Here is a 62,861-nt window from a genome sequence, read left to right as displayed (position 1 = left end):
AAAAGAGTCTAAAGAAACATATGCATATAAATACCTATATAGGTGATTACAACAAATTTTAGCAAGTATACAAATAAGTTGTACCATATAGCAAAATTTATAGGTATGGATAACAATTTTCATAGCATGGATGAGTTACAAGCAAGCATGTTGAAGCAATAATAATGTTACAATATATAAAATTATATTACTACCGTTTTTTTATGCAATCAAAATGTTCAACAGAGCTTATCTCTTTAAGTCATCCGGCTGCCAATAGTCCAGGTGATGAACAGTTTTTGACTTTTGATACCATGTCAGAGTCATCCATAAAGAACAATGGGCTGGCATAAGAACATATATTTAGCATGATATGAATACATGTATCTTTTACAGATAGTACCACATAAAATATGGTATGTATTCATGGAAAAACTAGATTTAGGCTAATCATTATTATAATATAATGTCCTCTTTGATCTAAAACTTCCTAATTATCAGATTTCCTCAGTTACCATTGGTCTCTCATTTATTTATTGAGTCCCCTCATGTCTTTCCCCATGCAATGTTGCAAAATTCTGTTCTAATCTAAAAGGACAAAAATAATGAATTAACAAGGCTAGCAATATAGCCACAGCAATGACAGCATTATTAGTGTCATCATCAAGACAATAATAACTCAAGGATAAAGGAACATTATGCTGACTTTCTTCGCCTGGCACCAATAAAGTACTTATTGAGTGCCATTGTGCCAGAAATTTGAACACTTTTAATATTAACGCAACGAAATGTCAATGTTTACCTTAATCCCTTTGTCTCAAATGTAAAAATTGCAAAATCGATCTCTTGGTAAATGAAAAACCAGATGGTTTTCCTGAAAAATCAACGCAACGGCTGGCAACCTAATAAGATTTTGGAATCTTAATTCATCCAGAAGCAGGGCAATATGGCCAATAATGCCAAGGAAAATGCTTGTTTTTTGAAGCAGAGACATTGTGTGAGAATTACCGGTGTTTTTTAGTTCTTTTTATGGCATCACCCTTGAATACTCCACCAAATCCACCTTCAATCAAGCCATTGTCGATATAGTAATAAATCGCTCCTGAAAGTCAAAAGCAATTGCTTGTCAATATAACTGAACAACTAAAGAAATATGTGAAGTAAAATGGATTTTAGAATAAAAACGCAAACTCTAAAAATTTTTGTAGCGATAGAATCGACTTGCCTTTTGACTTGCAAACTTCAACAAAGTTTTCCCCATCGACAACTCTAGTGACGCCTGGCACAATTGAAGGTTGGGAAGGTTTGAGAAAATAAATGGGCTTACCAAAGGATTGTTTTGAAATTAAACTTTCATAAATCCTGTCTTTCCCATCGCTGGTAGTGAAGTTTGTGTTTCATCGAGTTTCGGCCGACTTTGTAGTCTCAAAATCCACGAAGTATCTCTGGTTGGTCTTCGAACCACAATCTGAACCCATCCTTTACCAACGCAACTGCACCCATTGCTTGAGTCACAAGATTTCTGTACTGAGCCTACGGTACCAGTGGCCTTTAAATCGCGGGTAAGAAGGTCAGTTGCTTTCGTATCGAATTTTGTGTTTGACACCTGGCTAGAATCATTTGCACGAGCTTTGCTATCAGTTGAACAAGCCTGGAAATGTCAAATACGTTACTAAGAGCTTTCACTAGAAGAATATTAAAACTTGGTCGCTCTTGCAAATATATTTTGTTGTTTAAGCATGAATACGCTGGGCAAACAGCGTATGCGAATTTAAACAATGATACTCAAAGCATTTTCCTTACCTGACTAATTGAGGCCTTGTTTTTGTTTCTCTTAAGCTCAACTTTTAAAACCTCAGGCTCCGTGCCCTTCTGCAGTGAATCATCTCCCACAAACACTTTTCCTGCCGAACAATATGCGCATGACATGTTCGAAGTTTCCCGGTTGTTGACTGTAACCGTGATCAACCCATTGCCAAGCAACCATCTTCTTGACGCTCCATTGTGCAGGAGTCGTTCAACAACTGCACTTCTATAACCAGAGAGGTGCTGAAATCACCTCACACTCGCCTGCACTGTTTGTCTAGAATAAGGCTAAACTCTGTATGAAAGGTATCTGTATGAAGCACAAATTACAGATCCTTTTATTACAAATTACAAGGCTAAAATCTGCGTTTGAAGGTAATATTAAGCACAAACTTCAAATATTAGTTGTAACCTCAGAATTACTGGTTAAAACTGGCCTTGGAAGAACATTAGTTTTATTTGTGACCAATATTTCTTCCGTTTCTCGCAATCCGCGCACGTGATATCAACAGGTAAGTTAACGGACCAGGCAAAAGTCCCTGCTTTAATTCGGGCACACACACAACGATTTTACGGTAATTGGTCCATTTAGGTTTATACATATAGGCAGCCCTTGCCCAGACATGTTTTCCTTCTCGCGGCGCTTGCGCCTCGCGCGTGTACGCCAGTCTAATTGGTCTAATATTATGACCACTGAGCATAGGAACCCCAATAAATATTGTTGAAAGAAAAAGTAAATAGTCCAGTTACGGTTGCAAGTTCAGTAACGTCAGTGATCGCGAAGCATATAAATATATAGTTATTGAGAAGGATGGAAACTCTTGTAATAATATAAACATACATACGAATTTCACTCGCAAAATTTCATATCAAAACAACGAGAATCCCTCAAATAAATTATCACAAATACATTTTAGATACTCGAACAATAAATATTCCATTAAAAATATTTTAAAAAGCAAATGAAAATGCACAAAAAATGTACAAAACTTTTGCCTATTTGCCGAAAAATATCGTGGAACCATGCGAGATATAAAATGCGGTTTGAAGAACGAATCTGATTGGTCAAAAAAATAAACAAACGACGTGTGCTTGTCAAGCATCCGCGGGGTAAAGTCAAAGTTTAATTCAAGTTGAAAAAAAACGAGAACACACAAAAAATTAAAGTTTGTAAAAATACAGGTCGAAAATTTATAAATACTTTTTTTATGCGAACGTTTTAAACGCAAATGGGCTAAAATTTCAAGATGACTGCAAAGGTTAAACCGGTTTTTCAACTTGAATTAAGCCAAGGCCTAGTTCTCAGCTCGCAGACTGAGGAAACATTGAAGAATGTTTAAAAAACCACAATGTAAGACATCATGGAAAAATCGCGAGAAATAACATTGAATTTGGCTTACCACAATTCGTATCTCCGATGCAATAGACGTCCGCTACGATTGTCATAATGAGTTTTTATGTGGTACACTAATATATTGAATATTCGTTCTGCAATTACATAATAGGAAAGGGAGAATAAAAAAATTATATTTTATATAACACCAGTGTATGATAAATGGAACTGTACAGCAAAATAGGCTATTACTCCTGACAATAATGTTGCACAGAAGCAAGACATTAAATATCTCAGAAATATTTGGGCTAAAGACCCCGGAATACCACTAAACAATAGCAGTTGAAATGATTATTTGAATAGTATATTCAACCAGCATATAGTTATAACCTGCATTTTTTTATAAGTAAAAACAATAATCAAAATAATACGTTGCTTTGTTATCTCAAATTACTCACCCATAGCAAGATATATTTTAGAAATTCCATATCTTTCATCTTTTTTGGTACTCTGTTGTCTTCGAAATGTCCCAATTTTACATGTTGTCAATCTGTTGTAATTTTAAGTAATTCTTGGGCTAGGATGTGCAAAAGAATCGAAGAAATAGCATTTCATAAGTGCTAAGCGATAATCGTTGGTAAGCACGTGCTTAAGACAAGCTCGAATCGGAACTAGGTCAGAATTTCGGCTTTTTGCCCGAATTTGTTTTCCATATTTTTATTATTGTGAAATATTATTGCCGGTGATGCGATAATTCATATCATCAGGTATGTTTATATAAAAAATCGGCAAAAATCTTCTAAAGGCTCGATTTTGACGCTATATATATCAAAATAGTACTGTATATTTGAACTAAACCACTGCAACCGGTTTTCGTTTACATTTTGGCCAATATCCTAAGGATTAGGCCGCTTTGATGTGTAATATTGAATATATAAAACGCGTGAATATCATACCTGTGAATAGCTATGTATGCATGGCGGTAAAACGCCATATTTCGACTGGAATTTGCAATATTTAGCCTTGAAATTTACTACATTTGCGATTTTGTCAGTTTGTTATATATACTATTATTCCAGGCCATGCCCAATTCGACAATATTCTGAAAGGTTCCGTGATTAAATGTACCACATAATTCAAATGCTACAACAGTTTGAAAGATTTACTTGCCTTTTAAATTCCGACTTTCCTGCTCGATGGGGTTCTAAAGCTGGTGGGGAAATAAAGCCTTTTAATAATGATTGAACTGTATTTTTTTGTGAACTTCATGAGAGAAATAATCGAACAAATACACACATACTGTGATACATTGGCTTGGAATATGCTCCAAAACGTGTGAAATCGAACATTTGTTGTGCAATCACCTTGCAAATATCAAAGAAACGGGATCAAAATTTGAATATAGATTAACCAATCTGATTGGTTTTTATTGAACCAATCATGGAGTACAAAAATTGACCAATGACAAATTGACCTGTGCACAGAAATAACCAATCAAGTTGTCTTAATTTTGCTGAATTATGCAAGAGCCTACAGGCTTTAAAACAGGGCCGTCTGGGACCGTTTTCTTCAGGTAAGTTAGTTCTTTCTTTAGGTAGGATCAAGGTATGTGTAATTATTTTTTTAATAGAAGTAGATCCCCGTGGCCACTCTGTTAGCTAAGAATCTCTGTCCCCGTATCTGGAAACACGGCTCACTGCTTGTCTAACTGTGTTTTGCTCTTCGTTTTCTAGGGAGCTACTAATAATTTTTTTTGTGTTTTTCAGACAAAGACGATCGTAGTTTAGTTTCAGTATCCAACCCTAAGAAGCCACCCCATATCCATGCCGTCAGTTAAACCCCTAGCCGCAATTGCCTTCAGCTAATTGTAAATGCTTCCTTTTCTAGGAACAACTCACCATATTTTTTGTCGTTTCAGCTACAGAGTTAGTGGGTTGTGGGTTGTTGGATGTTGTGTCGTCGGTTGTGTGTTTTGTGTTGTACGTTCGTATTGTCTGCCAGTCGGTTTGCGAGTTGCCCTGTAGCTCTCGCTTTTTCCTGGCCACACAAAGAACACATTTCGGATACTCCTTTTTAGGAGATTGGGTTCGAGTCCCATGAATGTGTCAATTTTGCGCTGATATCTAATGTGGTCAGTCTCTAATACATAAGCACAACATCCAACGGACAATCTGCATCCTTTCACCAACCAAATACAAGTGTTGTTCTCATACAACAGAATGGAACTTCCAACAGAGTAAGGAGTAAACAATACCCAAGAAAAAGTTCTCATAACTTCTCAAACAGGACAGGATGCGGCACTTGTTAATGAAGTATTCTCGATGTTTAAGGGACCCTCTCAGTTAGACGTCCGATCAGAGGATATTTCAAAGTGGTAAGCTGATTTAAGCATGTGATTACTGTGCGAATACTCAACCCATTTTAATAAATATGAGACCACTAAACTCATTGCTGTCTGCTCGTAAAGCGCGCACACAGATAATGTTGATTTTATCTGGAAGTATTTTATAAAATCAACTAGAAATTGTGTTATCTCAAAGAAAAAACATTTACCTATTTGTATAAATTTAGTTCATTTCAAAAGCTTTCCTATAAGGCAAGAAATTTATTGCCGAACTATTACTTTTTAAATTGAATTTTAGAGAAGCGAAAATACGGAAAGCCTTCCAAAAATCTCGCCTAAAAACCTCCAAATATTTCTAGTATACATTGGCACCAATATTTTCATCTATTTTACTTGAAATACAGTCGCTTTGGTGATTTGTAGTGATATTTCCAACAAACGTGTTTACAAATGGAAACTGGAAATGTGCATATAATTATCACCATATTGGCGAAAATTTTACAATTATGACTTCTAGGGACAATTTTACTTCGGAAATCGATTACCGGGCTTATTTTACTCCAACGGGGTAGGCAACCTTACGTTTTTGACACCTTTAACCTCATGTGACAACCACATGTGCGTGCCGCTGAGCAACGCCTCGCTATACACAATAACAAATAAAAAAAGCTATATTTTTCGAGTTTTTCTGCCCATCCTGACTTAAAAACTATCAGAAAAGATAGCTAAAGCCTTTACAGTTTACATGTAACGGTTAAAAGACGACAGGATAAAAATAAAAAAGAAAATAACGAAATTCCAAAGGCGAGTTATATTTCGTTTGTAATCCAGTATAATTTGATATAATTTTTAGAGCTGCACTGCAGTGTCAGGTTAACAGCAATATTGATTAATTTCTGGATTAAAACAGAAGCGATTGGGTTAAAGTATTTTTCTTCAGCTATATTTTGGTGGTATTTTTGTGCTTTCTAAATTAGACGTATTAATTTAAACATTAAAAAACCGAGATAATTTCATGATATCTGGTGATGGAAGGCATGACAAGAATTATGCCTACACAATATTTTGCTGTACAGTTCCATATGTCATTCATTTTACACTGATGTTATTAAAAATAGATTTATTTTTCTCTCTTTCCTATTATGTAATTGCCATTTACCAATATACAGGGGTTGGGGGTATTATGTGAATATGAAAGAAAACAGCCTGCATTTTGTTCTGTATATTCTTTTTGTTATAGAAGTCACAAAATACATGCTGTTACTACACAGTATAGGGCCTTGTGATTCATATACAATTATAGTTTCAATTGTGTGAAAGTGATGTTCTTGTAATCTCAATTGTAGATTCTATTGCATATAGAGCCGAATTGATATGGCAACATATCTTTGAGAATTGAAGTTTATGGCGGTTCTTCAGGTATGTTCTAGCAATTCACTGAAGTACTATTTGTTCGCTAAGGTATGTTGTCCCATGGTAGCGGTACGCACGAACCTGGAATATCACAATGCTGATAGCCTCACAACTATGGACAATAATATATTAATTTACTTGTTCCTTGTTTCTCAATTTTAGATCAAATAAATTATGGCAACCCAAGAGTCGCTAACAATTATTACCTTTATCTATTCACTGACTACACCTCCATCCATTGCTGTGCCATACATGGATTTGATTGACTGACATACCAAGCAAGGTAAATATTGCAGGCTACATGGTATATGTTCAGTTTATTATTATGTCATATTAAGACTGTTGGACATTATTTTTTTATTCAGTAATTCCCCTATATGGGAATGTGATAAAATTCGAAGTTAACCCCTAGTAAAGATTTCACAAAATCAATTGAAATAACGTTGTACTTCGACTGGTTTCAATTCTGGAGGCCCCATATATGGCACAATTATCTGCATTATCGTTTCATTTTTGTTGATGATTGTTTCGATGGTGTTTTGGTGCCGGAAGATAGAATAATTGATACTAATTATTGCCCCCCGTACTGAAGACACATAACATCCCAGATAATAGCAAAAGTTGTTCGGAATGCGGATAAGTCGACAGGACATGGTCGCTTAAATGAGGCAGCTTCTTGATCTGCACGGAAAAATTACCAGGACCAATGCATTCAAATTGACTTTGGCATAAAAGATGTTGTCGGAGCGATTTCACTCAAAGTCGCCGTATTTATAATTAGTGGGTGAAGAGCTACTCTATATCCTATAGTTCCGACGGGCAAAAATTCGCTCATTACAAAATAAATGGATTAGTCAGGGTTAGCTGGATTAATAAGCAAGGCTCCTACAGATTACCCTCTCACGTTATATGCATCACATCATTTCCATGTGAAAACGTTCGCAGAATGCGCTCTGCTTTCGTAAAACGAAATCACGGACAAAACTCTGAATTGAGATTAAGTTCAATACACAACCGACACAAACCTTTATAAGCGTTTCGTCATCCGAGGAACACAGTAAAACATTTTGTTGCTAGAGATGAAAAAGTTAAATTATGGTCGTTAAAGTTTAGGATATAAAGACAGTAGTTATAAATAAATAAGCACGCGCTTACCTTCGAATCCCTGTTGGTGATGCCATTTTCATGTAAGGGCTAAAAATACGAAACAGTATGAATAAAGTTAGTTAAGTTCAGGCTCCTGTAGTAAAACTGGATCAATAACAGATGATCCTTAGCTTGGTGTCATTAAAAGCGCCAATCTCTTCCTGACATTTTCCATAAACTTTAGTCTTCGCGTGTGAATAAAATTCCAACTTGTTTCATTCATTCTTCGAAGACTACACATGGCTAGACTCGCGCTAAACGACATCCTCACCGGAAAGCACATTGCTTTCATAGTTGGTTTAGTTGTCAATCGCAGTCTGTAGTACAGATCGTTAAACAACTCGAGCCTGAAAACAAAATAGAAAATTCGAATCATGAATTGTTTCATCCATGATTCTATACTTCTCTACTACATACTGCAGGACTAATAACATTGTGTGAACTGTGCAGCAATATAGAGAATAAGACGCTGAGGTATATTATATATTAGGTATCTGGAATCGTTTTTATGACGCGGGAAGCAAGACAGTAGTTTGAATATTTGCAAATCCTGATAGATAAATGTCGTGGACTCACACATTTGTTATCGGCGTCTCCCCGTCGTTTTGTTCCAACAAGACTCTCAAATAATAGTCGCCTGATAGGAGAGATACGTTACTGAGTTTGATTGCGATCGAGGGATAGGGGGGGCGCTTTAAGAAGAACTGTTAAAAAGCTAGAGCAGTATAAGGCTTATCACTAACCTATTTTCAGTTGATCAGCTAAACATTCATGCAGGACTTCAAACTAAAGGTGATTCCAAAAAACAACGTAGTTTCCACTCAGGTCTTTTTCCATTGCAAATTTGCGCATCTCAGATTCGAGAGCCCCAGAAGTTCCTCTCGCGTCTGTCACATTGAAAACAAAAGAAATTTTTTCATACTCTTTTACGACAACAGTTTAGAGAAAGAGGTCAGGACTATTGAATTGTCTTGTTATACTCATAGCGACAGGAAATTCTCCATTACCTTTTCATTTCCTATATTTTCAATGGAAACTAACTTTAACTTCGAGACTCACCTTGTAATTCCAAATCAGGTTGTACGCTGTCAGATCTTGACTGAATCTGTAAAAAAGATCCGTTTAAATACCATTGCTTTTTCATCTTTCAAACGACTAGAACATTTCCCATTTTCTTAATATGAACACTTACTTGTAATAAAACAACTGGATTTAAATTCTCACATCTTTCCTGGCTTTGAATCCTATTTTTGTCCTCCAATGCGAGAGATATCCTTCAAGTTGATTCCTTGACGTTCCTCTCGCTTTTCCTGAGCTGTAACAGACAAGTATAGCGCGTGAAATAACAGGCTTATACGTACATACAAGCATGCATCATGAAATTTTGGAACACGATTGTTCTTTAAAACGTACTCTGCAAGCTTTACATTGTCACGAATTGATAAATGATCTTCTTTAGTCTCCTGGCTGAAGGAAAGATAAAAACTTTCCAACAAAATTGCTTCTTTACAAAAAGGTTTTACACTTCTGAATGAATTACTATGTAATTATTTCGTCAGTGGGGCAGTTGGCACAGTATAAGGATGAATGATGGAGTTTAGTTACCAAAGCAGTTGATACCACTTAGTCACTATTATGATTGGTTAGTCAGAACCACTGCAATGGGTTTATGTAAATAATGGCCCTCGCAAAAAATTCTCAAAGATTTCCTACCTCGTCAGGGCTTTCAAGGTAATAGAGCAAACCAGCAGGCTGTGAAAATCGTATTCAAATTTATTACATAATGGTTTATGAACCAAAACTTACGAACAGGAAATCCCGCATTTAAACTTTATTGTATATTTTAGACATTAAAAACTATAACTGCTTTAATACGAACATTATTCTCACAAGTAATGCCATTGCTCTTGGATGACCAGTTGTCCAGAGAGCCACTAGATGTCCACTCAATTGCCTATATGCCAACAATAAAGATTATAAATTACTTATGGAGTATGCTTGTTAGTCTCAATTGAACTATTTACAGATGGCTAGTATATAGAGGATTATAAAATCACAAGTTTTAAGATGAATCTAAGAATGTTGCTAAAATACAACTCAGGTCCTCCGGATGGAATCGAGGCTATACATCTGCAACAATTTGTTAATTTATCACACTAATTCGCACCTGTTCAGTAGCGAACGTCTATCAGTGCTTTGCGTAATCATGGCCATGCGTAAGCGTTTTGGTAGAGCGCCCTTGGCAAGCGCCAAATCTTGTATTTTTGCCGCGGTTTCTTCATCAGCTTCCTAAAGTGAAGTTCTAAATAAATATCAACAGATGATTTTAGGCACTTCACACGGTGCAGGAATATTCTAGAGGTTTTAAAGGGTCTTAATTTCGTGTGGTATTATACACACTTCAAATTCAAGCCAGGAACAGTTGATGGAAAAATTAGTCAACTATACGTTCTCAGTGACAAGAGCATTGCACCGGCATCGCAAAAGCGATTCCTGCCGGAGGATCTATAGTTGACTCATTTTTCCATCAACTGTTCCTGGCTTGAATTGAAGTGTGTATAATACTTCTCAAAATTAAGACGCTTTAAAACCTCTTAAATATCAACTGAACTAATATGTACATTCATCAGAGCTAAAAAAGGGCAGAGCATTATAAATGACGTTCGTCAAAAGCAGAAAACTGAATGGATCAATGAATGAATAAAACGTACCTCGATTATCGCCTTCAGAACCATACCAGCACCTTTCAAAATTGTTGTCGACGGATGCTGAAATTGTTGAGGAACGAATTCAAAACCGCGATTGGTAAGAACTATTAGCGGGGCAATAGTAAAACATACATAAGCGAAGAAATGGTAAAATTGGTACTATTTATTGCAGTTTTATCGTAAACCTACCTGGAACAATCGATAAATGCAATGACCGATTTCTAGACACACAAATAACAGACTTCATGAGTTGCTCCCATGCATAGGTCAAGCTAGTGGTCGTGGTAGACTTCACTAAAAATGTAAAGAGAGAAAGGCAATTTAATCAACTCTCAACGTCAGTCAAAGAGCTATAAACTACTAAGAAGGCAAGTTGAATGAAAACTCCTCAAATCTCTTTGTAGCATACCTGCAACTTTCTCCAGTAATTTCCCAAACTGTTCATCGTCTGTTGTCTCACTAAGAGGAATATGCAATAGTCGATTTATTATAACAGACCACATGATTGATTCAAAATATTAGAAGCAATCACACCTTACTATTAGTTTAACATGAATGTCCAACTTCACCCCCCACATTATTTTGATATATTGCAAAGCAACTTGAACTTCACCTATAAGGAGGACACAGAGCAAACGTCAAAAAATCAAGCAATCCACTTATACCTAAAACCCCAGTGGAACGATTCTAGAACAAAAGTTTTCATGGTTAATCTATTTCCTGTGTTAATTAGAAAGGTAGTCCAAATTACAAAGGCAGTTGCTACAAATCACTTGCTGAGTTTTGCAAGGGAATTTCTCTTCCAAAACAAGGCTATATACATACAAGAGGGATTGAAAAATAAAATGAATTGGTTCAGCATAGATTATAGGCAACCAAAACCACACATCTTACCACATTTATCGTGAGAATTCCTAACAAACTGCTTGGAAATTTTTCACAGGATAACAGAGAGCTTTTGTTTACCTGTTCTTGTCGAATGTCATAGTTATCGTGCCTTAGCTATAAAAAACAGAATTGGTTTCGATAAAATTGGATCCTGTTAACATGCAAATTTCAAAGTTGGCTGAGTTTACGTATTTCGTTTCTTGCATCTATTTAGCTCGGAAATTTCGCCGCTATATTCTGAACGAAATACTCTTTTTTAAATTTAAATATGTCCGGTCTGACCATTTTGGCCACTTAAAGAAAAGCCCTGTCTTTACCTGCCATAGAGCACGCACAACATGTCGACAGCGGCGTGAGTCACGGCTTCATTATTCCTCTTCAAAGCTTTCACAGTTTTCACACCAACCTTCTCACGGAAGTGAACTGGTTGAGTAAACAGCATGTTTGCAGTTAAAGATAAACGTTTCTCGCCTAGTGAGCGTTGTGAAAGCGCGAAACCTGCTTGATCGAACCCAACTTCTCAAATCGTGAAACAGTGCTTCGAGATCTTTATCTCATATTTTGTTTTGGTCTCCTGAAAATAGACGAAACTTTTTAATATTTTATGTATATATGAACACCTGTGAAGGTAATAGCAGTCAGAATATGTATATTTTAGGGTTGAACACTAAATAAATTTATTGGCAAAGATATACAATACCTTCGTGAGCAATGAGCATTGTGATGGCATTAATGATAAGTCTTTCTTTATTCCCCGAGAAAAGTCCTACAAAATATTTAAAATCGTTTGAAATATATATTGGAGTTTAAAAGACTTAATATTCCAGCTGTACTTCTGGCGAGAAAATTTCAAAACTACCATTTCATGGATTCGGACCCAGTCAACTCTGCAACCAGAGTTACCGCAGCCTAGTCCCTAGGCCTCTTAACGTTCCTTATACGCGGCGAGGCGGGAACTGAGAGGCCTAGAACAAAATGTTTTGTATTTTGGCTAATGTGGGGACTTTTTGTCCCCATTTTCTGTATTGAGGTCAGTTTACGATCTACGACGCGGTTAACTGGCCTTGTTCGACGTCGTTAGTCAAATATTTGCTTGAAATAAGCTACAGGATATTAATTATACTGCCAGGAGTCGAAATATTCATACAAACGTTTCAATGTCGTTCGCCGTCAACGCTATCGACTATCAAGAAAACTCGAGTCCGTACGTACATGTTTATGATTATAATAAACTTCTATCCACCCATTTAAATTATTCTCGCTTCCTTTATAACGGTTACTGTTGTAAATTGCAAACATTTACTTTAAAAACAATTCTAATTTCAAGTTCACAACATTAAATGGGCCGTTAAGATTAGAAAATATTTTGTGTTAGGCCTCTCGTGCGCGTTTCATTCGGTGACGTGACGGAAATATAAAACACGCGCAATGAGAGGCCTGGGACTAGGCTGGAGTTACGGTGGTTTTTAGGGAGTACTATTAGTGTTTTGTCTACATTTGTGTACAGAACAGTAGCAGGTTAGGGTATTTTTATTAAAACCATACTCTTTGCCTATACTGGATAAACCAGTTTAAATGTACCGTGTTGTTTGCAGACGTTTTAAACCCTGCTAAATGTTTTCAATTAGAAGCCGAAATGGGCAAATGTTTTCATTTGGCGTAACTATGCAGCCTAGCAATCGCTTAGTTTACACTAAAGGCTGCTTTCTACTTACGCGTTTTTTATACGCATGTACACATACGGAGAATTTAAATGCTTTTAAATTTTTATTAATTAACGTGCATCTACAATCATGTGCAAAAATTATGAACTTTACGTATCTTAATCACATTTTTTTTCATTTTGACAACTATTATGTCACGAATTTTGTTAAACTATTTACTATCCCCCCTTCCCCCATTGACAATGTTGAGAGTGATATTTTCGGCAAATCAAATGGCTTGGTATCATAGAAACAACATTGTTTTGGGGGGAGGGGGTAGATACTAGGTGTCATGACCGTGTCCCAATAATTTTTGCACATGATTGTAGGTCGATTTATTCACTTAGTCCTTTCAAAGGTAGCATGAACAAGGATTTAGATTTTTACGTGCGTGTACGTGCGTATAAAAAACACGTGAGTGGAAAACAGCCTTAATCCAGATTTTGACAGAACATTAAAACTCAATAAAAAGGCAATAATATTCTCTACACAGGATTTTGTCTGCAGAAAAGTACAAGATAAGAAGTTGTCAACTTACGTCTTGGGTGACTGCATGAAGTAGACCGCAGTAGGAAATATTGCAGTTAAATCTGTACACAGCCTCGGTTAAATTTCCTGCAAGGAACCAGTCATAAGACAATATAAGCTTTTGGAGATATTTCAAAAATTTAAAGTGAAATAAAAAGAGAAATATTTCACCTGGAGACGCAGCAGGAATTTAAATTACTGCTTTCTACTTCTTCGTCAACAACATTATACAATGGACCCCAACGATAACCTTGAAAAATATATCATCTTAAAAAAACAATTCTCTTTTTGCTGTATGTAATGTATTGAACTGGCTAATAGGAATAATGCTATTGCCTGATACCTGACGAGAAGTGTAATTGTTGGTGTGTTATATGAGATCACATACGTCAGCAGGAGAATGAAATGAGGGATCGTATTTAGGGTAATCATAGCAGTACAAGATTTTCATCAGGAAAATTTTGACCATAATTTTCGCTCAATCATCTATGAATAAGCGTACAGTACTTTTCTTCGTTGGGGTCGTTTTTACGCAAACATCTCCGTTTCAACTGGCTCTAACACCGTCTAGCAAACCAGCCAATAATGTATCCCAGATTGAGTGAAATACAAACATTCAAAACAAGAAATATTTTTTATAGCTTCATACAAAATTTGCTTTCTTACACTACCTGTCAGGAGACGAGTAATTTCTCAGCCGACCGCTTGTGTATTCCGCCCCAACAACTGAGGATGGTTTCGATAGCAAATTTTGAAAATATCTGACAGCAAAAGAAGTTTGAAAACTATAATATTCTATACGGTATATACGGTAAATTCTGGAAAGTAACTACAAAAATAAAAGTATTTTAACTCGGCTGGATACTTTTTTGCAATTGGACATGTTCAAAATGGAAACGTGAAATAAAAAGGACGATAAAAGCAGTAAACGTGAATCCAGGTCAGAAGACATGGAGTGTTTGGAGTGTTTGGAGTGTTTTTTTTCAAGGTCAGACATGAACAATTACTGGAACTGACATGGAATGTCGCATGACTTAATGAGCTAAGGGGATGAAGGGTGACGATATTGTACGTCGCGGGATCTCTTTCCAAAAGACACCTTTCTAAGAAACACAGCGTTCTTTGAACAGGATCCTAAATTTGACAGTGTCAAAACGATTTTAAAATGAGAAAAAGGATAGACTCTTAGAAAAATTTTATTAACAACATAACTCACTTTAATCCGAGGAGTTTCTTTATAGACGCTGAATTCTGACATTGATGTGATATGTTCGTCATCACTGAGACGAAAAATTTGTCATTTACTGTCATATCTCACATTCTTTACACAGGACAAACGAAATACTGTCTTAACAATATATCATTCAACTGTATTTTCCAAATTTGTTTTAAAAAACGACTCCACTTTGATGGAACTTTTCTTCTGCCTAAAACTGAGGCAAAAGAAATAACAAATACAGCTCAAAGTAAATTACAGACCTGGAAAGAATTTTGTCAAAAACGGTTAAAACGTAAATAAAGTAACCTGAATGTAAGTCATTTTGTCATTTACTTAAAATTTGTTTACTTAAAATGTTCACATACTTTATCATAACACCAACATTATTGAAAGAAGATTCCATCATCTTTTTCAGCAATTCCTCTCTCCTCTCTGATGTGAAAAGATGCTGGAAAACAAAAGCAAAATGGTGCACAAAATGTAAAACTTCAATTTACAGAAATAACCGGTATCTTATCCTTTTGTTATTATATGGCTGGTACTAGCAGCATCTGGTACATACCATTGTTCTAAAACCACCACAGACAACAACAAATCCCTTAGGATAATCTGAGACCTAAGGATAGAAATGGAATGAAAGCCTGAGTTGAATTATTCAAATCACAAATATTCAAATGTCTGGCAATATCAAGTATATATATATATATATATATATATATATATATATATATATATATATATATTATATATATAATATATTATATATATATATATATATATATATATATAATATATATATATATATATATAATATATATATTATATATATATATATATATATATATATATATATATATTATAAATGAACACACAGGTAAGTTAAGAAACTTGAAAACAATAATAGTACCTCTAACGTCATTGGAACCTTTCGTTCACTCCAATGTTATTTATATCCACTAATCTTCTGCACAAAAATATAGCATATGTTGATGTGGAAATATTTTGGAAGCATTAGCTTTAGCTAGCTTATCACTTTATAAAGAACCCACTTATTAAATTAAAAATGGAACATGGGCCTAATTTTTGAAAGAGAGAGGAGGGGGGGGGGCATTGATACCATGATGAATTACGATTTCGAATTCATTGTGAATAGTTTCATTTTATACAACTGGAACGATAAGTCCTGACAAAAATCCCTATCTAGCTTGAAGCCAAAATAGTTCCCCGTACTAATCCTAATGCAGCCTCTTTGATGTCTTTCTACGCTGTTTCATCCTGAGGCTGCAGCAACAAAGGCAGTCTACAGTGATTAGATGTAATTATATGTCTCTAGATGTTCCTACAAATACCTTGCAGTCTCTATAATTACCTTACATGTTCTTTACACGACGGCTTAACGTATCGCTTGAGAGGATCTACTGGACAGTGGCAATCTGGAATTGATAAATGAAATATATATCCTTTTACTTCACTGATGCGTTTGCATTCACGACTCCCGTGTAAAACGATCCAATTCGCGGGTATATGGTTGGGTTCAGGTCAGGAAGCTTTCACTGATAAGAGAGAGTTTTTTATTGAAGTACAGTATCAGCTCATCACTAATGAAGAGGCAAATTGGAGTGGAGAAATGAAACCAACTGAAAAGGATTGTATTGAGTACCTTCTCGATTATATGCAAAACATCGCAAACTTTCGGTAATCAGAGGATTCAATAACATCGACCAGAAACTGGACAGCTCGGATCTGCACAAAAATATCCCGATCTTTCGCAATGTGGTCTAAATGTGGCAACACTGAATTCTCAAGTATTTCTCCCTGTAAAAAACAAGGAGTTACAAAACTAAAAAAAAAAATTCATAATATCGCTAATGTCTAGAAAAATGGACTAAAATTTATTCAAAGTACCAACATTTTATACCTCATATAGTGGAGATAACGTTCCTAATATCTTACAAAGCACATTTAGTACTTTAATTCGAATGGCCGTCCTCTCTTCACATCTAAAAAAAATTCCCATTAGGATAAGACTGAGGCTACATAGAAATACATCACGAACTTAAACAAAAATCAAAATACCAAAACATTACATTATTACAAAATTTTGTCCTCAAAGAAAGTCATAAAATTGTTAGCTAGATTCTGATCAGATTGGTATGATGTAGAAACTTTCCAACGGTTTTAAATAATTGCTTTTGGTCACTCCCATTATCTCTAACAATTTCAGAATAGTAATGAGTACGACTTTCCGATAATAGCTCACTGACACGGTGACATGGCTGACTGTATTTTAGACGATCACAGGATTGTCTTGACTTACGCCATACCCGCTCGAGTTTCCTTCTGATACGTTTTTCATTTTTAATTTGTTCAGTGTACCAAGGTGCAGCTGGACGACTAATTATCACTCTGGTGATGAGTGGTGCATGATGATCCAGAATTCTGGACAGCTCCGAGTTGTATTGGTTGACTTTCGCACTAATATCAGCCGTGTTCCCAGTGATAATCGGAGATAGCCTAATGTCATTAAAGAATCAGTCCATATTGATTGCTTTAATTTTACGTGACTCCACGACCCTTCTCTGAAACAATGTTTTTTTAAAATTGAGTTCACATGTAACCGTGTAATAGTCAGATATAGATGGATCATGAACGTCAATAGATTGAACAATATTTTCCTCATGGCGAGACAAGATAAGGTCTAACGTGTGACCAGCAATGTGTGTTGGTTGTTGTTCCAGATTAAAAGAATCAACAAGATTGAGAATTTTTTTTGTTGTTAATTCCGACTTATCGTCTACATGGAGGTCGATATAATACGATTATATTTAGAATTTGAGATAACACATTGATTTGCATACCTATCAGTTCGAAACACTTAATGTGTGTGAACATGTTCGCCGAGTCCAGCTTGACTTTTAAGTGTTGTTGTATAGTATACTAATGCCTCCCCATCTACCTTGTTGTCTCGAGATATGTTTAAAGAGTAGCCCTTCGGGGTGAAATTCCCAATAGATATAAGATCAAATTTGTCAGGGTGAAGCCAGGTTTTTGTTATCGCAAATATATCAAATTCATTCTCAACCACATAGTCTTTGACTAAATTGGCTTTGTTTCGAATAGACAGGCAGTTGAGAAGACCAAAAGAACAAAGCTGAGTAACAGCTGTATCAGGAGTGTTGGCAATGCTTGATAAAGGAATATTGATGAGATTGTTTCTCTTAATTAATATCATTTCTGCCGTATATGTTTACAGGCTGATGATTTGCATGATGATAGTGATTGTATAGTGTCGCGGAGGTGTTTGCCAAGTAGGTATTATAGAAAATATTCCTATAGGTCATATGGAACAACAAACCTTTCTGTAGATTCAACTGCCCAAGCATTGAACTAAGCTCCTCAGGATTATTAGCGGGTGGAAACGTGTTCATCAAACGTGACTGCTTTCGATGTTGATACATCTTATCCGCCTGATTATTATCAAAAGATTGAGGACCAGGATTAGACGAAACATCCACACACATTGTTAGATCCTGCTTAAAAGGCTTCGCACATAGGACTAGACTAACAAATCCATGTTTCGGTTCTTTAGCAATCGCAAATGAGACTTTGTATTTAGATTCAAAACCAACTCGTTGTATGTTGACCCGACATCGAAAAGCAATATCTCTACAAATACTCAAGGTTATGCCATCCGCAGCCAATCCGTCCAAATCCATGCAATTAATACTCTTAAATGCCATATTAATTGGTCGAGATGTACGAAACTCGTTAGATAAAATAAATATCATAAAAAATATATAGAGCTACTGACCAACCGCCATATTGATCGTGAATTAAGCAATATGGAAACACAATACTCATTTCCATACACGAAAAGGTGGTGATTCAATGATAACATCACGTTATCAGCTTTAGATAATTTCTTTAAAAACTTGTTTAACGAATCGGATATAAGAAAACGGGAACGAAAAGAAGAAGTTGGGAAATCATTGTAAGTGTGTTTATTTCTATTTAAACCCGACAACTTTACTTGTCCAGGGAAAGTCATGTTAGAGTTGTTTACTAGTAAAAACTATGTACACACACCTTGGGTTGTGGTGGACAAAATATTGAATCATTGGTTATTTTTATTGTAGATCACTAGCTGCCTGTGAAGGAACACAAAAAATTTTATTACAATGCTTCAAAAACAGCTGGATTGAAGGTTGTCAAACTTAAATGATCTCCCCAGTGTTAAATCGATTGTTCGACTCCTACCATAACCGTGTTTCATTATAAATTCGTGAAAAGGATAAAGAAAAATAAATGAACGTGGCCGTTCAGCACAATATCTTGTACTCAATTGGCAAAGACAATGGTCCCAAAGTGGTAAATCGATGGTTCGAATCCTACCATAACCGTTTTTCATTATAAATTTCGTGAAAAGAAATACTGTAAATTAAGTAACCATGGCCATTCTCCACAAGATCTTGTAGTCTAGTGGCTAAGACAATTGTCTCCCAAGTAGTAAATCGATGGTTCGAAACCTGCTGTGACCTTTTCATTATGAACTTCGTGAAAGAATAAAGTAAACTAAATAACCAATGCCATCCAGCTCAAGACCTTGTGCTCTAGTGGCGAAGACGATGCTCTCCCAAGTGTTAAATCGATGGTTCGAATCCTACCATAACCGTTTTTCATTATGAACTTCGTGAAAAAGGATAAATAAATTAAATAACCATAACCGTTCAGCACAAGATCTTGCAGTCTAGTGGCGAAGACAATCGTCTCCCAAGTAGTAAATCGATGGTTCGAATCCTACCATAACCGTTTTTCATTATGAACTTCGTGAAAACGATAAAGTAGATCAAATAAACGTAGCCATTCCCCGAAGAACTTGTGGTCTAGTGGCTAACACAAGTGTTAAATCTATGTTTCGAATCGTGTCAAAACCATTTTTTATTACGAACTTCGTGAAAGGATAAAGTAAACTAAATAACCATGGTCATCCAACAAAGACCTTGTGCTCTACTGGTGAAGACGAAGGTCTCCTAAGTGTTAAATCGATTGTTCGAATCCTACCATAAATTTTTTTCATTATGAACTTTGTGAAAACGATAAAGTAGTTCAAATGAATATAGCCATTCCCCCGAAAAACTTTTGGGCTAGTGGCTAAGACAATTTTCTTCCAAGTGTTAAATCGATGTTTCGAATCCTGCCAAAACCATTTTTATATTATGAACTTCGTGAAAAGGGTAAAGCAAACTAAATAATCAAGGTCATCCAGCACGAGACCTTGCGGTCTAGTGGCGAAGACGATGGTCTCCCAAATGTTAAATCGATTTTTCGAATCCTACCATAACCGTTTTTCATTATGAACTTCGTGAAAACGATAAATAAATTAAATAACCATAACCGTTCAGCACAAGTTCTTGCAGTCTAGTGGGAAGACAATCATCTCCTAAATAGTAAATCGATGGTTCGAATCTTGCCATGACCTTTTTCATTATGAACTTCATGAAAAGAATAAATTAAACTAAATAACCATAGCCGTTCAGCGCAAAACCTTTCAGACAAGTGGCAAAGTCAATTGTGTCCCAAGTGGTAAATCGATGGTTCAAATCCTATGACCTTTTTCATTATGAACTTCGTGAAAAGAATAAAGTAAACTAAATAACCATGGCCGTTCAGCACAAGACCTTGCAGACTATTGGCAAAGACAATTGTCTTCCAAGTCTTAAATGGATGGTTCGAATCCTGCTATGACCTTTTCTTTATGAACTTCGTGAAAGGATAAAGTAAACTAAATAACCATGGACATCCAGCAAAAGACCTTGCGGTCTAGTGGCGAAGACGATGGTCTCCTAAGTGTTAAATCGATGGTTCGAATCCTACCGTAACCATTTTCATCATGAACTTCGTGAAAAGGATAAGTAAATTAAATAGCCATAACCGTTTAACGCAAGATCTTGCAGTCTAGTGGCGAAAACAATCGTCTCCCAAGTAGTAAATCGAAGGTTCGAATCCTGCTATGACCTTTTTTATTATGAACTTCGTGAAAATAATAAAGTAAATAAAATAACCATCGCCGCTAAGCGCAAGACCTTGCAGTCTAATAGCTAAGTGTAAATCGATGTTTCGAAATCTTGCTAAAACTTTTTTTTATTATGAACTTCGTTAAAGGATAAAGTAAACTAAATTATCCTGGTCATCCAGCAAAAACCTTGCGGTCTAGTGGAAAAGACTATGGTCTCCCAAGTGTTAAATCGATGGTTCGAATCGTACCGTAACCGTTTTTTATTTATGAACTTTGTGAAAAGGATAATAAATTAAATAACCATAACCGTTCAACGCAAGATCTTGCAGTGTAGTAGCGAAGACAATCGTCTCCCAAGTAGTAAATCGATGGTTCGAATCGTGGATGACCTTTTTTATTATGAACTTCGTGAAAATAATAAAGTAAATTAAATAACCATCGCCGCTCAGCGTAAGACCTTGCAGTCTAATGGCTAAGACAACTGTCTCTTAAGTGGTAAATTGATGTTTCGAACTTGCCAAAACTTTTTTTTATTATGAACTTCGTTAAAGGATAAAGTAAACTAAATTATCCTGGTCATCCAGCAAAAAACCTTGCGGTCTAGTGGAAAAGACTATGGTCTCCCAAGTGTTAAATCGATGGTTCGAATCGTACCGTAACCGTTTTTTATTTATGAACTTTGTGAAAAGGATAAATAAATTAAATAACCATAACCGTTCAACGCAAGATCTTGCAGTGTAGTAGCGAAGACAATCGTCTCCCAAGTAGTAAATCGATGGTTCGAAATCGTGCGATGACCTTTTTTATTATGAACTTCGTGAAAATAATAAAGTAAATTAAATAACCATCGCGCTCAGCGTAAGACCTTGCTCTAATGGCTAAGACAACTGTCTCTTAAGTGGTAAATGATGTTCGAATCTTGCCAAACTTTTTTTCATTATGAACTTCGTGAAAGGATAAATAAACTAAATAACCATGGTCATCCAGCACAAGACCTTGTGGTCTAGTGGCGAAGACAATCGTCTCCAAGTAGTAAATCGATGGTTCGAATCCTACCATAACCGTTTTTCATTATGAACTTCGTGAACGATAAAGTAGATCAAATAAACGTAGCCATTCCCCGAAGAACTTGTGGTCTAGTGGCTAACACAAGTGTTAAATGTATGTTTCGAATCGTGTCAAAACCATTTTTTATTACGAACTTCGTGAAAGGATAAAGTAAACTAAATAACCATGGTCATCCAGCACAAGACCTTGTGCTCTACTGGTGAAGACGAAGGTCTCCTAAGTGTTAAATCGATTGTTCGAATCCTACCATAAATTTTTTCTTTATGAACTTTGTGAAAACGATAAAGTAGTTCAAATGAATATAGCCATTCCCCCGAAAAACTTTTGGGCTAGTGGCTAAGACAATTTTCTTCCAAGTGTTAAATCGATGTTTCGAATCCTGCCAAAACCATTTTTTATTATGAACTTCGTGAAAAGGGTAAAGAAAAACTAAATAATCAAGGTCACCCAGCACAAGACCTTGCGGTCTAGTGGCGAAGACGATGGTCTCCCAAATGTTAAATCGATTTTTCGAATCCTACCATAACCGTTTTTCATTATGAACTTCGTGAAAACGATAAATAAATTAAATAACCATAACCGTTCAGCACAAGTTCTCGCAGTCTAGTGGCGAAGACAATCATCTCCTAAATAGTAAATCGATGGTTCGAATCTTGCCATGACCTTTTTCATTATGAACTTCATGAAAAGAATAAATTAAACTAAATAACCATAGCCGTTCAGCGCAAAACCTTTCAGACAAGTGGCAAAGTCAATTGTGTCCCAAGTGGTAAATCGATGGTTCAAATCCTGCCATGACCTTTTTCATTATGAACTTCGTGAAAAGAATAAAGTAAACTAAATAACCATGGCCGTTCAGCACAAGACCTTGCAGACTATTGGCAAAGACAATTGTCTTCCAAGTCTTAAATGGATGGTTCGAATCCTGCTATGACCTTTTCTTTATGAACTTCGTGAAAGGATAAAGTAAACTAAATAACCATGGACATCCAGCAAAAGACCTTGCGGTCTAGTGGCGAAGACGATGGTCTCCTAAGTGTTAAATCGATGGTTCGAATCCTACCGTAACCATTTTCATCATGAACTTCGTGAAAAGGATAAGTAAATTAAATAGCCATAACCGTTTAACGCAAGATCTTGCAGTCTAGTGGCGAAAACAATCGTCTCCCAAGTAGTAAATCGAAGGTTCGAATCCTGCTATGACCTTTTTATTATGAACTTCGTGAAAATAATAAAGTAAATAAAATAACCATCGCCGCTAAGCGCAAGACCTTGCAGTCTAATAGCTAAGACAACTGTCTCTTAAGTGGTAAATCGATGTTTCGAATCTTGCTAAAACTTTTTTTTATTATGAACTTCGTTAAAGGATAAAGTAAACTAAATTATCCTGGTCATCCAGCAAAAAACCTTGCGGTCTAGTGGAAAAGACTATGGTCTCCCAAGTGTTAAATCGATGGTTCGAATCGTACCGTAACCGTTTTTTATTTATGAACTTTGTGAAAAGGATAAATAAATTAAATAACCATAACCGTTCAACGCAAGATCTTGCAGTGTAGTAGCGAAGACAATCGTCTCCCAAGTAGTAAATCGATGGTTCGAATCGTGCGATGACCTTTTTTATTATGAACTTCGTGAAAATAATAAAGTAAATTAAATAACCATCGCCGCTCAGCGTAAGACCTTGCAGTCTAATGGCTAAGACAACTGTCTCTTAAGTGGTAAATTGATGTTTCGAATCTTGCCAAAACTTTTTTTTATTATGAACTTCGTTAAAGGATAAAGTAAACTAAATTATCCTGGTCATCCAGCAAAAAACCTTGCGGTCTAGTGGAAAAGACTATGGTCTCCCAAGTGTTAAATCGATGGTTCGAATCGTACCGTAACCGTTTTTTATTTATGAACTTTGTGAAAAGGATAAATAAATTAAATAACCATAACCGTTCAACGCAAGATCTTGCAGTGTAGTAGCGAAGACAATCGTCTCCCAAGTAGTAAATCGATGGTTCGAATCGTGCGATGACCTTTTTTATTATGAACTTCGTGAAAATAATAAAGTAAATTAAATAACCATCGCCGCTCAGCGTAAGACCTTGCAGTCTAATGGCTAAGACAACTGTCTCTTAAGTGGTAAATTGATGTTTCGAATCTTGCCAAAACTTTTTTTTATTATGAACTTCGTGAAAGGATAAAGTAAACTAAATAACCATGGTCATCCAGCACAAGACCTTGTGGTCTAGTGGCGAAGACAATCGTCTCCTAAGTAGTAAATCGATGGTTCGAATCCTACCATAACCGTTTTTCATTATGAACTTCGTGAGAACGATAAAGTAGATCAAATAAACGTAGCCATTCCCCGAAGAACTTGTGGTCTAGTGGCTAACACGAGTGTTAAATGTATGTTTCGAATCGTGTCAAAACCATTTTTTATTACGAACTTCGTGAAAGGATAAAGTAAACTAAATAACCATGGTCATCCAGCACAAGACCTTGTGCTCTACTGGTGAAGACGAAGGTCTCCTAAGTGTTAAATCGATTGTTCGAATCCTAGCATAAATTTTTTTCTTTATGAACTTTGTGAAAACGATAAAGTAGTTCAAATGAATATAGCCATTCCCCCGAAAAACTTTTGGGCTAGTGGCTAAGACAATTTTCTTCCAAGTGTTAAATCGATGTTTCGAATCCTGCCAAAACCATTTTTTATTATGAACTTCGTGAAAAGGGTAAAGAAAACTAAATAATCAAGGTCACCCAGCACAAGACCTTGCGGTCTAGTGGCGAAGACGATGGTCTCCCAAATGTTAAATCGATTTTTCGAATCCTACCATAACCGTTTTTCATTATGAACTTCGTGAAAACGATAAATAAATTAAATAACCATAACCGTTCAGCACAAGTTCTCGCAGTCTAGTGGCGAAGACAATCATCTCCTAACTAGTAAATCGATGGTTCGAATCTTGCCATGACCTTTTTCATTATGAACTTCATGAAAAGAATAAATTAAACTAAATAACCATAGCCGTTCAGCGCAAAACCTTGCAGACAAGTGGCAAAGTCAATTGTGTCCCAAGTGGTAAATCGATGGTTCAAATCCTGCCATGACCTTTTTCATTATGAACTTCGTGAAAAGAATAAAGTAAACTAAATAACCATGGCCGTTCAGCACAAGACTTGCAGACTATTGGCAAAGACAATTGTCTTCCAAGTCTTAAATGGATGGTTCGAATCCTGCTATGACCTTTTCTTTATGAACTTCGTGAAAGGATAAAGTAAACTAAATAACCATGGACATCCAGCAAAAGACCTTGCGGTCTAGTGGCGAAGACGATGGTCTCCCAAGTGTTAAATCGATGGTTCGAATCCTACCGTAACCGTTTTCATTATGAACTTCGTGAAAAGGATAAGTAAATTAAATAGCCATAACCGTTTAACGCAAGATCTTGCAGTCTAGTGGCGAAAACAATCGTCTCCCAAGTAGTAAATCGAAGGTTCGAATCCTGCTATGACCTTTTTTATTATGAACTTGGTGAAAATAATAAAGTAAATTAAATAACCATCGCCGCTCAGCGCAAGACCTTGCAGTCTAATGGCTAAGACAACTGTCTCTTAAGTGGTAAATCGATGTTTCGAATCTTGCTAAAACTTTTTTTATTATGAACTTCGTGAAAGGATAAAGTAAACTAAATAACCATGGTCATCCAGCACAAAACCTTGCGGTCTAGTGGAGAAGACGATGGTCTCCCAAGTGTTAAATCGATTGTTCGAAACCTACCGTAACCGTCTTTCATTATGAACTTTGTGAAAAGGATAAATAAATTAAAAAAACCATAACCGTTCAGTGCAGGATCATGCAGTCTAGTGGCGAAGACAATCGTCTCCCAAGTAGTAAATCGATGGTTCGAATCCTACCATAACCGTTTTTCATTATGAACTTCGTGAAAACGATAAAGTAGATCAAATAAACGTAGCCATTCCCCGAAGAACTTGTGGTCTAGTGGCTAACACAAGTGTTAAATCTATGTTTCGAATCGTGTCAAAACCATTTTTTATTACGAACTTCGTGAAAGGATAAAGTAAACTAAATAACCATGGTCATCCAGCACAAGACCTTGTGCTCTACTGGTGAAGACGAAGGTCTCCTAAGTGTTAAATCGATTTTCGAATCCTACCATAATTTTTTTCTTTATGAACTTTGTGAAAACGATAAAGTAGTTAAATTAATATAGCCATTCCCCCGAAAAACTTTTGGGCTAGTAGCTAAGACAATTTTCTTCCAAGTGTTAAATCGATGTTTCGAATCCTGCCAAAACCATTTTTTATTATGAACTTCGTGAAAAGGGTAAAGAAAACTAAATAATCAAGGTCATCCAGCACAAGACCTTGCCGCCAGTGGCGAAGACGATGGTCTCCCAAATGTTAAATCGATTTTTCGAATCCTACCATAACCGTTTTTCATTATGAACTTCGTGAAAACGATAAATAAATTAAATAACCATAACCGTTCAGCACAAGTTCTCGCAGTCTAGTGGCGAAGACAATCATCTCCTAAATAGTAAATCGATGGTTCGAATCTTGCCATGACCTTTTTCATTATGAACTTCATTAAAAGAATAAATTAAACTAAATAACCATAGCCGTTCAGCGCAAAACCTTGCAGACAAGTGGCAAAGTCAATTGTGTCCCAAGTGGTAAATCGATGGTTCAAATCCTGCCATGACCTTTTTCATTATGAACTTCGTGAAAAGAATAAAGTAAACTAAATAACCATGGCCGTTCAGCACAAGACCTTGCAGACTATTGGCAAAGACAATTGTCTTCCAAGTCTTAAATGGATGGTTCGAATCCTGCTATGACCTTTTCTTATGAACTTCGTGAAAGGATAAAGTAAACTAAATAACCACGGACATCCAGCAAAAGACCTTGCGGTCTAGTGGCGAAGACGATGGTCTCCCAAGTGTTAAATCGATGGTTCGAATCCTACCGTAACCGTTTTCATTATGAACTTCGTGAAAAGATAAGTAAATTAAATAGCCATAACCGTTTAACGCAAGATCTTGCAGTCTAGTGGCGAAAACAATCGTCTCCCAAGTAGTAAATCGAAGGTTCGAATCCTGCTATGACCTTTTTTATTATGAACTTGGTGAAAATAATAAAGTAAATTAAATAACCATCGCCGCTCAGCGCAAGACATTGCAGTCTAATGGCTAAGACAACTGTCTCTTAAGTGGTAAATCGATGTTTCGAATCTTGCTAAAACATTTTTTATTATGAACTTCGTGAAAGGATAAAGTAAACTAAATAACCATGGACATCCAGCAAAAGACCTTGCGGTCTAGTGGCGAAGACGATGGTCTCCCAAGTGTTAAATCGATGGTTCGAATCCTACCGTAACCGTTTTCATTATGAACTTCGTGAAAAGGAAAGTAAATTAAATAGCCATAACCGTTTAACGCAAGATCTTGCAGTCTAGTGGCGAAACAATCGTCTCCCAAGTAGTAAATCGAGGTTCGAATCCTGCTATGACCTTTTTTATTATGAACTTGGTGAAAATAATAAAGTAAATTAAATAACCATCGCCGCTCAGTGCAAGACCTTGCAGTCTAATGGCTAAGACAACTGCCTCTTAAGTGGTAAATCGATGTTTCGAATCTTGCTAAAACTTTTTTTTATTATGAACTTCGTGAAAGGATAAAGTAAACTAAATAACCATGGTCATCCAGCACAAAACCTTGCGGTCTAGTGGAGAAGACGATGGGCTCCCAAGTGTTAAATTGATGGTTCGAAACCTACCGTAACCGTCTTTCATTATGAACTTTGTGAAAAGGATAAATAAATTAAAATAACCATAACCGTTCAGTGCAAGATCATGCAGTCTAGTGGCGAAGACAATCGTCTCCCAAGTAGTAAATCGATGGTTCGAATCCTACCATAACCGTTTTTCATTATGAACTTCGTGAAAACGATAAAGTAGATCAAATAAAACGTAGCCATTCCCCGAAGACTTGTGGTCTAGTGGCTAACACAAGTGTTAAATCTATGTTTCGAATCGTGTCAAAACCATTTTTTATTACGAACTTCGTGAAAGGATAAAGTAAACTAAATAACCATGGTCATCCAACACAAGACCTTGTGCTCTACTGGTGGAAGACGAAGGTCTCCTAAGTGTTAAATCGATTGTTCGAATCTACCATAAATTTTTTCTTTATGAACTTTGTGAAAACGATAAAGTAGTTCAAATGAATATAGCCATTCCCCGAAAAACTTTTGGCTAGTAGCTAAGACAATTTTCTTCCAAGTGTTAAATCGATATTTCGAATCCTGCCAAAACCATTTTTTATTATGAACTTCGTGAAAAGGGTAAAGAAAACTAAATATTCAAGGTCATCCAGCACAAGACCTTGCGGTCTAGTGGCGAAGACGATGGTCTCCCTAATGTTAAATCGATTTTTCGAATCCTACCATAACCGTTTTTCATTATGAACTTCGTGAAAACGATAAATAAATTAAATAACCATAACCGTTCAGCACAAGTTCTCGCAGTCTAGTGGCGAAGACAATCATCTCCTAAATAGTAAATCGATGGTTCGAATCTTGCCATGACCTTTTTCATTATGAACTTCATGAAAAGAATAAATTAAACTAAATAACCATAGCCGTTCAGCGCAAAACCTTGCAGACAAGTGGCAAAGTCAATTGTGTCCCAAGTGGTAAATCGATGGTTCAAATCCTGCCGTGACCTTTTTCATTATGAACTTCGTGAAAAGAATAAAGTAAACTAAATAACAATGGCTGTTCAGCACAAGCCCTTGCAGACTATTGGCAAAGACAATTGTCTTCCAAGTCTTAAATGGATGGTTCGAATCCTGCTATGACCTTTTCTTTATGAACTTCGTGAAAGGATAAAGTAAACTAAATAACCATGGACATCCAGCAAAAGACTTTGCGGTCTAGTGGCGAAGACGATGGTCTCCCAAGTGTTAAATCGATGGTTCGAATCCTACCGTAACTGTTTTCATTATGAACTTCGTGAAAAGGATAAGTAAATTAAATAGCCATAACCGTTTAACGCAAGATCTTGCAGTCTAGTGGCGAAAACAATCGTCTCCCAAGTAGTAAATCGAAGGTTCGAATCCTGCTATGACCTTTTTTATTATGAATCTGGTGAAAATAATAAAGTAAATTAAATAACCATCGCCGCTCAGCGCAAGACATTGCAGTCTAATGGCTAAGACAACTGTCTCTTAAGTGGTAAATCGATGTTTCGAATCTTGCTAAAACATTTTTTATTATGAACTTCGTGAAAGGATAAAGTAAACTAAATAACCATGGACATCCAGCAAAAGACCTTGCGGTCTAGTGGCGAAGACGATGGTCTCCCAAGTGTTAAATCGATGGTTCGAATCCTACCGTAACCGTTTTCATTATGAACTTCGTGAAAAGGATAAGTAAATTAAATAGCCATAACCGTTTAACGCAAGATCTTGCAGTCTAGTGGCGAAAACAATCGTCTCTCAAGTAGTAAATCGAAGGTTCGAATCCTGCTATGTCCTTTTTTATTATGAACTTGGTGAAAATAATAAAGTAAATTAAATAACCATCGCCGCTCAGCGCAAGACCTTGCAGTCTAATTGCTAAGACAACTGTCTCTTAAGTGGTAAATCGATGTTTCGAATCTTGCTAAAACTTTTTTTATTATGAACTTCGTGAAAGGATAAAGTAAACTAAATAATCATGGTCATCCAGCACAAAACCTTGCGGTCTAGTGGAGAAGACGATGGTCTCCCAAGTGTTAAATCGATGGTTCGAAACCTACCGTAACCGTCTTTCATTATGAACTTTGTGAAAAGGATAAATAAATTAAAATAACCATAACCGTTCAGTGCAAGATCATGCAGTCTAGTGGCGAAGACAATCGTCTCCCAAGTAGTAAATCGATGGTTCGAATCCTACCAAAGCCGTTTTTCATTATGAACTTCGTGAAAACGATAAAGTAGATCAAATAAACGTAGCCATTCCCCGAAGAACTTGTGGTCTAGTGGCTAACACAAGTGTTAAATCTATGTTTCGAATCGTGTCAAAACCATTTTTTATTACGAACTTCGTGAAAGGATAAAGTAAACTAAATAACCATGGTCATTCAACACAAGACCTTGTGCTCTACTGGTGAAGACAAAGGTCTCCTAAGTGTTAAATCGATTGTTCGAATCCTAGCATAATTTTTTTTTTATGAACTTTGTGAAAACGATAAAGTAGTTCAAATAAATATAGCCATTCCCCGAAAAACTTTTGGGCTAGTGGCTAAGACAATTTTCTTCCAAGTGTTAAATCGATGTTTCGAATCCTGCCAAAACCATTTTTTATTATGAACTTCGTGAAAAGGGTAAAGAAAATAAATAATCAAGGTCACCCAGCACAAGACCTTGCGGTCTAGTGGCGAAGACGATGGTCTCCCAAATGTTAAATCGATTTTTCGAATCCTACCATAACCGTTTTTCATTATGAACTTCGTGAAAACGATAAATAAATTAAATAACCATAACCGTTCAGCACAAGTTCTCGCAGTCTAGTGGCGAAGACAATCATCTCCTAAATAGTAAATCGATGGTTCGAATCTTGCCATGACCTTTTTCATTATGAACTTCATGAAAGAATAAATTAAACTAAATAACCATAGCCGTTCAGCGCAAAACCTTGCAGACAAGTGGCAAAGTCAATTGTGTCCCAAGTGGTAAATCGATGGTTCAAATCCTGCCGTGACCTTTTTCATTATGAACTTCGTGAAAAGAATAAAGTAAACTAAATAACAATGGCCGTTCAGCACAAGCCCTTGCAGACTATTGGCAAAGACAATTGTCTTCCAAGTCTTAAATGGATGGTTCGAATCCTGCTATGACCTTTTCTTATGAACTTCGTGAAAGGATAAAGTAAACTAAATAACCATGGACATCCAGCAAAAGACTTGCGGTCTAGTGGCGAAGACGATGGTCTCCCAAGTGTTAAATCGATGGTTCGAATCCTACCGTAACCGTTTTCATTATGAACTTCGTGAAAAAGGATAAGTAAATTAAATAGCCATAACCGTTTAACGCAAGATCTTGCAGTCTAGTGGCGAAAACAATCGTCTCCCAAGTAGTAAATCGAAGGTTCGAATCCTGCTATGACCTTTTTTATTATGAACTTGGTGAAAATAATAAAGTAAATTAAATAACCATCGCCGCTCAGCGCAAGACATTGCAGTCTAATGGCTAAGACAACTGTCTCTTAAGTGGTAAATCGATGTTTCGAATCTTGCTAAAACATTTTTTATTATGAACTTCGTGAAAGGATAAAGTAAACTAAATAACCATGGACATCCAGCAAAAGACCTTGCGGTCTAGTGGCGAAGACGATGGTCTCCCAAGTGTTAAATCGATGGTTCGAATCCTACCGTAACCGTTTTCATTATGAACTTCGTGAAAAGGATAAGTAAATTAAATAGCCATAACCGTTTAACGCAAGATCTTGCAGTCTAGTGGCGAAAACAATCGTCTCAAGTAGTAAATCGAAGGTTCGAATCCTGCTATGACCTTTTTTATTATGAACTTGGTGAAAATAATAAAGTAAATTAAATAACCATCGCCGCTCAGCGCAAGACCTTGCAGTCTAATGCTAAGACAACTGTCTCTTAAGTGGTAAATCGATGTTTCGAATCTTGCTAAAACTTTTTTATTATGAACTTCGTGAAAGGATAAAGTAAACTAAATAACCATGGTCATCCAGCACAAAACCTTGCGGTCTAGTGGAGAAGACGATGGTCTCCCAAGTCTTAAATCGATGGTTCGAAACCTACCGTAACCGTCTTTCATTATGAACTTTGTGAAAAGGATAAATAAATTAAAATAACCATAACCGTTCAGTCAAGATCATGCAGTCTAGTGGCGAAGACAATCGTCTCCCAAGTAGTAAATCGATGGTTCGAATCCTACCATAACCGTTTTTCATTATGAACTTCGTGAAAACGATAAAGTAGATCAAATAAACGTAGCCATTCCCCGAAGAACTTTGGTCTAGTGGCTAACACAAGTGTTAAATCTATGTTTCGAATCGTGTCAAAACCATTTTTTATTACGAACTTCGTGAAAGGATAAAGTAAACTAAATAACCATGGTCATCCACACAAGACCTTGTGCTCTACTGGTGAAGACGAAGGTCTCCTAAGTGTTAAATCGATTGTTCGAATCCTACCATAAATTTTTTTCTTTATGAACTTTGTGAAAACGATAAAGTAGTTCAAATGAATATAGCCATTCCCCCGAAAAACTTTTGGGCTAGTAGCTAAGACAATTTTCTTCCAAGTGTTAAATCGATGTTTCGAATCCTGCCAAAACCATTTTTTATTATGAACTTCGTGAAAAGGGTAAAGAAAACTAAATATCAAGGTCATCCAGCACAAGACCTTGCGGTCTAGTGGCGAAGACGATGGTCTCCTAATGTTAAATCGATTTTTCGAATCCTACCATAACCGTTTTTCATTATGAACTTCGTGAAAACGATAAATAAATTAAATAACCATAACCGTTCAGCACAAGTTCTCGCAGTCTAGTGGCGAAGACAATCATCTCCTAAATAGTAAATCGATGGTTCGAATCTTGCCATGACCTTTTTCATTATGAACTTCATGAAAAGAATAAATTAAACTAAATAACCATAGCCGTTCAGCGCAAAACCTTGCAGACAAGTGGCAAAGTCAATTGTGTCCCAAGTGGTAAATCGATGGTTCAAATCCTGCCGTGACCTTTTTCATTATGAACTTCGTGAAAAGAATAAAGTAAACTAAATAACAATGGCCGTTCAGCACAAGCCCTTGCAGACTATTGGCAAAGACAATTGTCTTCCAAGTCTTAAATGGATGGTTCGAATCCTGCTATGACCTTTTCTTTATGAACTTCGTGAAAGGATAAAGTAAACTAAATAACCATGGACATCCAGCAAAAGACCTTGCGGTCTAGTGGCGAAGACGATGGTCTCCCAAGTGTTAAATCGATGGTTCGAATCCTACCGTAACCGTTTTCATTATGAACTTCGTGAAAAGGATAAGTAAATTAAATAGCCATAACCGTTTAACGCAAGATCTTGCAGTCTAGTGGCGAAAACAATCGTCTCCCAAGTAGTAAATCGAAGGTTCGAATCCTGCTATGACCTTTTTTATTATGAACTTGGTGAAAATAATAAAGTAAATTAAATAACCATCGCCGCTCAGCGCAAGACCTTGCAGTCTAATGGCTAAGACAACTGTCTCTTAAGTGGTAAATCGATGTTTCGAATCTTGCTAAAACTTTTTTTATTATGAACTTCGTGAAAGGATAAAGTAAACTAAATAACCATGGTCATCCAGCACAAAACCTTGCGGTCTAGTGGAGAAGACGATGGTCTCCCAAGTCTTAAATCGATGGTTCGAAACCTACCGTAACCGTCTTTCATTATGAACTTTGTGAAAAGGATAAATAAATTAAAATAACCATAACCGTTCAGTCAAGATCATGCAGTCTAGTGGCGAAGACAATCGTCTCCCAAGTAGTAAATCGATGGTTCGAATCCTACCATAACCGTTTTTCATTATGAACTTCGTGAAAACGATAAAGTAGATCAAATAAACGTAGCCATTCCCCGAAGAACTTGGTCTAGTGGCTAACACAAGTGTTAAATCTATGTTTCGAATCGTGTCAAAACCATTTTTTATTACGAACTTCGTGAAAGGATAAAGTAAACTAAATAACCATGGTCATCCAACACAAGACCTTGTGCTCTACTGGTGAAGACGAAGGTCTCCTAAGTGTTAAATCGATTGTTCGAATCCTACCATAAATTTTTTTCTTTATGAACTTTGTGAAAACGATAAAGTAGTTCAAATGAATATAGCCATTCCCCCGAAAAACTTTTGGGCTAGTAGCTAAGACAATTTTCTTCCAAGTGTTAAATCGATGTTTCGAATCCTGCCAAAACCATTTTTATTATGAACTTCGTGAAAAGGGTAAAGAAAACTAAATATCAAGGTCATCCAGCACAAGACCTTGCGGTCTAGTGGCGAAGACGATGGTCTCCCTAATGTTAAATCGATTTTTCGAATCCTACCATAACCGTTTTTCATTATGAACTTCGTGAAAACGATAAATAAATTAAATAACCATAACCGTTCAGCACAAGTTCTCGCAGTCTAGTGGCGAAGACAATCATCTCCTAAATAGTAAATCGATGGTTCGAATCTTGCCATGACCTTTTTCATTATGAACTTCATGAAAAGAATAAATTAAACTAAATAACCATAGCCGTTCAGCGCAAAACCTTGCAGACAAGTGGCAAAGTCAATTGTGTCCCAAGTGGTAAATCGATGGTTCAAATCCTGTGACCTTTTTCATTATGAACTTCGTGAAAAGAATAAAGTAAACTAAATAACATGGCCGTTCAGCACAAGCCTTGCAGACTATTGGCAAAGACAATTGTCTTCCAAGTCTTAAATGGATGGTTCGAATCCTGCTATGACCTTTTCTTTATGAACTTCGTGAAAGGATAAAGTAAACTAAATAACCATGGACATCCAGCAAAAGACTTTGCGGTCTAGTGGCGAAGACGATGGTCTCCCAAGTGTTAAATCGATGGTTCGAATCCTACGTAACCGTTTTCATTATGAACTTCGTGAAAAGGATAAGTAAATTAAATAGCCATAACCGTTTAACGCAAGATCTTGCAGTCTAGTGGCGAAAACAATCGTCTCCCAAGTAGTAAATCGAAGGTTCGAATCCTGCTATGACCTTTTTTATTATGAACTTGGTGAAAATAATAAAGTAAATTAAATAACCATCGCCGCTCAGCGCAAGACATTGCAGTCTAATGGCTAAGACAACTGTCTCTTAAGTGGTAAATCGATGTTTCGAATCTTGCTAAAACATTTTTTATTATGAACTTCGTGAAAGGATAAAGTAAACTAAATAACCATGGTCATCCAGCACAAAACCTAGCGGTCTAGTGGAGAAGACGATGGTCTCCCAAGTGTTAAATCGATGGTTCGAATCGTACCGTAACCGTTTTTTATTTATGAACTTTGTGAAAAGGATAAATAAATTAAATAACCATAACCGTTCAGTGCAAGATCATGCATTCTAGTGGCGAAGACAATCGTCTCCCAAGTAGTAAATCGATGGTTCGAATCCTGCGATGACCTTTTTTATTATGAACTTCGTAAAAATAATAAAGCAAATTAAATAACCATCGCCGCTCAGCGTATAAGACCTTGCAGTCTAATGGCTAAGACAACTGTCTCTTAAGTGGTAAATCGATGTTTCGAATTTTGCTAAAACTTTTTTTACTATGAACTTCGTGAAAGGATAAAGTAAACTAAATAACCATGGTCATCCAGCACAAAACCTTGCGGTCTAGTGGAGAAGACGATGGTCTCCCAAGTCTTAAATCGATGGTTCGAAACCTACCGTAACCGTCTTTCATTATGAACTTTGTGAAAAGGATAAATAAATTAAAATAACCATAACCGTTCAGTGCAAGATCATGCATTCTAGTGGCGAAGACAATCGTCTCCCAAGTAGTAAATCGATGGTTCGAATCCTGCGATGACCTTTTTTATTATGAACTTCGTAAAAATAATAAAGCAAATTAAATAACCTTCGCCGCTCAGCGTATAAGACCTTGCAGTCTAATGGCTAAGACAACTGTCTCTAAAGTGGTAAATCGATGTTTTGAATCTTCCAAAATATTTTATTATGAACTTCGTGAAAGGATAAAGTAAACTAAATAACGATGGTCATCCAGCACAAGACCTTGCAGCTAGTGGCAAAGACGATGGTCTCCATAGTTTTAAATCGATGGTTCGAATCCTAGCATAACCGTTTTTCATAATGAACTTCGTGAAAAGGATAAAGTAAATTAAATAACCATAAGCATTCATCACAAAATTTTTGCATCAGTGGCGAAGACAATTGTCTCCCAAGTATTATATCGATGGTTCGAATCCTGCCATGACATTTTTCATTATGAACTTTGTGAAAAGAATAAAGTAAATTAATATCCATGGCCGTTCAGCATGTCTTCAGCAGGCTGTCTTTTAAGTGGTAAATCGATGTTTCGAATCCTGCCAAAACCATTTTTTATTATGAACTTCGTAAAAGGGTAAAGTAAACTAAATAACCATGGCTATCCAGTACAAGAACTTGTGGTCTAGAGCGAAGACGACTGTCTTCTAAGTGGTAAATCGATGTTTTGAATCCCGCTAAAAGGGACTGAACAGAGGGACTGGGCATCGCTGTCAATCTAATGTTAATTAGGGAGGACCTATATTCATATATTCTGTTACGCCAGGATGATTTTTATTGAAAGTGAGTTGTGTTCAAAAGAAATTAGCCAGGCACAGCAGATATGAATATGGTCCCCTCAATTAACGTCAGATTGACGCCAATGACTGGGGGAAGGGGTGAGAAGATGGTCGTGGGGTGAGAGCAAAAAGGAAGGACGACAGGTTGATAAAAAGAGAGAATAGTTGATAGGGAACGCTGTAGAAGGGACAACATAAACCAGACAACAAGGAAACAGCCAAAACAATCGTTGCCTTCACAAACTTGATAGTATGTGTAAAGAAGGGGGTGTCAAAAATGGCCAAAAATGCGCCACGTAATTTGTAAACGGCCACTAGAGAGGTGTGAAAAATTTGCTTTGCCATATGTTGACAAAATGGACATCGTATACTAATTGGTTTAGTAAAACGCATAGAAGAACGATGTTTCAAAGCCTCTGTATGGGAAAACTTTTTTTACTGCGGAAAAATGTCCACCATGACCCACCATGTTTCTGCACACGTAGCATTGCTGAAATCTTTAAATTTTCAAACTCTTCATTCGCTCGTAATTTGCTAAATATTCTAGATGTATTGCATGTAGGCAATGCAAACCATGAAAATCATCATTTTATGGAGTGTTTGGGTATAATGGCATTTTCCTTCCCTTACAAAATTGGTATACAACCCATCATCATTTCGCCCACGGAGTTAAAGGTTTGTTTACAGTGTGGAGAAAACAAATTGGTTCAATTAGATTTTGTCTGCGGTGAACGAAATCATTTCCTAATTCAGCGCCGTCAAAAGAAAATTATATATATATATTATAATATATATATATATATATATATAATATATAATATATACATATATATATGTATATAAATATATATATACTAATATATATATATATATATATAATATATATATATATATATATATAATATATATAATATATATATATATAATTTATATATATATATATATATAATATATATAATATATATATATATATATTATATATTATATATATATATATATAATATTATAATATATTATATATATAATTTATATATTATAATATATATATAACTATATATTACACTGGACGAAAAATTGGATTAACTTTAGTTTACTTTAAATGTAAATATGGTGTGAATATGGAGAACTATTTTTGAAATATATTTACTCGATGGTTAAATATCAGTAAACTAGAATGTTTAATTCATAGTAAATGCAAAATAAACATGCGTAAATTTTATATTTACTAATATTTTGGGCCAAATTTACGCAGTAAAGTAAAGGTAAAGTTTGTGCATATTTGACATATATTTGCCACCACAAGTAAATATGTAGTACTTTTACGCATATTTTCCCATATTGCAAATTTGACGCAAACACAAAATTTGCCAGGATGGACAAATTTGTGTAAATATGGTATTTGCTTTCGTGTAAACAACATGTAAATGTTAACATTCATATTTGCTGAAGCTTACTTTGCAGACAAATAGAATTAAATAAGCAATAATGATTCCTGGACGCAATCTCAAATTTAGTGTCTGAAGCCCGCAGACGAATGTCGTTAATGAAAATGTGTAAAGATACATACATGCATATGCCTAAATTCAACAGTTAACATTCCTGTTGGCTACAGCCTATTTATTCTCAAAAATATCTCAATTTCAAAAAAAAAAATAAAAAAATTCACTATCAAGGAGCTAAATTGAATTTAGCCACACAATAACAGTCACTCACTGACAAAGGTCTCTTTAAAGATCTCACAAAATGGTCACTCCAAATCAACCCAGCAGTTTAAAGATCTTGTTTGTGCGTAACTCAATGTCTCAATCCAAAAGCTTAATAGTTAGTGAGATTTGTATATGCATATGCCTCCATTGAACATTACCTTCTTGATGGCAATGTTCAGTCTGTTTATTCTCAATATAAAATTTCTTAATTTCAAAAGCAATGTAGATTAACTCACCATCATGGAGCTAAATTGAATTTAACTACACAATAACAGTCACTCACTGAAAAGGTCTCTTTAAAGATCTCACAAAATGGTCACTCCAAATCAACCCAGCAGTTTAAAGATCTTGTTTGTGCGTAACTCAATGTCTCAATCCAAAAGCTTAATAGTTAGTGAGATTTGTATATGCATATGCCTCCATTGAACAATTACCTTCTTGATGGCAATGTTCAGTCTGTTTATTCTCAATATAAAAATTTCTTAATTTCAAAAGCAATGTAGATTAACTCACCATCATGGAGCTAAATTGAATTTAACTACACAATAACAGTCACTCACTGACAAAGGTCTCTTTAAAGATCTCACAAAATGGTCACTCCAAATCAACCCAGCAGTTTAAAGATCTTGTTTGTGCGTAACTCAATGTCTCAATCCAAAAGCTTAATAGTTAGTGAGATTTGTATATGCATATGCCTCCATGAACAATTACCTTCTTGATGGCAATGTTCAGTCTGTTTATTCTCAATAAAAATTTCTTAATTTCAAAAGCAATGTAGATTAACTCACCATCATGGAGCTAAATTGAATTTAACTACACAATAACAGTCACTCACTGACAAAGGTCTCTTTAAAGATCTCACAAAATGGTCACTCCAAATCAACCCAGCAGTTTAAAGATCTTGTTTGTGCGTAACTCAATGTCTCAATCCAAAAGCTTAATAGTTAGTGAGATTTGTATATGCATATGCCTCCATTGAACAATTACCTTCTTGATGGCAATGTTCAGTCTGTTTATTCTCATTATAAAATTTCTTAATTTCAAAAGCAATGTAGATTAACTCACCATCATGGAGCTAAATTGAATTTAACTACACAATAACAGTCACTCACTGACAAAGGTCTCTTTAAAGATCTCACAAAATGGTCACTCCAAATCAACCCAGCAGTTTAAAGATCTTGTTTGTGCGTAACTCAATGTCTCAATCCAAAAGCTTAATAGTTAGTGAGATTTGTATATGCATATGCCTCCATTGAACAATTACCTTCTTGATGGCAATGTTCAGTCTGTTTATTCTCATTATAAAATTTCTTAATTTCAAAAGCAATGTAGATTAACTCACCATCATGGAGCTAAATTGAATTTAACTACACAATAACAGTCACTCACTGACAAAGGTCTCTTTAAAGATCTCACAAAATGGTCACTCCAAATCAACCCAGCAGTTTAAAGATCTTGTTTGTGCGTAACTCAATGTCTCAATCCAAAAGCTTAATAGTTAGTGAGATTTGTATATGCATATGCCTCCATTGAACAATTACCTTCTTGATGGCAATGTTCAGTCTGTTTATTCTCATTATAAAATTTCTTAATTTCAAAAGCAATGTAGATTAACTCACCATCATGGAGCTAAATTGAATTTAACTACACAATAACAGTCACTCATAAAGTATATTTATCTTGTGCAAAAGACAAACTCTACAATTGGCGACGAGGATGGGATTGTTAAAAATGGTTTCAAGTGGCTTGTGGTCTGTGACGATTTCAAACTGAGAACCATAGAGGTATAAATGAAACCGCTCACAACCCCAAACGATGGCTAGTGCTTCACGTTCGGTCTGCGAGTACCGTCGTTCTACATCACTAAGCGTACGACTTGCATATGCAACAGAGCGTTCCTGTCCGTCTGCGTCAACTTGCGTTAGCACGGCACCCAGTCCGAAGGGGCTTGCATCAAACGTGGCAATCGTGCGCTTGCTAGGATCAAAATAAGCCATCGTGCGGTTGCTGGTCAAACACTCTTTTAAAGCGAGAAAAGACTTGTTCTGCTGAACCCCCCAGTTCCAACGCACTCCTTTTCTGGTCAAGTGTTTCAACGGCTCCGTCAATGTGGCGTAATTCGGAATAAAACGGGAACAAAATCCGGTTAACCCAAGGAAACTTCGGACTTCTGACGGATTCGTGGGAGGGGTGGCATCACAGATAGCAGCAATCTTCTTGGGATCCGCAGACATGCCTTTTGCAGAAAACACATACCCAAAGAAAGCCAGATTCTGCTTGTTGTAAACACACTTGGACCCGTTGAGGGTTAGACCTTTTTCCCGCAGACGTTGAAAGGTATCGGCTAGAGCAGCATCGTGTTCTTCTTGCGTACGCCCAAACACAATAATGTCGTCTGAAATGTTTTTCACGCCTGGGATTCCCTGTAGTGCCTGTTGAATAACTTGTTGGAAACTTCCGAGGCTGAGGCCAAACCAAAAAGGAGACGGGTATATTGGCGGAGGCCCTTATGCGTGGTAAATGTGGTGAGGTACCGGGAGGCAGGTGTAAGCTCAATTTGATGGTATCCAGAACGAAGGTCGAGTTTGGAAAAAACACTTGCCCCATTCAAATCGTTTGTGACTTCCTCGATGGTAGGTGTGGGATGGCGCTGGCGTTGGACAGCTTTGTTTGGTTGACGGAGGTCAACACAAAGACGGATTTCCTTGGGGTTGCTGGTTTTTGGGACTGCCACTACAGGTGAAACCCATGGTGTGGGGCCGTCAACCGCCTCAATGATGCCTTGCTGTTCCAAGCTCTCGATTTCTTGCTCTACTTGCTTTCGGATATGAAAAGGTATACGACGTGGCAGCTGGGCAACAGGCTTTACATCTGGGTCTATATATATTTGGAATTAGAAATCTTTGAGCTTTCCGATTCCATGGAAGATATCCTGGTATTCTTCCAATAACTGCGGTAGGGATTTTTGAGCACTGACTGTGTTGATGGAATGTGGGACTGAAATTAATCCCAAGGCGACTGAAGTGTCATGGCTAAGGATGGAGCCATGAAAGCCATCAACTACGTAAAATGAACCATTGGTTTTGCTTGATAAGGTTTCAATAGTGGCTTGAAACTTTCCGAGTAGGGCAAGAGGTTCTGCTGCACCATAGGCATAAATTCGTGTCGACGTCTTTTGCAACTGAATATGATCATTCTGCGTAACTATTTGCTCATATGCTGCCTTGTCGAGGATGTTCACTGATGCTCCCGAATCGATCATCACAATTTCAACACCATTGATGACAACGGGAAGCTGAGGCCTGGAGATCACATTAGCATGTTCCCCGTCAGTATTGGTTGCATAAATATATCCCTCCTCATCATCAGATACGATGTCTTCAGAGATTTGGTTCAGTTGTTCACGTCTTGGACGCTGCTGGCCTTGGCGTTGGGTGTTGCGATTTTGGGGCCGACTGCGGCAGACTCGAGCAAAATGATTTTGCTTTCCACAGGAACGGCAGGATTTACCAAATGCTGGCACGGCTTGGAGGGAACATGGGGCCATGTTTCACCACAATTTCTACAATATCCTCTAGGCTGTTGTCGGTGGTCATTACTTGTTAGCGGGCGATTTGCAGGTGTTGCTTGAATGGCACTGATCTCAGGAGTTGTAGGGCTGTTGGTACCAATACGAGCTGCTTGTTGTTTTGAGCATTCCAAAATACGACCTTGCTTTAAGATGAAGGTCAAATCCGCTTTTTCTTCACGAAGAATCTTTTCTTTCAGTCTATTAGAGCTACAATTAGCCAGAATTTGATCGGCAATAACATCATCAATATTCTCAAACTCACACGTTTCAGCCAGGTTACGAAGTCGAGAAGCGAATTGATCAATAGACTCACCGTCTTGTTGACATGCTTGTTTAAAATGGTATCGTTCATATCGAATATGTTTCTTCGGAGCAAAATATTCGTGGAGTTTTGCGGCAGCTGTATCGTAGTCGTCTCCCGTATCCGTCAATCCTTTAAACACTTTCTGAACAGTTGGCCCGCTGAGATGCAAAAGAAGCGCTCGCTTTTGTTTCTTGTCTTCAACTTTAGCTGCAATTGTAAAAATCTCGAATTGTTCGAGCCATTCTTTCCACCGTGTTGCGATTGACGATGGCTCGGAATAAGCATCGAATTGTGGCAAGTTCGGCATTAAATTTAATTGAGCCATTATAATCCTCGAAGACAAACTCTACAACTCACTGACAAAGGTCTCTTTAAAGATCTCACAAAATGGTCACTCCAAATCAACCCAGCAGTTTAAAGATCTAATTGTTTGTGCATAAGTCAATCCAAAAGCTTAAAGTTAGTGAGATTTGTATAATGGATATGCCTACATTGAACAATATTACCTTCTTGATGGCAATTTTCAGCCTATTTATTCCCATTAAAAAATTTCTCAGTTTCAAAAGTAATGTAGATTAACTCACTATCACAGAGCTAAATTGAATTTACTGTAACTACCATACACAATAGCATTCACTCACTAAAAAAGATCAAAATATACTATATTAACTTAAAATGTTTATCTACTGCCACAGCTCTGCTAATTGTTCTTGCAAATTACATGAACCACACAGTGCTGACCCACTACAATATTCACCCTCTTTTGGTTTTTCCATAGCTCTCCTAAACTTCAGAAATCCATTCTTTTTCTTAAAATATTTGATCATATTCATGTATAACCAATCCTTTGCTACATTCCTATCCATCTCTTTGGCACTAGTTTTATTGCCAATTGCAACATCATTACCCAATTGTGCTGCTTCAATTTCATCTCTCTCTTCATGTTTTTTATCATCTTTATTGACTTCTATAAACACATACTTTTTCTTCTTGTTCAACCTTTCCCTACGGTTCTGCTTGTATTGGCGTCGTTTTCTTTTAGATGTCTTCCATGCTTCTAAAATATTAGCCAATATTTTAACAAATAATATTTTAACAATAGATGTAGTAAAACACATACACTACAGTAGGCAGATTTTGCAAGCTATAAATGGGTTCATATTAAATACCCAAAATTTGAACACAACAGAAATTTCAAATTCAAAAGCACCATGATAGCCATTAAGACATGGCATGATGGTACTTTATACACACAGCTGTTGCCTGTTGATCTCTTAATGCATTTAGGACTCTTCCCAAAACAGGTGAATTCATTTATTGGCTATACTCAGTTGCTATTAAAATGATTCACTTCGTAAATGTAATACGTACCTTCGAATGAAAATTCCAACGTACTGTACTTTATATTTGATTAATTTGAAATTTAAATTAAATTAATAAATTTATTTATCAATCAGGTTTTTATTCCGCGGAAAAAAAGCGCGAAGTGCTTAATGAATCTGTGGTCTATTTGATCAGCGGCAAGCAAATGCAATACACTTAGTTTAACAGAGCGCAACATTGGTGTATTACGACTACCTTGCGTCCCTTTGCATACCTTTTAGGCATACCATAGCCTACCTTTAAATTAGCTTAGACTACCTCAACCTCGTACCCAGGGCTTGCTGCTAAGGGCGAAGGCCCTGGTAAAAGCTGATCAAAATACTCCCAGATTTTGGGAGTATTTTTGAATCTCCTGAAAAATTATGATGACTATCAGGGGAGGGGTGTTGAAAACAGCAGACTTTAGGTTCTAGGTTGCTCAACCACCCTGATAGCCACATAATTTCTAATGAGATTCAAAAATACTCTCAAAATCTGGGAGAATTTGGATCAGCATTTTCCAGGGACTTTGCTTTTAGCAGCAGGTCCTGGGTACGAGGGTGAGACTACCCTAGGGACTTTAGACTGCCTTAGACTACCGTACTGAGCTACATATTGATGTTCGATTTCGTTTTTGGCAACACGACGAGCGAGGCCTGAGGAGCAAACTGCGCAGAGGCTGGACCATACTTGGTACTTTTACAAAATAACAGTTGGCAACGCTCGAATGCATTCTGCACGATTGTCATGATAATAGCAAAAAATAACCTAAAAAGGTGTAAGTAACTTTCTGCCATAGCCTGATTTCTGCCATAGCATGATTCATCCATATGTCCTTTTAAAACGGAATTAGGAATCAAGAACATGCAACATTTGCTGAAATATTTCAACTTTTCTATTTTGTCATCCATCCCTACAGGATGTGCTCAAAGAAGTTGCACATTGGAATACATATCGAAATAGAAATTAAACGCGTACAGTGTTCTATCTTGAAACCTACTGTAAAATAAACAATGCTTTAGTACCTTTAGCCACTCGTAAATTCACTATATTGGTATTAATAGGAGATTGCACTTGTTCTCGAAGAATTAATGAAAAATGCATTTGCTACAAATACTTGCTAAACACGCGTTCAATTTTTCATTTATACTTCTCGAGCTGTGCAATTTCCTGTATCAATTTGTAATATAGCGATGTTACTAGCATGTATTTAAATGTCTCTTAAACTCAACTCAACTAACTCAAACTAAACTAAACTAAACTAAACTAAACTAAACAAAGCTAAACTAAACTAAACTAAGCTAAAGCGATTTCTAATTATATATATATATACAATTTATTTGAATAACCTTATTGGGCATTGCGCGAATTTTGCATGCAATGGTGAGCATTTCAACTGGCCAAATGTATAGTCAAATTCGACGTTTTAATGGACTTAGAGATGTTCTGGCAAATCCGGTCAACACTGAAACTTGCGCGGAACTGGGCACACAATTAAAACTCTCTCTCCGTCAACAACATCATAAACAGGGACAAACCTACAAAAGATCCTTTGCACTGGAATAAAACTTGCACAGCCATCTAACTCCCAGACATTTCTGCACCATACTTCAGTTGGGGATCCCAATTTATGTCTTTGGGGATGTACTGAAAACCATCTTACGGCCGCAAGTATACATTTCACGCGATTATCGTTAACCTCTATACTCTGCTCAAGAATATAGTCAATAACACCTGGTCTAAGATCCGTACCCGCTTTATCAATGACCCCACCAAGACTGCACCATCTAGCCATTATGTAACATGATCTCTCTCCCCGGGAGTTCAGAGACCCAAAATATTCCCCCGCGAAAAAGACACCAGCATAACGATTAAAGTGTGTGGTAACTGATTCTACGTTTAGTCCATCAAATATTTCCATATACACCTTGTGATTAAGGCAAGATCCTCTGCGTCCAAGCTTTCTAAGGAATAGGGACAACGCAGTTCATACACAGTCTTCCTTTCATCGATTCTCCATCGTGAGTCGTTCTTTCGGACAGGACCAATGGCAAGCATACTAGTCTCTATCACTTCTTTTGTTTTCATGTCTTCCAGCTCAGAGGCAAGCGTTCCAGTGTTCTTAATATTTAGTTTTTCAAATATAGGTAAAAACGAATCACCAAATTGAACTGGCAGCTCCAAGTTTCTTACGAACTGTTCGGACGTAAACTTTCTCATTAACTGTACTTCTACTGACCTCTGATTGGTAACAATTTCGCCCAAAAGACCATTGTACCGCTCAAAACTGAATAGCCAAAACGAATATACAGGTCCGTAATCCAAAATGCAGTCGAGAATGTGGGTGTGCATATGCATGTTTGGCGTGACCTTCTCTTTTCCATAAAGATTTTCAAAGCCCTTGCAGAATTTTAAAATGTGCGAGTGTCCCACTTCTGCTCTTCCTTCTGTGATGACAGGAGCACAATACAAGATGCAAGCCATAACAAAATCATGCCATAATTTGAGATGCTCATCTGGTAATACATTCCAAAGACTAAACACTGAAAGAGAATTGTCCACGTTTTCCACTGATCAGCGGTAAATCCGCCATAACTATTTCGATTTTCTTAGGCATTCTACCAATAGATGACGGTGCTTTGATAGTATCCAACTTTTTCTGGATGTTCATAAGATCCTTCCTTTCAATAAGTGGTGTTTCGCCTTGCAACCAAATATTCTTCATTAAATGCTTGGAAGTTCCCAGAAACAGGTTGTGCATTGGATCGACAACATGATACCGTACGCAATCAAAATAAGGCAACATCATAAGCTCCGTGAACCTTGTGCCATAACGCTGTTCAGCTGCAGCTTGATCGGTCATACTTGTCTGGTTAAGCACTTCTTGAGCTTGTTGTCGATGCTCAGCATTCTTTCTAGGCGGGGAAGGTTCAAACCCAGAAAAATCCATTTTCCCTACTACCCCAAGAAATGCTTTCTTGCACTTGGAGCATCCATTGCGGGCCCCATGACCAGTAAATCCACACACTTTTCGAACGGCAGGTAGATCGCACGCTATACACAATAAGGCAGCACGAATGCAAATTTCAGAGTTAATATTTATACCGTCCGTCCATAACAAATTTAGTTCTGTCACCATGGGCTTGAGGTACGTATTTATGTTCAACGATGGTTCTTTAGGACCTGGAATCAGACCTACCAACAGGACATTTTCAGGCTTAAATCTCTCGCTCCTGGGTAAGTTCATTATAAAAAACATGGCCCCAACGCTGTAGACGGAATGTTTGAATGGCTGAAACCAGTCCACGTTAAGCATCAAAGCATAGTTATCAGGGGCAGCTAAGAAAGGTTTACCTTCAACGAATTGCCACTCTCGCCAAACACGTCCATCAAAAACATCAGCTAGAAAACCATTAGGAACTTCTCTACTTCTCCACAGTTCACACTTCTGGAAATCCATTTCTGCTTATCATATTCTTCAGTGTTTCCGATATACTTTTATAGCAAAATATTTTGAATGGGTACAAATGGCACTTTCCGTTCTTTAACACAACTTCTCTTAATAGCGGCTCGTTACAACGCTGCCTGCGGTGAACTTGGCGATGATGAGGAAATGAAATAAACTGACATTTTTTGGTCACTTTTTTGCCATACTTTAACTCGTAGCAGTCGTGAAATGAATATAAACTGGAACATTTGTTACAGACAACGTATTTGGTAAAGCTGTCTTTTTCATGCCAAGATATGTACGTAGCGATGATATAGTAGTTGGAAAAGATATAAAAACAGCAAACGGTGGAAAGATTGTCCCCAAAACAGTAAACCAACGATGAAGAAATGACAATAGCAACTCCAGTGCAGTTTCTGAAATTTTGCAATGGGCAGCCCATATAGACAAAAAACAAGTGCCCAACGCAAAATATTCTTTACTGGATTAGATGCATTACCTTTAAGATCGTTGGAAACATGTGGTATAGAGTTTCTCTCAAGGTCAACATTGATATCCTCTTCAGAAATCTCCCAAATTTCTGGGTTAATTGGAAATACACGCTCTTTATACAACCACTCTGTATCTGACGAGTCATCATCATCTGAACAAACACTGGATTGACAATCGGATTCTACAAAAACATGGATATGATATATTGCATGTACAGTCTGTCTAGGGTTAGAAAATTTTACTCGATAAGGGGAAGACTACCAGAAAATGGGTTAAGAAAACTACATCGACTGCACCTACTGAGTAATACCAGCTAATGGGTTAAATATACAAATTGTACTGCCTTGTTTAAATAGTACACGGGTAAAAATTAACTTTGGACACATTTTCAAATACATTTTGTGGTCCTCAAACCTTTTTGATCTTTACTACTTGTGTTATACCTAATTTTTGAGATCACCAGGTCTAATACTTCGTCTTTTGAAATATGTCCATGGCCACTGAGGTTTTCCTTTTGACGTTGCATATAACAGGATCACATAGTCAAGGGCAGGGGAACCGAGCCTGGATCCAGGCCAACTACGTCCAAAACCCTGATGCATCAAAGTTCTCAAGCAATCCTGATCATCATAGGCCAGTTGTAAGAAAACTGTTTGGCAAATTGGGTGAATATTATAAGCCTCCTCCTTAAATTTCCCCCCCCACTCAGTGTATATGTCCACCCTAGTAAGGCCAAAAACACACATTTATGCCTGCAAAGATCAAGTGTATACAATCATATAAAAGTAATGTTATGGTGTTTGTCTAGCAGTGTTGTGACTCTATTTAGTCTGATGATACAGTCACCATAGTCCTAGGAAAGGAAAATTGGTTGTACATCAACTGCTTATATATAGATATGACAATTGGCCTATCAACTGTATATCTGAGGCAGTTGTTATTTGTTATGCTGTTATTTGAAGAAACTGCCATGCTGTAACCTGATTGCCTTTAATAGTCCACCCTAATCCAAATTAACAAATACCTTCCTTCTGGCCCATACTAAACATAAAAATACCTCATTTCAACTCCAAATATCTGCAGAAATTGGCAAAATTTATAAACAACAATATCATATAATAATAAAAAACTGCCCTATTGCTAAATTAGGCCTGTGGGTACATGAACAGCTTCAAATATTTAATAGGGAGTAGGGGACACTAATCTAAAAGCACATATCCTATTGTTTTCGCTAAAAAATGCTCTTTAAAGAAAAGTTGAGGGGACACAATGTCCCCTTAATGGCTGTACCTTATATATTTTATAAGCCATGATATTTGTAGTTAATATTTTCTATTATTTATGTAAAAATGTCACTGCAGGGCTTACCATGAAAGCAATCCGAACCAACGTCGTCTCCTTTGTCTTTAGGGAACTTTCCTTCACATTCGTCTTGGGAACTATCATTAATATCTCGAATGGAGTGTTCATCTTCTTCATCCGAAGAAACGACACATGTTTTCCAAATACCTGTTTCTTTGATAAAAAATAGCTTTTCGTGCGTACGATATGTTCTTAGCGTAACAAACTCTTGACAATGTCCACAGTACTTTCTTTTTTCACTCATGGGATCAAATATTGATTCGAAGCTTAAAATATATCGATATCGAATAAAGCTAATACCCGTCCGCCCGCAAGCATAATGATAATCAAAATTTGAGATTTAATGTTCATATGACTTTCACGTGTCATTCACGTCGCAACTCCCTGACCGACCAAAGTTCATGATTTGGGAGCAAGGATATCGGATTTGAAATTTTGGCGCTAACTTGCCATGAATTATTCAACGACACACGTACATTGTGTAAAGTACATTGAATTTTACGCGATTTATTTACATCGAAAACGTATTTTGTGCTATGGGGCGACTACCACCAAACCGGCGGAATCGCGTACATTTGTATGGAAAGAAACTTGCAGAGAAAAGTAATAAGAACACAGCGTCTAGTTCATCGAGATCAGCGAGGACATCATGTTCGCCTAGCCCTACAACGACAGACTCGAATATTTCGGAGGAAAATGTCAGTCAGGACACAAGGCGCTTTTCTGACATGATCCCAAACGCACCAACAACTCCTCAGATACCTATGCCCCCGAAGACAACTCCATAAGTCCTGATCTTGGACTTGAAACGACAACGATTCCAACGACGGTATCCAGCGTTCGCAACACCGTGCGCATAGAAAGTACTCCAAGTTTGAGTAGTTCTGGCAATAGTTTTAAGGCGAAATCTATTGCCAGAAATTGATGAAGAGCTGCTAGGAACGACAACGGGCTCTTCAAGGCCAAGGGAAGATGAGATTTTAAGACAAATGAGGATATTTATGGAACAGCAAAGCACCTTCAACCAGAGACTGTTGAAGTCAATTGAGGAAAAAGGCTCGGAAGGGGGATTAAAACCTGAAAAAAGAAGAACAAGATTGCCCTTAGAATTAACGGTATATTACCTATCAATTTTACTATTTTATGGTACTCTTTCATCTATTATTTAGGGAGAGAATAAAGGTGGAATATAGCTTTCCCTTTGATCTCCTGGCCCATCCACCCTTTTCAGAGGCTGGTTAGTGCACTTTGCCAAGCTGATTTTATTAGATCTAGTCAAGCAGCCTTGCAAATGCAAACCACAGGCTCACAGCTATAGATAGTATATGTATACTTTTCACAAACCTGAATTTGGCTCCTTTATAAGCAGCTTTCACAGTTATGACCCACATGTCAGAATCATTCAAGAGTGCTAAATTTGCATTGGAGTCCTGGGAAAATTAATGTATACAATTTATATCAGCAAGCAGTGGTTTGTTTTTGCAAGTTAGACCACCTCATGTAAACACAGAATGAAATCAGCTTTGTTACAAGTGCAGGTTCAGTTCCAGATATATATAGCATCTCTTAACAGTGGTGGATTTATAGGAGGGTGCATAGGGTTGTAATCAAAGTACATCTGTAATGAGATTTACCTAAAGTCCTACCTTACAACTACAACCCCCCCCCAAATATTGTATGTATCAAAACTGTAGTAGCATAATTACTTGCTAATTACTATCAATTAGGCTTGTGTTCGTGATGTTGTAAGAAACATTGCTGATGATGATGGAAATTCACTATCCTGGGATTTATCTAAAAGGTAAGTTGCCATTATGTAACTTTTTGATCTTTTGTCTGCATTGATCAGATGGTATATTAAAGAGCCCATATTTCTTAATATATCAGAGCAGTTTATTACACTTTTTGCACTGTTGTTATAGTACATGCTCTGAAACAAACTAATGAACCAACTACTAGCTAGAATGGCCTTTTGGCTTATTCCCTATTCTGTGTCAGTGGTAGGTAACTGCCAGTTACCAGCAAATTTGCCAGTGCATGTCTCTTGATAACCATTAGCTGGCAAATTGCAAAACTTTAGACTGCTGGTAGGCTATCACCAGTATACATGACATATGTATCATGGGTTAGTATTTCATTTATTACTCTATTAAGTGCCTGTAACAAATATTTTCATAGTTGCATCGCAAAGTTAATTTAAACTCGCATGAAACTCCTTTGGATATCGCAAATTATTTGGCATGCAGATTTGACTTAAATGAGATAACACTGCATAATATGCCTGCATTCTAAAAGCTCACTCAGACATTGATTCAGGAAGGACTGCATCACTGATCAGCAGCACTGTGATGTGTCAGTCACACTCACTAACTGTGAGTGAGCTTTTAGAGCACAGGCGATAATATCATTATTGACAACTAGCTTGCAGTAAACTGCTTGATAAAGTTGTCACTGTCTCAAATTTATGATCTAATTGATAAGTTATAACAGCTCTTTCGGTCATTAGTACATGTTTGGCAAGGAATGGCATTCTTTTTAAAAACTTAATATGCGTTGTGATATCACTTAAGTCATATTCATGTGTCAACCAATATGCAATATTTGCAAATATCTTGATAGGCAAGAAAACTTACATTGTGGTTTTAAATGAACTTTGCATGCAACCCAAGTAATTGTCACAGGTACTAGCGTTATATTCTGTATTATGGACAGTATTTTGATAGTTTTTTCTATTTATCTGCCTATAAAGTTTTGGAGCAGTAGAAAATCAAAATGTTAACCGTCTAATCATGGCCTCAATTAAAAGTGTCAATGATGCACCAAGTCAAGTTATTAGAGGTACCAGTACTGTACAAATAGTTTTCAGTTACATTAAGAGTAACATTGTGCCGCCATGCCAAAAGACTTAATTTATGCATTGTGATAATTTTTTTGGGTGAGTGACAAAAGTAGTGCTCAGATTTGGCTACTTTATATGCAAGATCAGCACAGAAGAAAGTTCATTATGCATATTTACTACCTTTAAAAACTAAAAACTCAATCTATACAGTATACATCTTTAAAACTGAAACAGAGTACATGTATGTACATTTGCTGTGCTAGTACCATTTTAACATGCTCCAGCATGCTTTTAAAGCCATTGCACATGTACAGTACTTGTGTTTACATGCATTTATTCACATTTATGTAGCGGCAATGCATTGTTATTTCAAAACAAGAAAACGTGCCGAGAAGACCAAGGAGCAAAACCTGAGTGATCAGTATCTCAAAAAGCAAAGAAATAGAAGTAGAATCAATACAGTAAGTGTGAAATATCAATTTCAGTCTACAAGTTCTCCCTTATACCGAGGGCTTCACCCTGCGAACACAAGATTCGTACAGTTCTTCGAATTACATATGTAAGGAAGAAATATAAAGAGTCTCAGCCTGCTGCTCAGCTTCTGCTGTGTTCTTTACTCTGTGTTAGGAGTTTTCTGTGTTCAGCATTGAAAGAAAAACATTCTGTAGCAACATACATACATATACAATCCTCTCATATACTTGTATAGTAGTTTCCATTGATATGTCTCATTGTATCTGGTAGATTTTGCAGTTTGGATGGTACAGTTTTTATAATATTATAGTTGTATTAAATAAGATCTATCTTTACCTGCTTGTACTCTTTGAGGCTGAGACACATCCAATTTGGAGAATCTTTACAGAGAACCTCCTCCTGTGTGCATTTGTAAAGAAGCAAACTTTTGGCTCCTAACGAAATTTCATTATTATATGTTGTTCCTTGCTTAATAATTTTTGTTACAACCTTTCCGTAAAGCCGTTCGCTAGTATATAAAGTTACGAACACTTACAAGGTAGTCTTGTCATATATTCATCTAAATTCCCCTTAAACTTGTCTTCGTTTAAAAAATTTAGATCTACGCAGTGGTAAGTTTCACTTGTATTTCGTAGGTCGAATTTGTACAACATTCGTCTGAATGTTCGCGAACTTCGTTGCTAAGTTCCCAAATACGGAGCGGAAGTTTTCAGTGAAAAGCATGTTGAAAAAATGACTAAACAAATCTCCATCCAATTTCCTAAATTATCCTCGCTTCCTACGAAATTATTAAAATTAATGTGATTATTTATAGAAACGAAAGCTACGCCAGAGTACTTTGCAGATGTCAACATCGATATCGGAAAAAGAAAAATATGAAAAAATAATGACCAACGACTACATGTCATCAGAATACTCGGTATCCGAGGCATCTGAACGAGAGGATGCGTCCTCTGGTGATAGCTCTTCGGATACCGAACATCAATCAAAAGCAAGGAAATTCTCCATACAGCGATTACCATGGAGAAGTGATGAGGCCAACAAACTGATGGTGACGTTGGACAAAAAATTGGCAAGAAGAGAGGCAGAAAAGGGGTGTGCATGACCTATGAGAGGGTGAAGGGAAACAATTCAACCGTCTTGCGCCTTTGGATGCCCAGAGTGGGCAATCAAACAATGAAATTTTTTTTGAAACATTATTTCTCGTATTTTTCTTCTTTTTTGTACATAATCATTGGTGAATTATTGACCACACGTTTTTAATCTTTAATCGATTTGGTTTTGTGTTAGTTGAATTGTAAGCTTAATTGTAATTTGTAAACATTACTCTTAAATGTGCAACAAACACTTTCTTTCATTATAGAAATAAATATTGATACATTACAGTATTAGCTATTGTAGTTGTGATCATGATTATTGAAACTAGGAAATTGCATGTCAAATTTCTGACCGCATTTTTTCCATATGCGTACGAGGCAATTCAAGCAAATGCAGTATGTACATGATCTTTGCCTTATTTTAACCATGTGTAGAAATGTTGTATTTACGAAATATTTCACCACACGTATTTGCAAGGAAAGCAAAACGTGAGCAAATTATTTCTTCACCTCGGTGGCAATTTAAGACAAATATACAATAGCAAACGTCGTGTTTGATAATATTCAAAATATGATGCCAATGGCAAGTAAATATAGCATTCATGTATATTTTCAAGCAAAACAAATAAAACGCAAAATTCGTATAAAACTCGGGAGTAAATCCAACTAAATGGGATATTTAATGACGTTTACGTTATATTTACTTCATGTGCAATATTGTATTTCTTTATATTTACGCTATTTATGTAAGTATAGTATTATAATCCAATTTGCTACTGAGAAAATATGTTGCAAATGTACATCTTTATTTCATCTTTTCGGTCTTCGCAAAAACAAACTTCCCCCTTATTTACTTAGTGTGAAATATGGTGAAAATACCAAATTTGATTTTTAACAAAATATGAGCAAACGTTGTTGATTACGATTTTTACAAAGGTTTACGCTATTTTTACTTTATGTGCTAATGTTGTATTTGACAATATTTAATATGGCTGTAAATGTCATTTTTACTGCGTTATTTGCGTTGGGGAAAATAAGTAGTGAATATGAATGTTTAATAAAACTTTACACTAGGTGTAAACAATACGATAAAAACGGTCTTCCGCGTGTTTACGTGGTGTGTAAATATACGGAAAAAACAGAATTTGATTGTGCACAAATATGTCCAAACATTGCTGAATATGATATTTACGTCGTGTTTGCTTTAGATATACTATAGTCGTAAATCCAGTTTTTCGTCCAGTGTTATATACCTTGCTGTCAGGATATGAAGATAAAGTGGTCAAGTAATATATTATATACCTTGCTGTCAGGATATGAAGATAAAGTGGTCAAGAACTATTTTAAGAGAACTTTAGCAGGTAGAAGAAGAGGACACAAAGTTGAGCTAATAGTAAGTGATAGGAAAGATTTTGCTTTCATGTGTAATTTTAAGAAGGGGCAATTGACAATTTCCTTTAATTATGGAGAATGGAATGTACATGGATTCCCCCAACATAGCTAATTCATTAATACTCTTTTTATATAAGAACTACAAAATATGCCCATGTTCAATGTTTTTATTTTTTGGCTGATTCAAGCTAAAATAATGTGCGGTATATTACATGTGTCAGCAGTGTATCGCTGAATTAATTTCTGGAGATGAATGTGACCTTTCATAGGATGGGGGTTTTAATGTTGAAATTTGAGTTTCATACCGTAAAATTTATATACTTTCTGTTTATATATAATTTGATTTGTATTACTCATTTTGAATATTGTTTATATGTTGATTGAATTGCTGTTGAAATCATGTACTATTATGATAGCTTTTGTACAAAAAATCCATTTTAATGTTTACAAATGAAAAGAAAAAAAATTATTTCATTACTGTTGGTGTGCATTTGTATGTAGGTAAATTAAATAGTGTATCTGCAGTCTGTTGGTAGTTACTTATTCACACTTTATTACTGTATCATGTAATGCCGTGCTCCATAAATGCAAATCTTGCTTGCAAACTGAGCATTTACGGTATGTAGCCTGTGTGACCTTCATGTAAAGACAACAAACAAATAACTCTAAATTTGTCCAAGCTTCCCCCACCCGCCTCCCCCGTGCTTGCCGACATTTTGGGAATGAAATATTAACCCATTAAGTGCCAGCACTTTTCACATGACGAGTAAAATTGTCTGGTGTTAGACAGAGCAAATACTAAAGGTAGGGTGCATCAGGGCACAATGCCGTTTAATGGGTTAATTAGTAGATTTTCAGAATTTGTCGGTAATTTTTGGACAAACACCCCCTGTCGACATGTCTTTATGACGGCCCTGATAGCTTAGTGTTCATATGTGCACCTCCCATCATTCCCATATCACAACAAATGAAGTCATTTGCCAGAATAATTTAATAAAAATTATTTTTCAAGTCAAATTCATAAAAAAGATTAATACATTAGCAAAAAGTTCACAAAAGGTTTGGCCGCATGCCCTGGCTACCCTGCTGCTGTTCTGTTCTCCAGCAGTTTAAGGTTTTCATCCGCTGGAACATAATTCACAAGACACTGGCAGTTGAGTAACCCAAGTTGGCCAAGCTAATCAAACCTACTTAAACACAGATTTTCCCTGAGGAAACACTTGATACAATCAACCTCCTAAGCTTATCTGCATAGAATCTACACTTAACATCTGACATGCACACCTTCTGCAACCCACAATAACAGTATGCCAAATCTCCAGAGCTTACTTGTTTGGGAATATATGACTTGGCACAAGAATGATCAGATCTCTCATTAGGAAGGTTAAAACCTCTTTCCCTGAGCCAGATTAAGGATACAAACTCATGTCGGAAAATTTGTTCCCATCTGGAAACAAAATTGGTATTCCTGCTGTTTTTGCAATGAAGACATGTTTTGCCTCTCTTCCTTCCATTGAGTTAATACCGTTGCCAAGGTCATATTTGTCCTTCATGTACTGGGTATGGGCAGGAACAATATTGCCTATTGTCCAAACAGTGGGATTTACTTGAAAGAACAGAGCATTTGCCCGGAAATAGTCTCGACAGAGATTGGTAAGCTTCTTTATCTCATCATTTGAAATATTTATTCGACTGAATATCGAAACACAATCTCTAAGAAGAAGGCAAATGTATGCAAGAATATGCAGAATAGTTTTGCCTACCAGGCTCAGAAATAGGTTCAATATATGAAATTAATTTCATGAAATGCAGGAGAAAAAGTCTTGACTGCTTGCCAGTGAAGCGATATTCAAAACTTTTTCCATTAGCACCAGTTTCATCAAACCACTTGATGATCTTATTCGCTAACCTTGATAAATTGCATTCACGCATATGTACATTTTAAATGGAGAGTTTGAAGGAACCTGAGCAAAAGAATTCACCTTCTGTCCAAGCTTTGTCATTGCAATTACTTCATAAAGCAACACCTATGGGTAAGTGCACAAGCATTGTTTTAGGTGAAGCGGGTCTACATGAGCCCGATCAATCAACCTTCCAACAATGGGTTGAAATTCCTGGCGGCTTTTCAACTGGGCAATGAAGGATGTTACCTTAGATCTTACTGTGGCTGGTGCCAATGGTTTTTGGCCATAGTTTTCTTAAAATCTTCAACCTTGTTTGCAGCAGAGACCCTGTCTTCATATTTCCAGGGCTTCCACATTTCCTTCCCAGAAAAACTGAAAGAACCTGCAAGAGAACTCATATTATGGGTGCTTACATTTGCAAAGGTAGAAAAGAAAGTGGCTGCGTTTGATAGTTCTCCACCAAAGAATGCCAACATCTTCATGTCGTTAGGCATTTCTGAGACATGAAATCTTACATTAACCATCTCACCACCACACTCAACCTGAAAGGTACTTTTCTCCAAAACACTAATATCACTCAAGCACTTTTGTAGAAACCGAGGCACTGGCACACAATCCTCTTTACAATTGGCTCCAAACAATAGATAATTCTCATTGCTGCTTAGCACTTTCCTGCCTAAATTAAGAAAACTAACTAACTAGTATCTAGCAAGAATAAGAACTATCTCCTGAATATTTCTATACACCCCATCAACTTTGTCAATTTCATCTAGACCATCACAAAGTGTTTCCCTAATGGAATAAAGTTTACCAATATCTATTGATTTAATATAATGTGCAAGCTTATGGTAAGGCAACAGTCTCGGAATAGGGCAGTTATTGATTTTTATACGAAGAGACTTTGCTTCATTACTCTTTTTGTAACTACTTGCCCTATAAACATTACGATACTTCCTTTTACCCATTATACCGCCACTATAATACACAGCGATACTTCTTGTCATGTTATCATTTGACTTTTCATAATCATTTATACCTTTCTGTAATATCTTAGGAATTACTCTTTTAACTGTTTTAACATTTGTTGAAAAAACATTAACTAAAAGTTTTCAGAACATTTTGTTATTGCTGTGTCACACAGACCAACTTGGCCTGGTAAATTTGAGTGATTAGTAGCCCCATGAATCTGACATGCTGCCTCAAATGTCTCTGAACTCCTCCTTCTTGAAGTAGCTGGACTAACTGTACTATTTGCACCAAACTGACTGGGGTTTCTCATTCTTATTGAGGTTGATCTCTCTGAAATAAATCTTTTCTTCCTAGGTGGCTCTGAACTACCATGACCTGCTCTACCTGCTCTATTCACTTCACTGATAACATCACCCCCTTCCTCAATATATTTATCAAGGTTTTCAATCTGAAGGCAATTATGAATTTTATTTAGAATGTGTGCAGCAGGAAAAAAAATACAAAAGCCAATATAATATACACAGCCAAAAACACCCAAGTTGCAACAAGTCTGCTGCAGGCCTGTTGCAACTTGTTGTATCAAACTGGTATCTGATGTGTTCGCATGGCTTGCATCAGCTTGTTCAGACAGGGCTGTTACAAGTTGTCAACAGACTTGCTGCAAGTCGTCAACAGACTTGATGCAAGTTGTTCTCATCAGACCTGATGCAAGTTGTCAACAAACCTGTTAGAAGTTACAACAGACTTGCTGCAAGTTGTTCAATCAGACTTGTCAAGCTTGGGATTGGCAAGTTGCATCAAGACTGCTAATTATGACAAGTTGCAACAAGACTGATTTTCACAGGCTTGTCGCAACTTGTTGAAATTAACCAGCTTTTTGCAACCGGTTGATAACTTGAAACAAGCCGGTAAAACTGACAACTTGCAACAAGTCTGTGGCGTTTCTGGCTGTGTAGTAGAGTACCAGTCCGTGAAACATGCTGCTCAGGTCTACATTCAAAGCACAATCAAATTAATATTTATATAACTCAATTTTTTAAAAAAATACACTAAATTTTGCATCTATTCGTCTCATTCTCTCACGTTTTGAACAAAGTTCCTTCTCTTTCTGAGCTAATTGCACATCTGTTTCCTGAATAGCTTTTGTTTCTTTTAAAACATTGTCCCATTTCTCCTTCTGCAAGACCATATATTTCCCAACAGGAAATCTGTTGTATCGCCTCTTCCTTACACCACTTGAGGCAGCCATGCTAGAAACATGATAAAATCCATCAAAATACAAGGAAAATAAGCGCTTTCTTGCCAAACAAAAAACATACGATCGAAGAACAATACCTAAGCGTTAAGTATTTGCCAAAGAACAAGCACAACAACGTAGCTGCCCAAAGTTTAATGAAGCCAAACATACCATTGTGTGTACTCAATGTGAATACCAAAACAATTCTTCAAAATAGGGTATCTACTTGCACGTAAAAAGTAGGTCAAATTAAATCTTTTCTCTGCATATTTGGTATCAAACGGGAGATTTTGATCAGCTCTACTTCGCTCATCGACTCAATTTTCTGAACAGTAAAAAGAGGCCTTATGGGAAGGCGTAAAAGTGGAGATAAAATCGAAATTCCTTGTTTTTTCCGTATTAAAAAAACTCGAACCCAGTTTCCCAAAAATTGCGGGTCGCGACCGACACGATCTACGTGAGCGAATTTATTCCAGCCAGTGCCCGCCGTGGTACCTCTAACATGAGTGCAACCTTTCGTTCACTGCAATGTAATTTATAACCACTAAACTTCTACACAAAAATATGGCATATGTTGATGTTGAAATAGTTTCGAAACGTTAGCTTCAGTTAGCTTATCACTTTACTAAGAACCCACTTATTAAATTAGAAAAGGAATATGGACCTAACTTTTTGAAGACAGAGGGGAGGGGGGGCATTGATACTATGATGAATTACGATTTTGAATTTATTGCGAATAGTTTCATTTTAGGGAATGAGGTATAATTAACCCGAACATACCATATCACTTCCACTTTTATGACCAGCAAAGTCTTTGTAGAACTTTTAAAATATAATAATCAGTGGTTAATTGACAGATTGTACAATACAGTAAAACAAAGGTACGAAATAATAAAAATTACACTTCCTTACTAAAGCCTCTGTGATAAGGTCTTCTCTGCGCTCAGTAGAAATTGTAATATTCTGAGTCTTTTGCCTGCTTTGTCTATAAAACAAAAACAGTTTTTTTACAAATTACCAGCAGTTGTCAGTTTTATTTTATCTCAAGATTGACAACTGACCTTTTCTCCCACCAATGATAACTTCTGTTGGTGCCTTCAAGCTTGGCAAGATGTTTAGAAAATCTTTGAAAGCCCAATAAAATATTTTTGAAAATTTGTCAGTTAATAACTTACTCCATGTGGTTACCAACCATTCACATGTGCAATGACAAAACTAGATTGAGAACTTTATGGCTGCAGTTATATTCCAGTTGCCAAAATACATAGAAAGACAGAATGATAGTTGTCAGGTGTTGAAATCCTACATACAATAATTTGCATGAAATTATGGAAATGATAATAAAATCCTAAAAGGACATAGGATTGATTTCAACATCATTTGTTAGGAAAGTCAGCAAAAGAACCTCTATTTTGGAGTTGGTCTGAATTCTTGACATTTTGCCAAAACTTTCTAATAGTTGTTAATAATCATAACAAAGAGCTATTATATATGTTAGCCATTTGCAAGCAAATTCCAATTTGAAACCCCAGGATCATGCAGCAATTATATTGTATCAATATGGTGGAAGATAGGAAGTCAGGATACATATCACGTCAGATAAGCCCAGGTTGCAAAAGACATCTTAATCAAAATTTACATCTAAATGACTTTGACAAACATTGACACTCCGGTATTAAAGTCACATACTCGGTTAGAAAACTTGTAATTTGTAATAACAAAAATATTACAATTACCTGGTATTATTTAATATACCAGAGCAGTACTTGAGTGTGAAAGTACAAAAGTATCAAGAACTATTACACTTACTCAAAATCGAAAACATTCGATTGCAATTCCGTTATGATCTTTGGCGCATACCCGATTCGTGAACTTTGACGTCGGGCGCGTGATGAAAGGACTGATGAAATATTATGTGGCAGATCACTAATGAGGGTTATAAGGCCGTGTTACGAGTAACGAAATATATTGTAATAATTAAATAAATATGTAATGCATAATTATACGGCACTAATAATATAATGCTACCATTAAATTGTTCTACGGTTCTACGGTTTTATGGTTTTATTGTTTGATGGTTCTACGGTTCTATGGTTCTATGGTTCTACGGTTCTACGGTTCTACGGTTCTACGGTTATATGGTTCCATGGTTCTATGGTTCTACGGTTCCAGGGTTCTACAGTTCCAGGATTCTACGGTTCCATTGTTCTACGGTTCTATGGTTTTACAGTTCTATTGCAATGAATACGAAATTTTCTATAAATCTCTAATAAAGTATATTATTTACTCTCTTTTCAGTTTACACTGTCTTAAAATTCGTAAAAAACTAAAAACGATTGTTAATAAATCCAAAAAAGGCAAAGCGAGACGATGTTTGAAATTTCAAATTAAAATTTCGCCTTTCTCTCGTTGTACGGTTGGTTGCCGCGACACTATATCCCCAAATATGTCGATTATGCGTCCACTCTGACTCTTACTCATTATTATATTTCGGTCAGTGGATGCATTTACGTAACATTGGTTCACAAGGGAATGAGGGATATTTACTGTCAACAATCAGGCGTATAAAATTAATTTATCAAACCATGGAAGAAAAACAAAATATTTCACCTATGATAATTTGGAAATATCCCTTCCTTGCTGACTCAATTGTGGTGGAAGAGTAAGTGATAACCTTGTTGATGTACATAATCTTTACGATTATTTATGTTTACCACCTCTATGATACCTTTAAGAAATGGATCTGACTTGTTAAACATATCAATAAATATTTTTTCTGATACAGGGTTCATGGAGCATAAGAATGCCTGGGTAGAAACAATTTAAGAAAAAATCCTGCACTTTAGCTTGTTACAGAGGTAAGTTTGCTTTTAGTTTACAGCTTTAATATTGATATAAGGTACTATAATTCTTGTTACAAACTATCCAAGCTGATAATTGACTGCCAAATTTCTTTGTTCGACATAATACCCATGTGTGCTACTTCGCTACTTTTTAGTTACCTGCCATATTTTGTATAAAATTCTCATTGATATTTTAGTTAATTGACAGAGTAAGGGTTTTAAATTACCAGTAGAGGAATTTTCTTTCACAATGTATCTAGCAAACTCTATTAATTCTTTTTCAGGTAAAAGCAGAATTTTAAAGAGTAAACCACAAGTTAATCCATGATTGTTGGCAAATTTCAATCCATTGATTGAGAAAAATATTTTGGACTATGCCAAGAAATGTAACAAGAAACTACATTTGTTCTTATAAACAGAGTGGAGAGAGCAATTACTGGGAAATCAGGTAAGTCATGCAATTAATAATAATTTGTCCAAACCAATGGCAAAATTATAGTATTATAGCAATACAGGCTATTGCTACATGAAATATGCCTATTTATAATCTAACTTAATCTATCTTGATAAACAATTTTTTTAACAGACATCCAGAGCACAGTTGCTTAGATTTTGAAGGAATTATTGAAGAAGAATGTAGGAGAATCTCAGTCTCTCTTTTTTAAGATTTGTTCGGTAAGTGTAAGAACCTTTGTGGGCTGACTTTGTTTTTTAAATACTTTTAAAGTCCTTCTAAAAAACATTGGTTTCTTATTAAAGGTTGTTGATTCCATAGATCAGGATAATGATTCAGAAGACATTTCAGACGTTCAAACTTTGATGATTGCGGTGGAGGGCAAATGTTATCCTATCGAAGAGCACTCAACCTTATTTTATCCACTAAACATGGAGTACATTGCTGGTGTGGCAAATGGAAACTGCTCTGGTCGGCAAGCCTTAGGACAAAAACTTTTGAAGGACGTTAAGTACCTAGACATTTTATACATTCTTGTACATAGATTTTCCTGTCACGCATATGTAGAAATAAATATTTTCAAGTCGCATTTTGTATACTTCGTATGATTATATAGCTTATGCTATTTAGTCGCTCCAATGCTAGCGCCAAAAGTGCAAAAACTAAACCACACAAACTTCGGGTGTTAAATAAGACGATGTAAAAACTGATGTGTAGGTTAAAATAACAAAAAATAGACATCGCCTTAAAGGTTTTGTTTAAATCAGCATTTGTTTGTCAATAATTCGATTTTCTATCGATCTACTTATTAAATTTCAACATGACACTTGCCAAGCAAGTTACGTCATGCGCACATTGGGCAAAAAAACGTGTGACTCGATTTGGCTTCAGTTTCATATC

General features: G+C 36.4%; 4 protein-coding genes, 2 long non-coding RNA genes and 1 pseudogene across 7 annotated transcripts; 1 reads left to right on the top strand and 6 right to left on the bottom strand.

Annotated features, from left to right (window-relative positions):
* Window positions 1-10,285: 10,285 nt before the first annotated feature.
* On the bottom strand, window positions 10,286-11,176 carry LOC114543317. 2 transcript variants are annotated; one of them, XR_003689985.1, is made up of 4 exons: window positions 11,139-11,176; window positions 10,919-11,018; window positions 10,733-10,789; window positions 10,286-10,323 (listed from the first exon to the last, which is right to left on the bottom strand). It is a non-coding gene; the product is annotated as an uncharacterized LOC114543317 (long non-coding RNA). The 2 variants fall into 2 exon arrangements; XR_003689984.1 differs by having other exon boundaries at window positions 10,919-11,023; window positions 11,139-11,171.
* Window positions 11,177-11,297: 121 nt separating this feature from the next.
* On the bottom strand, window positions 11,298-12,029 carry LOC114543324. Its single transcript, XR_003689986.1, has 3 exons — window positions 11,935-12,029; window positions 11,624-11,731; window positions 11,298-11,342 (listed from the first exon to the last, which is right to left on the bottom strand). It is a non-coding gene; the product is annotated as an uncharacterized LOC114543324 (long non-coding RNA).
* Window positions 12,030-39,871: 27,842 nt separating this feature from the next.
* Window positions 39,872-42,413, bottom strand: LOC114543323. Its single transcript, XM_028562356.1, has 4 exons — window positions 41,813-42,413; window positions 41,289-41,738; window positions 40,748-41,090; window positions 39,872-40,676 (listed from the first exon to the last, which is right to left on the bottom strand). The coding sequence occupies exons 1-4, from the start codon at window positions 42,411-42,413 to the stop codon at window positions 39,872-39,874; spliced, it is 2,199 nt and encodes a 732-aa protein (XP_028418157.1).
* A 215-nt stretch (window positions 42,414-42,628) lies between these two features.
* LOC114543322 lies at window positions 42,629-45,245 on the bottom strand. The gene is made up of 3 exons (XM_028562355.1): window positions 44,993-45,245; window positions 42,830-43,142; window positions 42,629-42,728 (listed from the first exon to the last, which is right to left on the bottom strand). Exons 1-3 carry the CDS (start codon window positions 45,243-45,245, stop codon window positions 42,722-42,724), a joined length of 573 nt encoding a protein of 190 aa, XP_028418156.1. The 3' UTR covers window positions 42,629-42,721.
* Window positions 45,246-45,349: 104 nt separating this feature from the next.
* LOC114543321 lies at window positions 45,350-45,986 on the bottom strand. The gene has a single exon (XM_028562354.1). It carries the CDS (start codon window positions 45,932-45,934, stop codon window positions 45,350-45,352), a length of 585 nt encoding a protein of 194 aa, XP_028418155.1. The 5' UTR covers window positions 45,935-45,986.
* Window positions 45,987-49,741: 3,755 nt separating this feature from the next.
* LOC114543320 lies at window positions 49,742-53,170 on the top strand. The gene is made up of 5 exons (XM_028562353.1): window positions 49,742-49,867; window positions 50,480-50,553; window positions 51,502-51,590; window positions 51,943-52,052; window positions 52,880-53,170. Exons 1-5 carry the CDS (start codon window positions 49,742-49,744, stop codon window positions 53,168-53,170), a joined length of 690 nt encoding a protein of 229 aa, XP_028418154.1.
* Window positions 53,171-55,745: 2,575 nt separating this feature from the next.
* Window positions 55,746-58,676, bottom strand: LOC114543318 (annotated as a pseudogene).
* Between the last annotated feature and the right edge of the window lie 4,185 nt (window positions 58,677-62,861).

The sequence above is a fragment of the Dendronephthya gigantea genome, unplaced genomic scaffold (genome assembly GCF_004324835.1).
Source record: "Dendronephthya gigantea isolate DGI-Jeju-01 unplaced genomic scaffold, DenGig_1.0 000437F, whole genome shotgun sequence".
NCBI classification, from domain to species: domain Eukaryota; kingdom Metazoa; phylum Cnidaria; class Anthozoa; order Malacalcyonacea; family Nephtheidae; genus Dendronephthya; species Dendronephthya gigantea.
Note: the sequence above shows the minus strand (reverse complement) of the source record. Positions and strands in the feature narration are given on the sequence as shown.

Coding starts and splice junctions, on each gene's coding strand:
- LOC114543323 (XM_028562356.1), bottom strand. CDS start 42,413: ATGGCTCAATTAAATTTAATGCCGAACTTGCCACAATTCGATGCTTAT. Junction 41,091..41,288: donor CTTATCAAGCAAAACCAATG/GTTCATTTTACG, acceptor AAATATATATAG/ACCCAGATGTAAAGCCTGTT. Junction 40,677..40,747: donor GAGCTTACACCTGCCTCCCG/GTACCTCACCAC, acceptor GTTTGGCCTCAG/CCTCGGAAGTTTCCAACAAG.
- LOC114543322 (XM_028562355.1), bottom strand. CDS start 45,245: ATGGCTAGATGGTGCAGTCTTGGTGGGGTCATTGATAAAGCGGGTACG. Junction 43,143..44,992: donor TCCAGTGCAAAGGATCTTTT/GTAGGTTTGTCC, acceptor ATATTTTAGAAG/CATGGAAGACATCTAAAAGA.
- LOC114543321 (XM_028562354.1), bottom strand. CDS start 45,934: ATGGCTTGCATCTTGTATTGTGCTCCTGTCATCACAGAAGGAAGAGCA.
- LOC114543320 (XM_028562353.1), top strand. CDS start 49,742: ATGAGGATATTTATGGAACAGCAAAGCACCTTCAACCAGAGACTGTTG. Junction 49,868..50,479: donor GATTGCCCTTAGAATTAACG/GTATATTACCTA, acceptor ACTATCAATTAG/GCTTGTGTTCGTGATGTTGT. Junction 51,591..51,942: donor ACCAAGTCAAGTTATTAGAG/GTACCAGTACTG, acceptor ACATTTATGTAG/CGGCAATGCATTGTTATTTC.